This window comes from Balearica regulorum, chromosome 10, assembly GCF_011004875.1.
Source record: "Balearica regulorum gibbericeps isolate bBalReg1 chromosome 10, bBalReg1.pri, whole genome shotgun sequence".
NCBI lineage: Eukaryota > Metazoa > Chordata > Aves > Gruiformes > Gruidae > Balearica > Balearica regulorum.
Genome location: NC_046193.1, coordinates 962796 through 1032245, shown reverse-complemented (window position 1 = coordinate 1032245; position 69450 = coordinate 962796). Strand labels below are relative to the sequence as shown.

General features: G+C 48.9%; 3 protein-coding genes across 11 annotated transcripts; 2 read left to right on the top strand and 1 right to left on the bottom strand.

The window, feature by feature from the left end:
• Positions 1-16069: 16069 nt before the first annotated feature.
• Positions 16070-19314, top strand: LOC142603216 (uncharacterized). Its single transcript, XM_075762589.1, has 7 exons — positions 16070-16304; positions 16457-16528; positions 16897-16995; positions 17608-17715; positions 18080-18142; positions 18583-18757; positions 19101-19314. The coding sequence occupies exons 1-7, from the start codon at positions 16070-16072 to the stop codon at positions 19312-19314; spliced, it is 966 nt and encodes a 321-aa protein (XP_075618704.1).
• A 636-nt stretch (positions 19315-19950) lies between these two features.
• Positions 19951-45317, bottom strand: PTPDC1 (protein tyrosine phosphatase domain containing 1). 9 transcript variants are annotated; one of them, XR_012837124.1, is made up of 11 exons: positions 30949-32933; positions 30226-30397; positions 29356-29436; positions 29015-29133; positions 28104-28241; positions 26224-27431; positions 25319-25504; positions 23211-23321; positions 22191-22410; positions 21755-21816; positions 19951-20441 (listed from the first exon to the last, which is right to left on the bottom strand). XR_012837124.1 is itself a non-coding variant. In XM_075762659.1 (11 exons), the coding sequence occupies exons 3-11, from the start codon at positions 31007-31009 to the stop codon at positions 22294-22296; spliced, it is 2193 nt and encodes a 730-aa protein (XP_075618774.1). In that variant the 5' UTR covers positions 31010-31060; positions 32946-33038; positions 45228-45272; the 3' UTR covers positions 21838-22293. The 9 variants fall into 9 exon arrangements, 8 of the variants coding, with proteins under 8 accessions (XP_075618774.1, XP_075618771.1, XP_075618775.1 ...); XM_075762659.1 differs by lacking the exons at positions 19951-20441; positions 21755-21816 and adding exons at positions 32946-33038; positions 45228-45272 and having other exon boundaries at positions 21838-22410; positions 30949-31060; XM_075762656.1 differs by lacking the exons at positions 19951-20441; positions 21755-21816; positions 30949-32933 and adding exons at positions 32946-33038; positions 43358-43489; positions 45228-45267 and having other exon boundaries at positions 21838-22410.
• An 18814-nt stretch (positions 45318-64131) lies between these two features.
• On the top strand, positions 64132-68110 carry BARX1 (BARX homeobox 1). Its single transcript, XM_075762652.1, has 4 exons — positions 64132-64704; positions 66620-66908; positions 67046-67130; positions 67554-68110. Exons 1-4 carry the CDS (start codon positions 64500-64502, stop codon positions 67716-67718), a joined length of 744 nt encoding a protein of 247 aa, XP_075618767.1. The 5' UTR covers positions 64132-64499; the 3' UTR covers positions 67719-68110.
• Positions 68111-69450: the final 1340 nt, after the last annotated feature.

The following is a 69450-nucleotide window of genomic DNA, read 5'->3' as shown; positions in this document are numbered from 1 at the left end:
TGCTGAGGGTGCACTCGATCCCATTGTCCGTGTCACCGACAAAGATGTTGAACAGCGCTGGTCCCAGTACCGACCCCTGAGGGACGCCACTCGCCACCGTTCTCCACTTGGACATTGAGCCGTTGATCACAACTCTTGGAGTGCGACCATCCAGCCTATTCCTTATCCACCGAGTGGTCCATCCATCGAATCCATGTCTCTCCAATTTAGAGACAAGGATGTCGTGTGGGACAGTGTCAAATGCCTTACACAAGTCCAGGTAGATGACATCAGTTGCCCTTCCCTTATCCACCGACGCTGTAAGCCCATCATAAAAGGCCACCAAGTTTGTCAGGCACAATTTGCCCCTAGTGAAGCCGTGTTGGCTGTCACCAATCACCTCCTTATTTTCCATGTGCCTGAGCATAGTCTCCAGGAGGGTCTGCTCCATGATCTTGCCAGGTAACGGAGGTGACACTGACTGGCCTGTAGTTCCCTGGGTCTTCCTTTTTACCCTTCTTAAAAATGGGGGTTATGTTCCCCCTTTTCCAGTCGGGGGGAACTTTGCCGGACTGCCAGGACTTCTCAAATATGATGGCGAGTGGCCTGGCCACTTCACCCGCCGGGTTTTTTTTCAAATTAAGTAAAACCCTGGAAAAAATCTTTATATGCTGTGACAAATTGAAATACTTAAACTGAGACTTTGCTTTCAAGACAGAGAGAGAGAGAGAGAGAGAGAGACAGAGAGAGAGAGATGCCAGTCAAGTGAGTATTATTTTAACATCCGCTCATTTTTAATAGCTTGCCACCTACTAATTTCTGAGACATGAAACCCTCCCTAGCAGTGGAATATTTCAACCCAGCTTATTTGCCAGCAGGGTGCATTTTTCCTTTGGAGACTCTGGGGTCAGGCTGTTTAGATCCGCATCCGTCTCTGCCTGACCACTGAAGCAGGCACAATCAGAGCATCTCTTTGAGAACTCGAGGACGAGGTCAGCAAAGGTGCTTTGAGACCTCAGGGCAATACTCTGTATGTTATTTGGCTTTCTGGCGTGTGAGGTACGTCAAATAAAAGCTTTGGCCAAAACCACGTTCTGGTTGACAAAGGAGTAGTTCGATGTGGCTTTTTCTTTCAAGTCTGTTAACAGTCGGGGAATATGAGGAGAGAGAGAGAGATGCAGGATCTCGGCTCTCCTGGGAAATGTTCATATGTCATCTTAAAAGACAGCACTGACTTGATTGAGGCAGGGGAGGAAAATGGACCAAGGGTCGTTTGGCTGAGAAATGTGGCCATATTAGTGCCCACCCTCACAGAGCAAGTCCAGAAGTACCGGATGGGGTCCTGCTAGTGATGTTCATATTTTTCTCTTTCTAAATTGGGGGTTTGTTTGGTTTGGGTTTTTTTGGTTGGGTTTTTTGGCGGTGGCTTGTTTGTTTTTTAGATTGTCATGTTGAGCCAGTTTAAAGGGTAAATGGGCAATGTTCACATGCATTTTCTTGAGCCTGACTTAGTGGAAGCGAATAGAGCCCCTGCAAGTCAGATACAGACATTGGATTTCTCAGTTTCGGTTCAACATGCAATACTTTTCTTACTAAAAGTGTACTTGTAAAATAGCTAGACCCTTTCAAGGATTAGTGCAGAGCCCGAGGCTACACTGGAAACTGGTTTTCATAATTCAGCAGTGCGCTGCTGCTGGCACGTGTCCCTAACGGGCAGAGAGAGCATAGAAGCTGTGGGTTTAAGGTAAGAAAAAAAGAAAGAAGTGGGTTGGTTTATTGCCTCCCATGAAGAAATCTGTTCCTACCGCTGTTTGCAGTAGGTCAGTCCCAATTTATTCTCCCCTAGAAGATGCTGGGAAAGAAGCCTGAAGCAGGGATCATAGATGGCTTTCCATAAGTTCTGCATTGGCTTAGAAGGGAATATTCAGCAGCCTGAAAACAAACGGCTCAGGACATCACATCTCCAGTCCCCTCTCTGGGGAGCAACTTGTCATTTGGCCAACATGGGAAACACCTCTTGCTAGCTTATTTGGTTGACAACATGGCCTATAAAATTTTTAGTAACTTGCTACCCCACCACCTGACATAGCTCCAAAATAAATGGACTGTACAATCATCTGCGGAAAGTAGATACGCGGAGCAGGGAGCGCCGCTGAACCTCTTAGCCCGTGTCACTAAACCAAAAAGCATTCCTCGTTTTAACTCCTTATTTCGTTAGTGAGACTGTGCCATGCTTCGTGTTCATATGGGAGCTGCTGTCCCTCGTTGCCCATTGCCTCCCTTCTGCCCTGTGTAGCGTTGCAGGAGAGCAGCACAAGTTGAAACAGCACTAAATCTTAATCTGTTTTTTTCTAGGTGGGCTTTTACCGATTGAGCGGCGGCCCCTAAAGAAGGAGAACAAAGCAAATACTGCACCATAAAGTCACTGGCCATCAGAGAATTAAGATCATGTTCTCCTCTCGGAATGCTTTAGAAGGTAACTAGATGGGTGTCAGTTAGTTACTCATCGAAATGCACAGATCAATAGAGGAGAAGTCTTCATCAGCACAATCAGCTATACACAGATGACATGCTGACAGACCCAGGCCTCCAATAAATCGGTTTTGATCCAAGAGGCACAGGAAAATCTCAGCTCCTTCTTCCTGCACTATTTGGTGTGGGTGGAGAGAGAAAAATGCAAGCATTTGCCTGAGAGCAGCACTCTGGTCTCAAGAGACAAGTGGAGCTGAGTAACAGAAGTGGCAAGAGGAATTAAAGAATTTTTTTCTTCTTCATCCAGGAGTCAAAATGAAGGAAAGATCTCTCTCTGTTTTTCCCAGGAGCAGACTATTGAGTGGTTCTTGGGCCTAGATGTAGTGTGAATATTTAGAAATGAAAATACTTCCTGAGATGTACGTCTACCCAAAGTAAACGAATGCTGTTTCTCTATGGAGGACGCCAGTGTCTGTTCAGGACCTTGTGATGAATTTCCAGGGTTGCTTGCTTGGGGCGGGACACTCCAGCCCTCCTTGGCAACTGGCACGCTGTTTTTCAGGTGATTTCCATTCTCCCTGTGGATGGCTGAAGAACAGAGGAAAAACCAAACCTCCCCAGCAGGCCAGGACTCGACCAAAGCCTGTGCACAAGGTAGCACCACCACTCAGCCAGCTTCCTGCCAGGAGAATATGACGAGTGGCGGCGTAACCAGGCAAACCCTGCATTTGGATATACTTTGTGGTAGCGGAGGCACCAGGCTCTCTCAGACGCTAAAGTTAATGTAACTTCTGCTCCACTCCAACCAAAGCCGCTCAGACCCATTCTTCCTCTGCCCCGGGCTTTCAGGGGCAAAAGCCATTTGACTTCCCCTAACACGTTTCATGTTCACATTGACTCGCTCTTTACAGTCAATGTTCCCAACTGGTCTTCATAGCAGAGGTGCTCCAGCCCTCGCATCATCTCCGTGGCCTCCTCTGGACTCGCTCCAACAGCTCCATGGCCTTCTGGTCCTGGGGATCCCAGAGCTGGATGCAGCACTGCAGGGGGGTCGCACCAGAGTGGAATAGAGGGGCAGAATCCCCTCCCTCGTCCTGCTGGTCACGCTGCGGGTGATGCAGCCCAGCACACGGTTGGCTTTCTGGGCTGCGAGCGCAGGTTGCCAGGTGATGTCCAGCTTCTCGTCCACCAGTACCCCAAGTCCTCCTGGGCAGGGCTGCTCTCAATCCCTTCATCGCCCAGCCTGCATTGACACTGGGGGTTGCCCCGACCCAGGTGCAGGACCTTGCACTTGGCCTTGTTGAACCTCCTGAGCTTCACATGGGCCCACTTCGCCAGCTTGTCCAGGTCCCTCTGGGGGACATCCCATCCCTCGGGAGGGTCAACCGCACCACTCAGCTTGGTGTCGCCTGCCAACTCGCTGAGGGCGCACACGATCTGTGTCCCTGATGAAATCTTAAACAGGCCTGGTCCCAGGACGGAGCCCTGAGGGACACCACTTGTCACCGATCTCCACCTGGACATTGAGCTGTTGACCACTACCCCCCGGATGCGACCATCCCACCTGTTCCTTAGCCACCAAACAGTCCGTCCATCAGACCCATGTGTCTCCAATTTAGAGAGAAGGATGTCACGGGGGCCCGTGTCAAAGGCCTTACGAAGTCCAGAGAGCTGCGATCCGTCGCTCTCCCCTTGTGTGCTGATGCAGTCACTCCGTCATCGAAGGCTACAAGGTTACTACCTTGTGTCTACCCACTGCGGGCTCTCTCGAGGTGTCCTTTTGCATGTCAACTAACATGAGAGACTATTTCTTCTGTTTTATTGATTGACTTTGCTCTCTGAGGTTCCTGACCAAAAGTATCGCCTTCAATTTCAGACGGAGAAGACATGGAAAAGTAAAGGCTTCGTCTTGCCCGTAAAGCCAAAGTGACTCGTTAACCCTGGGGTCCCCCAAGGCCCCAAACTGGGCTCCAGCCAGGAAGCTGCCTACAGGAGGGGATCTTGGCCTTGTCTCGAGACTGAGCTCACTGACTTTGCAGCCTCACGAGCTGTTGGTAACAGCACCCGGGGAGCCAGAAATCCCGTGGCTGTGGCTCCCTCTTGTTCTGGGGCACTGTGAGCTCCTCACTGCCCCTGTGACAGCGCCCGGAAAACAGGGCAGAGCTGCGGGCTCGGCCCCGTGTGGGACTGTGTCCCAGCCCTTGGACGGAGCTGCCCGACAGGACACGCTCCCCTCCCCGGGAGGGCCGCTCCCCCAGCTGTGCTCCAGCGGCTCTCCACGGGTGCCCTGAGAGCCGTCCCCACGCAGCCTTGCCCCGCCTGTGAGGTCACAGCAGGGCTGTGAGGTCACAGATCCCTGCGCTGCTGCATCAGCCATAAAGACCGACCCCGCAGACCCCGGCTCTCACTGCACCAGCAGCAGCAGCGGCGATAGCAGCAGCAGCAGCATGGTGCGAGCACAGGGAGCCAGTGGCTCTTGTCCGCCATCTCCTCCTCCTCCTCTTCCTCCTGGTGGCCCTGCATGCCAGGGCTGCCCGCGCTGCTCCGTATCGAGCGCGGGGAGCAGGTAAGCAGGTGGAGCTGGTGCAGCCTTTCACGGGCCAGCGGGCCCTTCTCCCCAAGAAGCGGGGAGGATGCTTTTTCCCTCCAGTGCTTTAGCGAGGGCTTCCTCTGGGTGCGTGAGAGCTCTCCCGGCAAGAAAGCCCCGCGGGGCTGTGTGCTGGTCCATCCGCTCCTCGACGGGTGTTGCACGTGGCCTGGAAAGCGTTTGGGGAGCTGCAAGGAGCCAGCCAAGAGGTCCCCAGGCCCCTCGGCAGCTGCGGCCATCTCCACCCGCGCCTGCCTGCCACGTTGTTAGCTGACCCCCGTCCAGGGCCTGCAGGTCACTGAGGCACAAGTGGATCCCAACATGCAATGAAAACGCTTCTCCTCTGTGCTTGCTTCTAGACGAGGATGGTGGCGATGGTTATCCAGCCTCGGAGCTGGATGTTGGCTTGGAGCCCTCGGGGCATCCTGGAGGTGAGTTCTCCACGTCCCTTTCCTTGACAGAACCCACACCGACAATGTGGCAGGAGCTTACTCGTGTGCAATTTTCCCTAAGATCCTCTCATGGTTGACGGCTTCCCGACTTCTTGGCCTCTTCCCGTCCTGGAGCCCGAGCGCAGTCCCACAGGTAAGTCGGTGGCAGGAAGGAGCATTTACCTTTGCGTCTCCTTTCCGAGTGACATGCAAGTTGCTCCTTCCCTGGCCGATGCGCAGGGATGCGGAAGAGCAGAGAGGGAGCGGGTCGGGCTCACCGATGTGCCCTGGGGCGCTTTGCCTGGCGGAGCTCTTTGCTGGCCCCTCGGAAGCCTGAGCTGCTCCCGGTGCCGGCTGCCAAGCCAGCGGGCTTGTTGGGCTTGAGTTTAGAGCCGCTGCGGGCTCCAGGGAGTCCTTTCTCCTGGCAGCTCCGCGCGTGCTCCAGTCCGGTCCATCCCGGTGCCCTGCAGGCACACGGTAACTCTTGGCACCGTGCTCCTGAGTGGGAGGGAGAGGCGAGTGCCGTGGACTAATCCCGGCTTTGAATCACACTCGCTGCCACTCCGATCTCAAGAAGCACCACCTTGAACTGTGTCACAGCAGCTTTCTCTCCTGCGCTTCTTTGCAGCCCTGACTGTAGGCGAAGCTGATCCAGTGTCCCGGCTGGGTTCCAGGACCGCGCCTCCGGCAGTTCGCTTGGGTACGTCCTGGCGCTTTCCTGCCTTTGAGAGCTGCCAGCTCAAAGCCCAGAGGTCAGCCAGCCGGGCGCCTCTGCAGCCGTGAGGACAGAGACCGGCACGTGTGTGCGCTCTCCTCACGCGATCCCCTCGGCGCTGCTGCGGTTCGGTTCTGCCAAAGTCGATCGCAGGAGATGACGGAGGCTTCTCTGGGTCTTTAGTTAGAGGGGTGCCCGCAGGGAGGGCTCTGCCAGCTCCTCGGCTGGATGCTGGGCTACAGCCCGGCTGGCATCCCAGGGATGAGTGGTCTGTCTCTGCTGACCTCACAGGCTGTGCAGGTGGTTTCTGTAATTTATTCCTGTCAAATTGAACCCAATACTTTCTGTTAAGGTCGTCCAAGGGCAAAGAACCCAGCTGAAGGAGGAAAAAAGTCCCTGGACCCCTTGGAAGTCCTAAAGCAAGCGCTGGAGGAAGTGGAGGAAAGGCACGGTGGGTGTATTTCTCTCTGCCTCAGGCGTGACACTCGACAACCGGAGGTTTTAGCTGCGCGTCTGGACGGGCTGTAGCCCACACAGCGGGAAGGGGTCGATCAGAGCCTTGCCGCAGCGGGGCCGGGTTTCAGGCCTCGCAGGTGCTGGCGAGCCCCAGACATGGTGCAGAGCTTGTGCTGACGGTTGTGGCTCAGGCCAAGTACCAGGGGCAGCCGCTGCCCCAGTTTTACCATTGCGGCTCAGAGCTGGGTCGTGCAGATGTCACATGTGAGGCCTGGCGTGTGCTGAGCTCGTGTTGAAGGAGCCCTTCTCAGCAGGGCTGTTTCCCCGGCTGGCCCGGCTGCAGCTTCTCCCCGTCCTCTCGGCAGGAAGGCATTTAGCATTATCTTGCAGTTTGCCGAAAACGCGCCACGGGCAATGCAACCCAGGAGATGGCTGGCCTCCCAGCAGGTCAGGCGTGGCTGCTGTTTGGAGTAGGGAGCAGCCCTGAAGCGCAGGCGTTTGCTCTCAACTTGTCGGGGTCTTTGAGCAGTATTGCCTCCTGAGGAAGCCATCTCCCTGACGGGGAACGGTTCCATCTGAGCCAACTGTCCCGCTTCCTTTCTCCAGAGACAGAGCAAGAGGCTGGGCAGGAGCGGGCGTTTCCAGAAGGAAGCAGTGGCTTGCTGCCACCCTTTGCCAAAGAGATGGAGGCGATGCCAGGCACCGGCATGGCAGGTAACCGCTGTCCCGTGGTCAGCTGGGGTCACCCATCAGGATCGCTGTGTGGCGGCAGGCTCTTGCCCCGGTGCCCGCTCTTGCGCTTCACGTCAGCCGCCAAAGCTGAAGGACTTTGGGGACCACGTTGCGCAGCTCATGGGAAACGTGACTCTTGCACGACTGTACCTCCCGCTGCAGCTGCGTCCCAGAGCTTGCCGGGAGTCCCGGGAGGCCTGAGGCACAAGAACAGCACAGAGCGGGATCCCTGCCGCCAGCTGAGGTCCAGATCGGGCAGGGGCTTAGCGGGAACCTCCCCGTCCTCCTGCATCCCCTGTCGCGGAGCCACCCTCAGGCTTTACCTGTTGTCTCTGCTTCTTGGCAGCGCTGCCAAAGCCCGCAGGAGACTCCCACAGCGGCGTGCATGAATTCTTCCCAGGGGACTCAGGTACTGAGCCGTCTTGCTGGGCTCCCTACGTGGGAGACGCGTCCCGAGACCGGGCAGTGGCCGCAAGCAGTGCCCATGCTGGGCAAGAGGCAGAAGGGGAGGGCAAGGCGCAAGTGTCTCTTGAGAAGGCCTGACTCCATCCCCTGGGGCTCAGGGCGCTGGCTGTGGGGAGGGAGGGTTGGGGGTGGCAGTTCCCCCCGCAGGGACGGTTTCTGTCCGTGGCCCTCAAAGGAGCAACTGGTCCAGCAGCTGCGCTCCCCCCGTGCTCTGCTTCGGGCTCCCCGAGTTTTGGTTGGAGGGACAACCTGTCCCAAAGGGTGGGAGCGTGCCTCCAGGCACCCACGCTGGCGGGAAACAGAGAACTTCCTGGCCACATCAAACATGCCGCAAGCTCACCAGCGGTGCGCAGGACAGACTGACGTCCAGAATTGCTCCTCCAGGTGTGCTCAGCGAGAGAACCACAACTGTCTACAGTCCCCAGAGCACCACGAGTTTTCTGCGTCTGCAAGTCATGCTCTGGCACTGGGTGACAGACATGATAGCAGGCGTGGTTTCCCTGGCACTGGCCATACTGGTGTGCTGTCTCCTGATACGCTGGCGGAGGAAGAGAAAAGAGTGAGTCGTTGACTTCCCCCCCTGCTACTGCCTGCGATGGCTGCTCCTGGCCACGAAGCATTTCTAGTTGGGCCGCTGCGGAGCAGCGAGGTAGCGGTTGGCCAGAAAGCTCTGCCGAGTTTGCTGCTGCTGTCAGAAGGCTTGAACTGGCCTCTTTGCTCCGGGGCCTGCCCGCAGAAACGTCCCTGCGCCTGCTGCCGCGGGTGCAGGTGTCCACCTTGGCCAAGGCGTGCCAGCAGCTCAGCCCGCGGGGGTGAGCCTCGCAGGCTCTGGGCCGTGCCGCGGAGGAGAGTCCCTCTGTGCCAGCTCAGCCGAGGGCCTCAGCAGCCTCCTCTCTCCACAGGCGCATCACCACAGCTTCACAAAACCAAGCCGAAGCCGGTGACCACCCCTCGTGCCTGCACAGCTGCACCAGACCCAATGCCGGCAACCCCAAGAGGCAGACCCAGTGCCAGCAGTCGCCAAGCCTGCCCCAAAACCTGCCGTGCCTGCCCGCTGCATGGACCTCAAACATGCGCCCCTCGAGCCCGCGGGGCTGGCCCTCTGCCTCGGGCTGAAGGCGGGCACCAGGGTAGGGGTTGGGGTGCGCTGACAGAACCCCCACCAACACCTTCGGGGATCGGCCCGGTCTCTCCAAATAAAGCGAGAGCTGTCGCACAAGTGTCCGTGTGGTACCAACAGCAAACCCCACCAGGCACCGGCCCTGCGCGAGGTTGCTCAAGACGTGGTTAGAGAAGGGGCTCTCTCCAAGGCCTTTAAAGGGGCTGCCAGCTCCTGGTTTAGGGCACTTGGCCGTGCTTCCCTCAGGAATTCCTCAGGATTGTTCTCTGGGGTCTGTGTTAGGAGACGACTGACACTGTATGTCATGGGAGTCTCTCGGGGGCGTGAGCCGGGCGACATGCTCGAATCCATCAGTGCTGAACCCAGACGGGCAATGTGCAGGTACCTGGGGTTAGTGAGTGATCCTTGGGGTCCCTACCCTCACTGCATCCCCAGAGGATGATGGCCGCAATTAGCGATTGCTATGTTACACCATTCCTCACTGACACAGGACCCAAATCGCAATGGTAGGACACTTAGAGAAGACAGCCTCCAATTTGCAAGCAAATTGCTGCTCTTAGAATCATAGAATCATAGAATGGTTTGGGTTGGAAGGGACCTCAAAGATCATCTAGTTCCAACCCCCCCTGGGTCCTGCTGCGGGCAGGGACACCCTCCACTAGACCACGTTGCCCAAAGCCTCATCCGACCTGGTCTTAAACACTGCCAGGGATGGGGCCTCCACAACCTCTCTGGGCAACCTGTTCCAGTGCCTCACCACTCTAACAGTAAAGAATGTCTTTCTAACATCTAATCTAAATCGACCCTCCTTCAGCTTGAACCCATTCCCCCTTGTCCTGGCACTACACTCCCTGATAAACAGTCCCTCACCAGCTTTCCTGTAGGCCCCTTCAGGTACTGCAAGGCCGCAATTAGATCTCCCCGGAGCCGCCTTTTCTCCAGGCTGAACACTCCCAACTCTCTCAGCCTGTCCTCAGAGGAGAGGTGCTCCACCCTCTGATCAGCTTCGTGGCCCTCCTCTGGACTCGCTCCAACAGCTCCACCTCTCTCCTGTACCGGGGCCCCCAGAGCTGGACGCAGTACTCCAGGTGGGGTCTCACCAAAGCGGAGTAGAGGGGCAGGATCACCTCCCTTGACCTGCTGGTCACACCTCTTTTGAAGCAGCCCAGGACACGGTCCGCTTTCTGGGCTGCAAGCGCACACTGCCGGCTCATGTTGAGCTGCTCATCAATCAATACCCCCAAGTCCTTCTCCTCAGGGCTGCTTTCAATCCATTCCTCGCCCAGCCTATAGTTGTGCTTGGGATTGCGCCGACCCTCTCCAGCCTGTCAAGGTCCCTCTGGATGGCATCCCTTCCCTCCAGCGTGTCGACCCCACCACACAGCTTGGTGTCGTCGGCAAACTTGCTGAGGGTGCACTCGATCCCATTGTCCGTGTCACCGACAAAGATGTTGAACAGCGCTGGTCCCAGTACCGACCCCTGAGGGACGCCACTCGCCACCGTTCTCCACTTGGACATTGAGCCGTTGATCACAACTCTTGGAGTGCGACCATCCAGCCTATTCCTTATCCACCGAGTGGTCCATCCATCGAATCCATGTCTCTCCAATTTAGAGACAAGGATGTCGTGTGGGACAGTGTCAAATGCCTTACACAAGTCCAGGTAGATGACATCAGTTGCCCTTCCCTTATCCACCGACGCTGTAAGCCCATCATAAAAGGCCACCAAGTTTGTCAGGCACAATTTGCCCCTAGTGAAGCCGTGTTGGCTGTCACCAATCACCTCCTTATTTTCCATGTGCCTGAGCATAGTCTCCAGGAGGGTCTGCTCCATGATCTTGCCAGGTAACGGAGGTGACACTGACCGGCCTGTAGTTCCCTGGGTCTTCCTTTTTACCCTTCTTAAAAATGGGGGTTATGTTCCCCCTTTTCCAGTCGGGGGGAACTTTGCCGGACTGCCAGGACTTCTCAAATATGATGGCGAGTGGCCTGGCCACTTCACCCGCCGGGTTTTTTTTCAAATTAAGTAAAACCCTGGAAAAAATCTTTATATGCTGTGACAAATTGAAATACTTAAACTGAGACTTTGCTTTCAAGACAGAGAGAGAGAGAGAGAGACAGAGAGAGAGAGAGAGATGCCAGTCAAGTGAGTATTATTTTAACATCCGCTCATTTTTAATAGCTTGCCACCTACTAATTTCTGAGACATGAAACCCTCCCTAGCAGTGGAATATTTCAACCCAGCTTATTTGCCAGCAGGGTGCATTTTTCCTTTGGAGACTCTGGGGTCAGGCTGTTTAGATCCGCATCCGTCTCTGCCTGACCACTGAAGCAGGCACAATCAGAGCATCTCTTTGAGAACTCGAGGACGAGGTCAGCAAAGGTGCTTTGAGACCTCAGGGCAATACTCTGTATGTTATTTGGCTTTCTGGCGTGTGAGGTACGTCAAATAAAAGCTTTGGCCAAAACCACGTTCTGGTTGACAAAGGAGTAGTTCGATGTGGCTTTTTCTTTCAAGTCTGTTAACAGTCGGGGAATATGAGGAGAGAGAGAGAGATGCAGGATCTCGGCTCTCCTGGGAAATGTTCATATGTCATCTTAAAAGACAGCACTGACTTGATTGAGGCAGGGGAGGAAAATGGACCAAGGGTCGTTTGGCTGAGAAATGTGGCCATATTAGTGCCCACCCTCACAGAGCAAGTCCAGAAGTACCGGACGGGGTCCTGCTAGTGATGTTCATATTTTTCTCTTTCTAAATTGGGGGTTTGTTTGGTTTGGGTTTTTTTGGTTGGGTTTTTTGGCGGTGGCTTGTTTGTTTTTTAGATTGTCATGTTGAGCCAGTTTAAAGGGTAAATGGGCAATGTTCACATGCATTTTCTTGAGCCTGACTTAGTGGAAGCGAATAGAGCCCCTGCAAGTCAGATACAGACATTGGATTTCTCAGTTTCGGTTCAACACGGAATACTTTTCTTACTAAAAGTGTACTTGTAAAATAGCTAGACCCTTTCAAGGATTAGTGCAGAGCCCGAGGCTACACTGGAAACTGGTTTTCATAATTCAGCAGTGCGCTGCTGCTGGCACGTGTCCCTAACGGGCAGAGAGAGCATAGAAGCTGTGGGTTTAAGGTAAGAAAAAAAGAAAGAAGTGGGTTGGTTTATTGCCTCCCATGAAGAAATCTGTTCCTACCGCTGTTTGCAGTAGGTCAGTCCCAATTTATTCTCCCCTAGAAGATGCTGGGAAAGAAGCCTGAAGCAGGGATCATAGATGGCTTTCCATAAGTTCTGCATTGGCTTAGAAGGGAATATTCAGCAGCCTGAAAACAAACGGCTCAGGACATCACATCTCCAGTCCCCTCTCTGGGGAGCAACTTGTCATTTGGCCAACATGGGAAACACCTCTTGCTAGCTTATTTGGTTGACAACATGGCCTATAAAATTTTTAGTAACTTGCTACCCCACCACCTGACATAGCTCCAAAATAAATGGACTGTACAATCATCTGCAGAAAGTAGATACGCGGAGCAGGGAGCGCCGCTGAACCTCTTAGCCCGTGTCACTAAACCAAAAAGCATTCCTCGTTTTAACTCCTTATTTCGTTAGTGAGACTGTGCCATGCTTCGTGTTCATATGGGAGCTGCTGTCCCTCGTTGCCCATTGCCTCCCTTCTGCCCTGTGTAGCGTTGCAGGAGAGCAGCACAAGTTGAAACAGCACTAAATCTTAATCTGTTTTTTTCTAGGTGGGCTTTTACCGATTGAGCGGCAGCCCTAAAGAAGGAGAACAAAGCAAATACTGCACCATAAAGTCATTGGCCATCAGAGAATTAAGATCAGGTTCTCCTCTCGGAATGCTTTAGAAGGTAACTAGATGGGTGTCAGTTAGTTACTCATCGAAATGCACAGATCAATAGAGGAGAAGTCTTCATCAGCACAATCAGCTATACACAGATGACATGCTGACAGACCCAGGCCTCCAATAAATCGGTTTTGATCCAAGAGGCACAGGAAAATCTCAGCTCCTTCTTCCTGCACTATTCGGTGTGGGTGGAGAGAGAAAAATGCAAGCATTTGCCTGAGAGCAGCACTCTGGTCTCAAGAGACAAGTGGAGCTGAGTAACAGAAGTGGCAAGAGGAATTAAAGAATTTTTTTTTTCTTCATCCAGGAGTCAAAATGAAGGAAAGATCTCTCTCTGTTTTTCCCAGGAGCAGACTATTGAGTGGTTCTTGGGCCTAGATGTAGTGTGAATATTTAGAAATGAAAATACTTCCTGAGATGTACGTCTACCCAAAGTAAACGAATGCTGTTTCTCTATGGAGGACACCAGTGTCTGTTCAGGACCTTGTGATGAATTTCCAGGGTTGCTTGCTTGGGGCGGGACACTCCAGCCCTCCTTGGCAACTGGCACGCTGTTTTTCAGGTGATTTCCATTCTCCCTGTGGATGGCTGAAGAACAGAGGAAAAACCAAACCTCCCCAGCAGGCCAGGACTCGACCAAAGCCTGTGCACAAGGTAGCACCACCACTCAGCCAGCTTCCTGCCAGGAGAATATGACGAGTGGCGGCGTAACCAGGCAAACCCTGCATTTGGATATACTTTGTGGTAGCGGAGGCACCAGGCTCTCTCAGACGCTAAAGTTAATGTAACTTCTGCTCCACTCCAACCAAAGCCGCTCAGACCCATTCTTCCTCTGCCCCGGGCTTTCAGGGGCAAAAGCCATTTGACTTCCCCTAACACGTTTCATGTTCACATTGACTCGCTCTTTACAGTCAATGTTCCCAACTGGTCTTCATAGCAGAGGTGCTCCAGCCCTCGCATCATCTCCGTGGCCTCCTCTGGACTCGCTCCAACAGCTCCATGGCCTTCTGGTCCTGGGGATCCCAGAGCTGGATGCAGCACTGCAGGGGGGTCTCACCAGAGTGGAATAGAGGGGCAGAATCCCCTCCCTCGTCCTGCTGGTCACGCTGCGGGTGATGCAGCCCAGCACACGGTTGGCTTTCTGGGCTGCGAGCGCAGGTTGCCAGGTGATGTCCAGCTTCTCGTCCACCAGTACCCCAAGTCCTCCTGGGCAGGGCTGCTCTCAATCCCTTCATCGCCCAGCCTGCATTGACACTGGGGGTTGCCCCGACCCAGGTGCAGGACCTTGCACTTGGCCTTGTTGAACCTCCTGAGCTTCACATGGGCCCACTTCGCCAGCTTGTCCAGGTCCCTCTGGGGGACATCCCATCCCTCGGGAGGGTCAACCGCACCACTCAGCTTGGTGTCGCCTGCCAACTCGCTGAGGGCGCACACGATCTGTGTCCCTGATGAAATCTTAAACAGGCCTGGTCCCAGGACGGAGCCCTGAGGGACACCACTTGTCACCAATCTCCACCTGGACATTGAGCTGTTGACCACTACCCCCCGGATGCGACCATCCCACCTGTTCCTTAGCCACCAAACAGTCCGTCCATCAGACCCATGTGTCTCCAATTTAGAGAGAAGGATGTCACGGGGGCCCGTGTCAAAGGCCTTACGAAGTCCAGAGAGCTGCGATCCGTCGCTCTCCCCTTGTGTGCTGATGCAGTCACTCCGTCATCGAAGGCCACGAGGTTGGTCAGGCAGCGTCTACCCACCGCGGGCTCTCTCGAGGTGTCCTTTTGCATGTCGACTAACATGAGAGACTATTTCTTCTGTTTTATTGATTGACTTTGCTCTCTGAGGTTCCTGACCAAAAGTATCGCCTTCAATTTCAGACGGAGAAGACATGGAAAAGTAAAGGCTTCGTCTTGCCCGTAAAGCCAAAGTGACTCGTTAACCCTGGGGTCCCCCAAGGCCCCAAACTGGGCTCCAGCCAGGAAGCTGCCTACAGGAGGGGATCTTGGCCTTGTCTCGAGACTGAGCTCACTGACTTTGCAGCCTCACAAGCTGTTGGTAACAGCACCCGGGGAGCCAGAAATCCCGTGGCTGTGGCTCCCTCTTGTTCTGGGGCACTGTGAGCTCCTCACTGCCCCTGTGACAGCGCCCGGAAAACAGGGCAGAGCTGCGGGCTCGGCCCCGTGTGGGACTGTGTCCCAGCCCTTGGACGGAGCTGCCCGACAGGACACGCTCCCCTCCCCGGGAGGGCCGCTCCCCCAGCTGTGCTCCAGCGGCTCTCCACGGGTGCCCTGAGAGCCGTCCCCACGCAGCCTTGCCCCGCCTGTGAGGTCACAGCAGGGCTGTGAGGTCACAGATCCCTGCGCTGCTGCATCAGCCATAAAGACCGACCCCGCAGACCCCGGCTCTCACTGCACCAGCAGCAGCAGCGGCGATAGCAGCAGCAGCAGCATGGTGCGAGCACAGGGAGCCGTGGCTCTTGTCCGCCATCTCCTCCTCCTCCTCTTCCTCCTGGTGGCCCTGCATGCCAGGGCTGCCCGCGCTGCTCCGTATCGAGCGCGGGGAGCAGGTAAGCAGGTGGAGCTGGTGCAGCCTTTCACGGGCCAGCGGGCCCTTCTCCCCAAGAAGCGGGGAGGATGCTTTTTCCCTCCAGTGCTTTAGCGAGGGCTTCCTCTGGGTGCGTGAGAGCTCTCCCGGCAAGAAAGCCCCGCGGGGCTGTGTGCTGGTCCATCCGCTCCTCGACGGGTGTTGCACGTGGCCTGGAAAGCGTTTGGGGAGCTGCAAGGAGCCAGCCAAGAGGTCCCCAGGCCCCTCGGCAGCTGCAGCCATCTCCACCCGCACCTGCCTGCCACGTTGTTAGCTGACCCCCGTCCAGGGCCTGCAGGTCACTGAGGCACAAGTGGATCCCAACATGCAATGAAAACGCTTCTCCTCTGTGCTTGCTTCTAGACGAGGATGGTGGCGATGGTTATCCAGCCTCGGAGCTGGATGTTGGCTTGGAGCCCTCGGGGCATCCTGGAGGTGAGTTCTCCACGTCCCTTTCCTTGACAGAACCCACACCGACAATGTGGCAGGAGCTTACTCGTGTGCAATTTTCCCTAAGATCCTCTCATGGTTGACGGCTTCCCGACTTCTTGGCCTCTTCCCGTCCTGGAGCCCGAGCGCAGTCCCACAGGTAAGTCGGTGGCAGGAAGGAGCATCTACCTTTGCGTCTCCTTTCCGAGTGACATGCAAGTTGCTCCTTCCCTGGCCGATGCGCAGGGATGCGGAAGAGCAGAGAGGGAGCGGGTCGGGCTCAGCGATGTGCCCTGGGGCGCTTTGCCTGGCGGAGCTCTTTGCTGGCCCCTCGGAAGCCTGAGCTGCTCCCGGTGCCGGCTGCCAAGCCAGCGGGCTTGTTGGGCTTGAGTTTAGAGCCGCTGCGGGCTCCAGGGAGTCCTTTCTCCTGGCAGCTCCGCGCGTGCTCCAGTCCGGTCCATCCCGGTGCCCTGCAGGCACACGGTAACTCTTGGCACCGTGCTCCTGAGTGGGAGGGAGAGGCGAGTGCCGTGGACTAATCCCGGCTTTGAATCACACTCGCTGCCACTCCGATCTCAAGAAGCACCACCTTGAACTGTGTCACAGCAGCTTTCTCGTCCTGCGCTTCTTTGCAGCCCTGACTGTAGGCGAAGCTGATCCAGTGTCCCGGCTGGGTTCCAGGACCGCGCCTCCGGCAGTTCGCTTGGGTACGTCCTGGCGCTTTCCTGCCTTTGAGAGCTGCCAGCTCAAAGCCCAGAGGTCAGCCAGCCGGGCGCCTCTGCAGCCGTGAGGACAGAGACCGGCACGTGTGTGCGCTCTCCTCAGCGCGATCCCCTCGGCGCTGCTGCGGTTCGGTTCTGCCAAAGTCGATCGCAGGAGATGACGGAGGCTTCTCTGGGTCTTTAGTTAGAGGGGTGCCCGCAGGGAGGGCTCTGCCAGCTCCTCGGCTGGATGCTGGGCTACAGCCCGGCTGGCATCCCAGGGATGAGTGGTCTGTCTCTGCTGACCTCACAGGCTGTGCAGGCGGTTTCTGTAATTTATTCCTGTCAAATTGAACCCAATACTTTCTGTTAAGGTCGTCCAAGGGCAAAGAACCCAGCTGAAGGAGGAAAAAAGTCCCTGGACCCCTTGGAAGTCCTAAAGCAAGCGCTGGAGGAAGTGGAGGAAAGGCACGGTGGGTGTATTTCTCTCTGCCTCAGGCGTGACACTCGACAACCGGAGGTTTTAGCTGCGCGTCTGGACGGGCTGTAGCCCACACAGCGGGAAGGGGTCGATCAGAGCCTTGCCGCAGCGGGGCCGGCTTTCAGGCCTCGCAGGTGCTGGCGAGCCCCAGACATGGTGCAGAGCTTGTGCTGACGGTTGTGGCTCAGGCCAAGTACCAGGGGCAGCCGCTGCCCCAGTTTTACCATTGCGGCTCAGAGCTGGGTCGTGCAGATGTCACATGTGAGGCCTGGCGTGTGCTGAGCTCGTGTTGAAGGAGCCCTTCTCAGCAGGGCTGTTTCCCCGGCTGGCCCGGCTGCAGCTTCTCCCCGTCCTCTCGGCAGGAAGGCATTTAGCATTATCTTGCAGTTTGCCGAAAACGCGCCACAGGGCAATGCAACCCAGGAGATGGCTGGCCTCCCAGCAGGTCAGGCGTGGCTGCTGTTTGGAGTAGGGAGCAGCCCTGAAGCGCAGGCGTTTGCTCTCAACTTGTCGGGGTCTTTGAGCAGTATTGCCTCCTGAGGAAGCCATCTCCCTGACGGGGAACGGTTCCATCTGAGCCAACTGTCCCGCTTCCTTTCTCCAGAGACAGAGCAAGAGGCTGGGCAGGAGCGGGCGTTTCCAGAAGGAAGCAGTGGCTTGCTGCCACCCTTTGCCAAAGAGATGGAGGCGATGCCAGGCACCGGCATGGCAGGTAACCGCTGTCCCGTGGTCAGCTGGGGTCACCCATCAGGATCGCTGTGTGGCGGCAGGCTCTTGCCCCGGTGCCCGCTCTTGCGCTTCACGTCAGCCGCCAAAGCTGAAGGACTTTGGGGACCACGTTGCGCAGCTCATGGGAAACGTGACTCTTGCACGACTGTACCTCCCGCTGCAGCTGCGTCCCAGAGCTTGCCGGGAGTCCCGGGAGGCCTGAGGCACAAGAACAGCACAGAGCGGGATCCCTGCCGCCAGCTGAGGTCCAGATCGGGCAGGGGCTTAGCGGGAACCTCCCCGTCCTCCTGCATCCCCTGTCGCGGAGCCACCCTCAGGCTTTACCTGTCGTCTCTGCTTCTTGGCAGCGCTGCCAAAGCCCGCAGGAGACTCCCACGGCGGTGTGCATGAATTCTTCCCAGGGGACTCAGGTACTGAGCCGTCTTGCTGGGCTCCCTACGTGGGAGACGCGTCCTGAGACCGGGCAGTGGCCGCAAGCAGTGCCCATGCTGGGCAAGAGGCAGAAGGGGAGGGCAAGGCGCAAGTGTCTCTTGAGAAGGCCTGACTCCGTCCCCTGGGGCTCAGGGCGCTGGCTGTGGGGAGGGAGGGTTGGGGGTGGCAGTTCCCCCTGCAGGGACGGTTTCTGTCCGTGGCCCTCAAAGGAGCAACTGGTCCAGCAGCTGCGCTCCCCCCGTGCTCTGCTTCGGGCTCCCCGAGTTTTGGTTGGAGGGACAACCTGTCCCAAAGGGTGGGAGCGTGCCTCCAGGCACCCACGCTGGCGGGAAACAGAGAACTTCCTGGCCACATCAAACATGCCGCAAGCTCACCAGTGGTGCGCAGGACAGACTGACGTCCCGAATTGCTCCTCCAGGTGTGCTCAGCGAGAGAACCACAACTGTCTACAGTCCCCAGAGCACCACGAGTTTTCTGCGTCTGCAATTCATGCGCTGGCAGTGGGTGATAGAAACGACAGCAGGCGTGGTTTTCCTGGCACTGGCCATACTGGTGTGCTGTCTCCTGATACGCTGGCGGAGGAAGAGAAAAGAGTGAGTCATTGACTTCCCCCCCTGCTACTGCCTGCGATGGCTGCTCCTGGCCACGAAGCATTTCTAGTTGGGCCGCTGCGGAGCAGCGAGGTAGCGGTTGGCCAGAAAGCTCTGCCGAGTTTGCTGCTGCTGTCAGAAGGCTTGAACTGGCCTCTTTGCTCCGGGGCCTGCCCGCAGAAACGTCCCTGCGCCTGCTGCCGCGGGTGCAGGTGTCCACCTTGGCCAAGGCGTGCCAGCAGCTCAGCCCGCGGGGGTGAGCCTCGCCGGCTCTGGGCCGTGCCGCGGAGGAGAGTCCCTCTGTGCCAGCTCAGCCGAGGGCCTCAGCAGCCTCCTCTCTCCACAGGCGCATCACCACAGCTTCACAAAACCAAGCCGAAGCCGGTGACCACCCCTCGTGCCTGCACAGCTGCACCAGACCCAATGCCGGCAACCCCAAGAGGCAGACCCAGTGCCAGCAGTCGCCAAGCCTGCCCCAAAACCTGCCGTGCCTGCCCTCTGCATGGACCTCAAACATGCGCCCCTCGAGCCCGCGGGGCTGGCCCTCTGCCTCGGGCTGAAGGCGGGCACCAGGGTAGGGGTTGGGGTGCGCTGACAGAACCCCCACCAACACCTTCGGGGATCGGCCCGGTCTCTCCAAATAAAGCGAGAGCTGTCGCACAAGTGTCCGTGTGGTACCAACAGCAAACCCCACCAGGCACCGGCCCTGCGCGAGGTTGCTCAAGACGTGGTTAGAGAAGGGGCTCTCTCCAAGGCCTTTAAAGGGGCTGCCAGCTCCTGGTTTAGGGCACTTGGCCGTGCTTCCCTCAGGAATTCCTCAGGATTGTTCTCCGGGGTCTGTGTTAGGAGACGACTGACACTGTATGCCATGGGAGTCTCTCGGGGGCGTGAGCCGGGCGACATGCTCGAATCCATCAGTGCTGAACCCAGACGGGCAATGTGCAGGTACCTGGGGTTAGTGAGTGATCCTTGGGGTCCCTACCCTCACTGCATCCCCAGAGGATGATGGCTGCAATTAGCGATTGCTATGTTACACCATTCCTCACTGACACAGGACCCAAATCGCAATGGTAGGACACTTAGAGAAGACAGCCTCCAATTTGCAAGCAAATTGCTGCTCTTGAAGCCGGCAATGGCAAATCACTACCCACCCATGGGCCAGGGCTCAGGTAATTCCATCTAAGGAATAGTGCAAGGTCCCTGGCGTGGGTGAGGTAGGGATGGGTTAAAGGGTCAGTTGTGGAACTCCTGGGGAAAAAGGGAAATGGAGCACCCTGCGCTCTGCCCTACAGTTTACCTCCCATCAACACATCCCTGACTGCCAACCTGTTGCAAACAGGTCAGTAGCACGAGGTCCCACTCCTGCCCCTTTATCCCACACCACCAGTCACCTTCTGATGTCACCTGGGCTGTGCCTGAAGTGATAAAAGAACCTGGAGAATGGGGAAGTGTCATCAAGTCTCCGTCCTGCTACAATTCTCCTCCATGGCTGGTAGAAAAACCTCATGGCAAGTGGTGATTAGCGGTGCATTACAGAGCCCTAACACCGCCACTGTGCTGCTCCCTGTGGCTGCTGCCAGTCTGATGGATATAGTCCACTGTCTCCATGAACAAGCTGTGCCATGAACGCCAGCAGTAGATGGGATGGACACTGCCAGAGCCATCAGAAGTCCTAAGGCTGGAGGAACTGGAGAGAGGACACAGTGGGTGTAGTTCACCTACATCTCATCTCAATATCCTCTCCTTCAGCTTAAGGCCACCCTCCCCCCGCCCTTTCCTGTCACTCCCTGCCCTTGTCACCAGTCCCTCTCCAGCTTTCCTGGAGCCCCTTCAGGGACTGGAAGGGGCTCTAAGGTCTCCCCGGAGCCTTCTCTTCTCCAGGCTGAACAACCCCAACTCTCTCAGCCTGTCTCCATAGCAGAGGTGCTCCAGCCCTCGATCATGTTCATGGCCTCCTCTGGACTCGCTCTAACAGCTCCATTCAAGTCCCCTTTGTGCACCACAAATCTTAGCATTATCTGATCCAGTTATGCACATTCCTTTTCCCCACGTCCCTGCACCTAGCAGCTCCGTACCCCAAATCTGTTGGCCTCCATGTGTCTGCTGCTAACACCTGGCCACCGTCACGTTAGAAAGCCAGCATTTTCAAGGCCAGCCTCTTCATGTTGTCCATTGGTGCCTGGAGACAGCAGAGTGTGTTTGTATTCACATGCGCAGCACAGCCAGGAGAGACAGACACTGAACTGCACCTTGTGGTGCCTCTTTAGAAAGCTGCTTTCGTGTATATATGTGATTCATACACAGTATTTTACTTTCAAGTGTGCTTACTTCAGGATGATTCTGCCCAAGTACTTGTTTGGATCTGAACGTGATATATAATCATCTAACAGTTGAAGCACGTATCATTTATATATATTTTAAACTGGTCTATTTTTAACTCTAAATATTAGTCATTTATAGTGATGCATAAAAATATTTCGGACAGATTCTTGTTTAACTACTTAAATATATCAAACTGGATAAACTGTTAATCCTGCAAACTGGCACTCCTGTCCGAATCCTAAGGCTGTAATCAAAAACTGCAGTTATGATGATAGCCTGGTTGTTTCTGTCATATTAGATAAAAGTACCTCTATAAAGTGTATTGCTGATACGATTTTCATTGGTTAGTTTTTTAGTATTATGTTATGCTTAGTTATGCAAGTTTTTGCTGAACATAAGTACAGACAGAATTATATCCTTATTAAGGTTTGATAATTGTTTTCTCACTTAAAATAAGATCTATAAAAGTTTAACAAATAAGGTAAAATTTTACTCTTACGCAAAGCACTTAAAATGCCACAACCAATTTTCTGTTAAAAACACTTTAAAGCTTTCTTAGCCAAAAAACTCTAAATTAAGGCCCTGACAATGTAATACACTTAACGTATTTCTCTACTGCAGCACTGTTTAGAAACACATTGGTGACAATTATTAAAGGGATCTAAAGGAAAAAATTACCTGCTGCCAACAGCAGACCTCAAGATCTGGTCATTATTACTCTTAGTCTTATTTTTAAATTTCTAAAAGGAAAAGGAGTTTAATAAGTTCAGTCAATATTTATTTTCTGCAAAGTAAAATCAAGTAACATTAATGTAAACATACTTAATAATACATAAATATTAACTCAATCCATTAAACCTTTGTGTACCATGGCACTGAAATTATGGCAATTGTGTAACTTGAAAATAACGTTGCTGGCCAATGACAGAGGTTTCTAAAGCAATAAATACGTTTGAAAATGAGAGAACAGTTCACAATATAAATGAATAGTACCTGAAACCAAACGCTACAGTACGGTCACACAGGAGCTGCTCTTTAGAGCTGTGTAGATAGAACAGTTGTCACTAAAACGCCCTCTAAAAAAATAAAATGCTTTGTTAATAACTACTATTACCTAAAGTTAGATAAATCATGCTAGATAGCACAAAATACAGTAGCTGGAAAATGCAAAATAATTTGGTAGGCCCATCTAATTCTTCGGCATAGCTGTGCAGAAATCAAGAGGGATTCTCTGGTCCTTCCTTAAGCCTTTTTCTTTTTTCTTCCAGTGTTTGTTTAAATATTTTTTTCAAGGTATTGTAAACATACGGTCCATTTTCAGAATCAAAGCTGGTCTAATAAAAGGGAGAAACATAAGTTCAGTTGTTAAAATAGATGTCACACATCAAAACGCAAAGTCGATGACCAACATTTTAAAAAAATAAAGGTTTATCAAAGAAAGTATGTGTGTCATGATGGAGTACTTATTGCTAAGTAGTTTCAATTTTAAGCTGACTAGACATTAAAACGAACTAGTAGAAAGAGAAATGTCACAAATGTTTTAACAGGTGACATGTCTGTAGAGTTACAAGAGATGAGATGAAGAAACAGCACAATGAACTTTCTGCTCAAATAATTTCACCTGGTGAACCTGAGAAGAAAGCGGCTCTGAGCTGAGCTTAACGTGTCACTGTTACTAAATGACTCCAAAAGCAGAGGTTATTTATACACAACGTATGCTAAGGGCCCGAAATGTAACTGAATTGCAAAGTCATTTTGGAAAATGATTTAATCTGATGGAAAGACTCCAAGTAGTATAGAATCTACCAAAGCCTTTGGTAGGCTACTCCCAGTGATTAATTATTCTCACCACTTGGAAATTATCTTTTCTCTAATTTGAAGAAGTGCATGAATTGGCAGTGATCCAGAAATAGAAAAAAAAGAGACTAAAAGATTAAGGCTGTAGTGACAGAATTTAATTTTGTTGATAATATTTCCTATCTTATTATAAAATGTAAACTCTGAAATAGATAAGCCCAAGTACACTAAGTGTGAAGGAACTACCGTAACTTTCTTCACGGAGGCCTGCTCTGTTGATTCACCCTTCATGATTTAAACCAAATAAATATGATGTCATGGACAAATGGTTACTTGCCTTAGTGAAAGCTTTAATAGCACGAGCAAGTAAGGCCTCCTCCACATCAGCTGGTAGCATTTGCAAGTTCACCACACAGTGTAAAATGCAAAGGATAGTCTGACACTGTTCCTGGGGGGGGGGGGGGGGGGGGGGTAAAAGTAACAGCAGCTCATTAGAAGAAGTATTTTCAAGACAAACATTTAACTTTGGGGTTTTGTTAATTGCTGTTTAAATATCAGACTGTGCCTTCCTGTATTGAAACCTTCAAGTGCAGCAGTTGGGGAGGGAATTTTCACAAGCCTGAAGAGCCTCTACATAATTATTTCAGGCATAAGGGCAGAAACTCTTCTCTTGCAGTGTACCACAAACTGCTCTGGAAATTTCTAGGTCAGGCATAAATCTGGAGACTTATTTTTCAAGGTCCCCTACACGAACAGTAGCAGTCATGTGAATTGGCAAAGAAAAAGTGAAATTTTATCTTTTCAGCCCCAAACGCTGTGCATTTTTAGGGCTCTTTCCCCAGCTAACACAGGATGATCTGCATCTCTCTCTGTCCTACCAAGTCTCCTTCATCATTACAGGAAGCTTGCAGAAAGCCACCTGGGCACTGCTAGCAAGGATTCATAAAGGGAACAACAGCATCTTTGTCACTTCTAGTCCCCATCCCTTTTCCAAGGGAGACAGATCTCCATGCTGGCAGTCACTTAGTGAAAATTATATTAAAACTCGTGGCATTTCTGGGAAGAGCAGCTAAACGGGCTCCAGTACATATAGGGGGCTGACCGGCTGGAGAGCAGGTGAGCAGGAAAGAACCTGGGTGTCCCAGCACAAAGCTGAATGTGAGCTGGCAAGGGGCCCTTGCAGGTGAAGGCACCTGAAGAATATCCTGGGCTGCACTAGACAGAGATGCCAGCAAGTCAATGGAGGTGACACATCTGGAGTGCCAGGTCCAGCTCTGGGCTCCGTGGTACAAGAAGGACATTGACATAGTATAACAACTCCAGTGAGGGGCCACAGAGATGATTAAGGGATGACTAAGGGACTGGAGTGTGTGTCATACAAGCAACCTGCTCCAGCTGACTCTGTTTTGAGCAGGGTGGTTGGACTAGAAGATATCCAGAAGTCCCTGCCAACTCAACTATTCTGTGATTCTGAAATAATATAGGATAAGGTAAGATAAAATGAGTATTTTTAAATTAAAAAAATAAAAATTATTCCTTTCCCATTAATTTATAACAGGTGTCAAGCAGTTATTTTTTTATTTAATACAAAGTTAAAATGCTGATAGAGTGGAAGAAATGCTTCAGGAAGAAACAGGATATTTTTAGGTGAACCTGGGAATTCTGAATGCCATGTCATTGAGATGGTGACTGTAGAGAAAGTTCTGACCACCTACTGATTAGCAGCTGTATTCTTGGATATCTGGAGGCTGTTAAATGGGGCCCTATTTTCTTCATAAATATTTTGGAAACAAAGAATTCCCAAAGAATTAGGAAATGAATTTGTGTAATTAAGAGATCAAAAATAGAGATTTTTTTTTTATTATTTATTTGCCTCGCATCTAGCCCTTTGGGGAAAGCACAATTAAACAGTTTGGATCAGAAGTACCTGTTTTTCATGAGGATTTCAGAATACAGATGGCCACAGTTCTGACTTATGTCAAGGAATTTGGCCTGGCCTCTGATTCCTTGAATTGGCAAATTCTTCCTATTCCTTGCCTCAGCTCTTCCACAGCTGATGGATGAAGACGTTTGCACAGCAAATATGATAACCATTAAGCCCGGCTGCCAGATGTGACTAATGAAAGCCATACATCGAGTCACAGAGGAAAAGTTTCTCCTTTTTGCCTCTGGATCTCAAACTGCAGAATTTGCAGGGAAATACGCTGAAGTTGAGCTTCTACTGAATAGTGCTCAAAGCTGGTATCTGGTATTTTTCTTGTAATATTCCTCATCATAATATTGATTACAACTCATACTATTCAATATCAAAACAATCCTCATTTTGATTTTTAAAGAGATTGCAGTTGCCTTTTAAAAGTGTAATTCCCTTGCCTAAAGGCAGTAACAAAATATAACAAAATATACTTGGCAGTTAAAGAATGAATTGACTTATATAATATCTACCTTTCTCAGTAAGTAAAGTGCATCCTGTGATTCTGTGCAATTCTTTGCCAGCAAGTCAATATCATCTTTGGATATAACAGGTTCTTTCAGCTGCTCTATCCAGGACCACATCAAGTTACAGAGGATAAAAGGATCTCTCTCAGTACAGATTTTATCCCAAGCTCCATCTCGAGAATTCAGTTCGTTCTTAAAAAAAAAAAAAAAAAAAAAACAAAAACAACTGAAAATGCATCATCTATTTACTTTTCTAACATTCTCTTTGAATGTAGCAGTACGTGGTTACATTCCAACAACAAAAAGAAGACTTAAGAGTTACAAAAAAAAATATTTCTAGTTTTTCCAAAGCATCAACATTAATCAGCAGTAATACAAGTGATTCTTTATAACAGAAGGATGACCTCAACAGTGCAGCTCAGAACCTCCCAATTTTCTACTGGAATACAGAAACCAGCTTTGGATTCCAACTTTAAAGCAAATGTGGCTAGGGGGGTTTGGTTTTGAGGATAAGCAGTTAAGTTTCTACTAAATTCTTTTACTTCTACACACAGAATCCTCTGATTAGTTCTGAGAAAGCACTGACTAAAACCAACACAGCTCTACCTTAAAATCTGTAGTACCTGCAGCCAAGTTACAACCACAGATAACTGCATCAATTTTCATTAGTTAGCAAAATGAACGAACACAACCAGAAACAATGTTCTAATCTCCCAGTAGAGACCAAAATTTGTAGGTGCATTTTGCTTTCTTCGGAAAGAACTGGCCCATAACTGACAAATACAACCATTAAGTGAACCACAGCATAAAGTGGTGTCTCAATGTGCCATTTCATAGCATATGGTGGCAATTTTGCCACTCTAGGAATTAACCTAGGTGAAATACACGGAATGAATCAAGTTAAAGATTACCTGCCACATTTCTACCTTCTGCTTCACTTCATCGTCTCCCAGAAATTCATTTATATCTGCAAGTGCTTTTGCTGCCAAAACTCTTCGGGCTTCCAAACTTAATTCTGATTGCAGAACAATGTGTGGAATTGCTTCTGACACGTCCCTGCTACCTTGGCTTTCACATCCAATGGAAAAGTTCACTTTAGAAGAAGACGAAGAATCAGAGTCCTCGGAGACGTAAACTCTTCTGCTATACATATTAGTCTTGCAGTCTTTTCTATGACCAATCTCATCGGTAAAATTATGCCTTGGTGTTCCAGGTTCCCCGGTATTGTGGATAGATGCTAGGCCTGAAGAAAAGGTTCTGCTGCGTTGTACTTCTTTGGTAGAGTACCTTCTGTGACAAAGTGAGGATCCATCTTTTCGTCCATCCAGATTAAATTTACCTTGACTCCAGAACATGCACGTATTACGCACTAATGCTTCTTTGTTTAAATCCAACTGTGGCTTTTCTTGGCCTGTGGCAGAACATTCCTCACCACTGTTCTGCTTCAGTTTGTTGCACAGTAATATCTGAGCAGGTACTGTCCATGCGGTTTCTCCTTGTTCTAAGAGAAACTCAGTCCTCCTTAAATCTGACTCGCTATAGCTTAGACGCCTTTTTAGATGAGTGAGAGGCTGAAGGCATTCGACATTCCTTCTTTTCCAAAGAGGGTCACATTCATGTCCCAGTGAGAAAAGAGAATCCTGGGTCTCAAATGTGGACGAGTGGGTGTGGGAGGAGTCTGACATGTCACTGTCCTGCCTTGCGAGTTCTCTGTCTAGCTGTGTGGACACCAGCTGAGAAACAGTCTTTTCGATTTCAGCAGAGAGATCTGGTATATCTAACAATTCTGCCTCTATCACTTGTCTGTTTTCAGCCAAGTCTAGCAACAGTTTGCAAACTAGATGAATAAGTTTTGGAACGTGTTTGAGATGCCTGCTCTCATAACCATGCAGCAGATGTCTCTGACGGGTCAGGTACTGGGACAGTGTCACTGTGTGTGCCTTGGGCTCACAGCATGCAAATACATTTCTCAGGGGAACCAAAAACTGAGTGAATTCTCTGATGCATAGTAACTGCCCTCTAGTCTGAATAGAATTAGGCCTTTTTGCTCTAACAAAAAGAATTGCTTGATCAGCGCTCATTCTTGTTGCAAAAACTAAGTAACAAGCTATGAGAACACCTGGAAAATATAAAAACAAGCATTAGTTGAAGAACTATCAAACTAAAGCAAATACTCAGTGGAACTATAGGGTAAAAATTAATATGGGTAAAGATACAGGCTTTATGCCCTCTACTACATCAGGCTGTTAGCTACGTATAGTTGCATTAGTTGGACCACAAGACAGTAAACCCATTCTCACTATACTTTCAGTGAGAGCCTGTTTCTCACCACAGCATCTCCAGGGAGTTCCACCATTTCTGACCACAGGAGCCATGGTGGCTCCTCCAGGTCTTGAAAGGGAAAGAAGTGAAATTTTAGCTGCTCCGCCAAATCTACGTGATCTAACAATGAGTGGGTGGTTTGTAAACATGTAATAAATACTAGAAAACACAAGTATACTGGCTGAATTTTCCCCATCATAAAGAAGCCATCCTGTTTGAACATAACAGGCAATTATTATACAGATTCCAAAATGTTCTAACCTTACAGGTTACTGGTTTAATATACTAAAACTGATCCCCTCCGGCCACTCAGATAATTTTCACAAATTTGTTTAGTGTTTTTAACTATTCTACAGACTTACATCTTGCAATGATGTAGAACCTAAACAAATGAATAAAAATGTATAACCAGAGACTGACTTCCATTTTTAGAAAACCAATTCTGTTGATCTTTCAGTAGAGCACGTACCTGTCCGACCAAGTCCTGCATGACAATGAACAGCTACCCTCCCTTCCTGCAATGCGAAAGCCATGACTTTTACCATATCAAGTATGGTAGTGAGAGATGCCACTCCATAATCCTTCCATCCAAAATTATAAAAATAAACTAAAATAAAAAGAGAGTCAGTTATTTTCTATGGTACCAAACATGAAATTTTCAGTACTATATGCAGAGATGACTAATAATAAATGATAGTACTAAAATTGTACAATGGATCTTAGAATCTGACTACATATTGTTTGCAAGAGACTATCTTCCCATTTCAGATTACACTTGCTATTGAAATTTGACAAATACATGAAGCTAGCAAAGATCTGTCAACCTGAAGTTCAGCTAGAATGGAAAAGGTATAACAAAACTTGAGTGATTCATACAAAAATTACTGAGCTATATATAGGTAGAGGGTAATTTTTTCTTTTTAGAAATAACAGCACTTCTGTCAAAAGCTGCTTCTTACAGTGAGGCACTTTTTCTCATCTCACCATAATATGAAAATACAAAAAAACTGTCAATACAAATGGCCTCAAATTAAATAAACTTTTATAGTCTAGATAAGAAAACATGAATTGTACCAGAATTTGAAATACCATTAATGTTTTATATACTTGGGAACTCAGAAGACAAAGAAAAATTTCACTAGCTGTTGTCCTTTCTTCATTCTAAATACCTGAATAAAACCCTCCATCTCACTCTACATATATACGATTTTCAATAACGTGTTACTCACTCTTGATTGCATTTGCCAAGTTTCATGTTTACATCCCATTTTGTGCAACATTTTTTATAGAGCTGCTTTTAACGCACAAGAATTCAAGCAAAAATACCTTTAAGTGCCAAAATCAATAATTAATGAGGAACAGCAGCAGGAGCGAACTTACTTCCAGCCTCCATGAAAGCTTCAGGAAGGTAGGTGAAGCCGCTTTCTTGTTCCAGCGGATTCCCACAGCTCGCATGCTCCCCAGGACGCTGAAGGTTAATTATGGTTTTTATGCCGCATCTTAAGGAAGGAATAGATAAGTCAAAGTATTACATGCAGCCAAAATCTCATTATCCCATATTTTCTGAAACACACATTTATTCTTAGTGGAGAATAAATCTTTACCTGTATACTGTTAAAATGTAAGGATCTTTATCAACAATCCAAATCTATGCTGAAAAAGAAAATGGATCAGGAATTACATTAGTAAAACATACAAGAAATAATGACTAAATCTGTTACCTTTCAAACTGTTCAATAATGTTGTACTTCTCAATTAATTCTGTTGAGGGTCGAGCCATAGCCAGTATATTATCTGTTATCCTGAGAAATTAGAAAAGTAGACAATAATGTTGTATTAATACTCTTCTGAGTATGAATCTACCAAAAGAAGGATACTATGTTATTTTCAAAACAGACAGAAATACCGTGCTGATTAACTAGAAATGATTTTTCAAAAAATTCTACTATCATTTAGTGATAAATCCTGTTAAGCTGATACAGATATGATATCTCAAAAGACCACTACTGGAACTGTTCAAATGCCAGGCATATTACATATTTCAAACAACATATTACAAATTTCCTTTGAACAGAAATCTGGACTCAGATCTCTGTTTGGCCTTTTAAGGTTTGTATGCTTCTGAATAGCATTTGCTGTAATGAAAAAATCAGTGAGAGTGTAAAGACACATTTCATGTGAATATTACTGCATACAACATACATTATTTCATCTTCAGTAAATATTTTTACTTTTAAACTGTATTATGAACACATTTTAATTCATATGCATTTTAACCTTAGCAAGAACTGTCTATAACCCAAAACAGTTTTTTTGTAATTCATGAGAAATAGGTATTTATTCTTTTGGATCTGAACCAAAGTTATTGTAAGTAAACAGAAGTCTTTCATCATCTTTACTGGGCTGTGTACAACAGACACTATGGTTTACTTTTAAGTAGTAGTTCTGAATCAAGCTATCATTACGTTTTATACTTAAGTTAACAGTAGCTGATTTAAAAAAAACCCACTAATTATTTTACTTTGAATTCTCTCTTTTAATAAATGCAAAAGACGCAGTTAAATTTAGTGAGAGTAAATGCTGTTTATTACCAAGAAGAGTAGAGCCCTTTAATGGCTTGCTCTTGGTCACTCCATCGAGCTGGATTTTCATACTTGCAAGCACGTCCACCACATGCCATTGAGCACTGCATGTGGCCAGGAATGACATGGCGAAGGCGCTCCCCTACTTTAGTGTATTTTGCTGTCGGACGCCTCGAACTTCCTAGAACACAGGCAAAAATAGCTTTAGCAGAGAAGCTTAGAAATTCATCTCCACCTTAAAACTATTGTTCATCCTTAAACTGATGAAGTTACAAACAGCATAAATACACGGAATATATATTTAAGACTCATTTTTCAACACAGATTTAAAGTAAGGATTCTGAGGGGGGAAAAAATCGCGTGATTTCCTGCAGAAGTTGTTTTTTCACACAGTAACTTTTTTTTCTGATGAAGTCAAAGGTGTGTGATATCCTTTGCAACAGAACAAAATGTCACAGTCCACTTCCACCTGAAATCGAAAATACTTAGCCATATATGTTGTGTATGTGTGAATGTGTGCTTCTGTTCTATCTGTTCTCTATAACTGAGCTGTTAAGAGTGAAAAGCATATATTAATCCTGGAATAAGGAATCAGTGAACAAAATATAAAATACAGGAAAAAAATTTAAAGCCCAGTATTTTATGCATACATATAAAATATAGTTAACAAAAGTATATTAATACCAAGAAAATTCCCAGAACTGCCAACAGTCATAATGAAAAGTACTTTACTTTTTTTTTCAGGAAAAGTTGCATCCAGCTCCTCAGGGCTCAGAGACGATACCGCCACCATAACCCGGTGAGTCGACGATGAGAGCACCTCTACAACTGAGCTCCGGCGCCTCTGGATTATGCGAAGAAGGGGATCAGAGGAAGAATGCCTCCGACCCTGGAAAAAGTTGCTAAAAATACTCACTGCTGAACGCCTTCGGGGTGAACCCTGCATGACTGACCAGCCCCAGCTACCGTCTAGGAAGGCTGCTGGGGACGCACTGGTAGGAAATCCAAGTTGCTCAGCGCTGAAGTTGCGGAGAGCTGTGCATCCTTCTGTACGCTCCAGCAGCTAGTCAGCATGGGCTGAGCTGTCTCCATAGGAACTAACAATGAAGGCGCTGCTGCCAGCTATCCTTGGGGCTGCTCTATTCTATAGGAATTGAGTCTGTTTAGTACAAACTGTTCTGCTGCTTGATGAAAATAGTTGCATTTCAAGTAGATAATTTTGAAAACCAACTGGGAACAACCAAAACATTTTCCATAAACAATGTATTTAGTTAGTTGTAAATAACACACATTCAGAACTCGCTAAGATACAAAATACTAGATTCAAAAGAACAATCCAAATGTAGCTGGAGGCTCCGCTTCCTGAGAAATCTGCAAGTACATTATACTCCCCCACCTCTTGGTTTAACATTCCACAACCACCTCTCCTCCTCCACTTAGTTGCTCCAAAATGCATCATTAGCTCTGTAATGATTGGGATTAGTGTGTTCCTACTGAAATGGTTCAGAACATGATGAATTGTAGACTGTTCACTCTGGACCATTCATATCTTCTAACAAAACACAATTTGTTATTCAAAACAAAAGGCTGCTTTTTTTTCAGGGCACAGCTTTTTTATTAAGCAAAGCTGTTAGCCCTACAGACTGAGATAAAGCAGATTACAGGGAGGAGAACATGTATCAGTTGAATGCTTTAGGCTTTTGAAGGTAGATATTACGTGGTAAATTGCCTCCCACCTTGCTTCCAGTGTGCTAAGGAGGAGAATGAGCTGGCCAAAAAGACTGCAACACTCTCAAAAGCACAAAACTCTCATGCAACTATGTGGAGAACAGACTGTAGCAATGCTAAAAACTTTGTCATCCCATTGTCTGTGAATTAGACTGCATGATAAACTGCATGAGAAACTGGGGAAATCAAGAAAACTCACCAAAATTTGTTCAATAAGCGAATCAATCCTATTGCATTTTCCTAAGAATATATACTATCTTCGTTCTGTGACACTTCTTTTTGTACTACGAAAACAGTAACTCTTACAGAGGAATTTGCGTAAGAGAAAGCACTCTTCTGATAAAAATTCATCAGGCAACAATCTACTGCTTCTTCTAGGTACTGAATAGGAATTGAGTGCTGCTTTTATTTGAGGGGCTGGGTGGAAGAGAAAGGAGATGAAAAAGGCTATTGCAAGTGCTACCTATATTCAGCAGACATGAAAAAAAAATTTCTAATTAATTCTGTTGCTTTCTTATATTTAATTCTTTTTCTCTTCCCAGAAACTCTTCTTCAGTATATATCAAATTACAGTAGAGCCAGAAATGAGCAAAATAAAATCCTGCACATCATTATTTTCCTACTGAATCTAGCAGGATTTGCAAGTACTCACCCAAAATAGTAAGAAAGAATTACATCTCAGAAGAGCTTAAATACTTTTTTAGAAAGAGGCATTTTGTTGAAGATGTGTTTGTATTTTCATAGAGCTAGGCAGTTTCTGAACACAAAAATCACATAGTTCTTCAATTAAGAGACCTGACAATATCAAGGTTAGAAAAGCTCAACATATTAACACATCATGACGATGGAAAGTAATGCCATTTGGTTTTGTTATAGGCATTTTATGTTTATAATTGGGGATAATATTTCTAGGGGGTTTTTTTATTTTCTGTGGAAATTTTTTTTTTTCAGAATTTCTCTAAGCACTTTTTAGGAATGGCGTATCAGAGAAAAATTATTACCTGAACTCATATTTGCAAGATATAGACTGCTCTCTAACAGCGAAGAATACGGTAGTTCATTTTGCAGCAAAGCTCCTGCAGCCATTGCAGTACCTGTTGAAACAGTAATACGTTCACTCAAAACCTACAACAGAAGCTCAAAAATGCAAAATAAAGCTGAGTACCTGGCACCTGGTTATAGAGTTGTCCAACGCTTAAGATTTGGGCAGTCAGACATGGACTGTACTTTCTTTTTGGTGTGCAGTCACCTTAAAATTCAACAGCTTCACCATCTGTCCTAGCAATTAAAAGTTTAATTGATTGTGTGTTTCTAGCTCTAGAGTTTGGCTGATTATGTACTTTCCAACTGCGTGTTTTACATGGACAGGAATCACTCAACTGAAAGCATTCAATGTAAGTAAACATATGACCAGAGATCTTGAATTGAAATTGTTCAAGGGGCAGTTTCAGTGAAGTTAATGAGATCCTAACGGCAGCACAATTCCTAGATCACATCATTTATAACGTTGGCTGATACTTGCCAAACCGAGTATCCACAAGTTATATGCTCTGCTCTCTTCCCTCTGCTCCTTGTTTTTAATCTGTTGGCACGTTTAAAGTCACATATGTGAAGATTTTCCTCTAACAAGAAAACTGAACACAAGACTCTGTCTAAGCAGAAAACAGGTTTTTTTCAGGCTTTAATATAATTTCTAATATAAGGGAAATCCTGCTCTCAAGGCCTTCTATCTGGCAAAAAGCAAGCTGTAAATGTGAACATATTAATCAGTCACTGTGATGTTTAAATAAACTATTTACATGGATCTTGAGTGGAAATTCTTACCCAGTATAAGATTACCATTCTGTTTCTCTTATCTCTATAGGAAAATAGTTGCAAGTGTAACAAAAAGCATTTTTTTAATACCAAACTAAGTACACCTCTGCTGTATGTATAACTATTTAAACTTTTCTAAAGAGACAAACCCTGGCTCCCAAATTCTGCAAAACCAGTATTAGGATTCAGTAGCATAAATAGTGTTTTAAAAGACAGACTTGATAAAATAAAATAAAATAAAATAAAATAAAATAAAATAAAATAAAATAAAATAAAATAAAATAAAATAAAATAAAATAAAATAAAATAAAATAAAATAAAAAGTGTTGTGAAGATTAGGTGGTATAACCATCCTGTGCTGTGTCAAGGGTGGTATTAACTGCTTGCTGTTCATTGTCCACCTTTTATCTGTAATTCTGCATAACTGTTTTTAAGGTAAATATTTAAATAGATTAAGGTAGGAACAGAATACACATACACATTAATAACTCTTTAATGCTGCTCAAAAAGATGAGAATTACATTTGCTGTGAAAGCCAAAAGGCCTTTTGAAACTTCAGTGATGCTAAGAAATGCATTGCTAAAGTAAATATATTAATAAGAATACGAATTAAGATGTATCTTAATAAAGATTAAAAAATATCTGGAGCATTTTCTACTCAGCTACTTGACCATCTAACTGCACTTTTAAAAGTCAATCCCTTAATAAACAGACAGGAATACTTGCATATAATTGCATTCTCTTTGGACAAGTCCCAAAACCTCTTTTTTTTTTCCAGTGGACTTTGAAATCAGTAAGGGATGGTTTTCATGATTAGAGGAAACTTTTTAACTAAAGAAGTAAGTTTATTTTACCCCCAGAAATTCTTTTTTACAGTTTATTGATAGAGTTGAATTAACAAAAAAGTGTTGGTTTCTATTTCTCAGAAAGTTCCCTTAAAAATTCTTAATAGCTTGTCCAGATAACACACAAACATTTGCAAAAGACATGTCTCATCAGATTGGCAGCAGAATCACCACCAGTATGACTATTTAGTTTTCCTATTTCCTTGTACTCAAGTGTTAGGAAAAAAGAAAAAAGAAATTAAATATCAGAGATATGTCCATCATCCAAAACTATTCTTTTTTTTAAGCCAGAATTCAGGCTGACAAAGACTCTTAACTGAAAAGGGAAGAGATGAAGATTAATGCAGAATATACCTACAGTATTACAAAATACTAGCAAGACTGTAAACAGCAGAGGTAAACAATGTGTATATTTGCTGGGTAACAAATTAGATCTCCCTGAATTTTATTTCAGAAGATATACCGAATCCCTGTTTCCTGTTCTGTACAACCAGGCAGTTCCAACTGACTTAAATACTTTGTCTGTGTGCCTTTCAGTTCACTAAATTTACTTCCTGACAGGTGTTTTAAATTCCACAGTGTGATCAATGTGAGCAATTCCCTTATATTTATTTCTGAAAATAAATTAAGTAAGATTGTGATAAATTGCTTTACAGAGTTATATGGCACTCCCTCCAACAGACGCAAAAGGTAATTTGGGACAGGAAGTACTATTTTAGTGTTGATATTACTAGCAAGGGGTATTACACCCCTGCACAGATAAAAAGAGTGTTTAAAGTAAGAATAGCGCCTGGGTAAAAGAAACAACTCCCTCCTGATTCTTCCATGTACCAGATATTCTTAGTTTTTAAAAGGTCCCCGTCAGCATTTTGTTCATTGCATGAACACTTGATAGATGCTAGGGAAAAACCAAGCCTGGAGCGTTATTCCAGGTCACGGTCCTCATCAGCTGTCGGAAGGAACTGGGTCACGTGCCTTGTGGCAATCACAATACCACCTTAATCAGATTCGCTCTGTTATCTCTGACATGCATTTCTATTGCCATGACAGCAAAGAAGCTGGTCTGCTAATCCCTGTTTCCCAATTCAAGAAATGGAACAGTGTCTCAGGTGATGTTCCATCTCTTTATGGAAGCAATGTCATTAAGCATGCATAAACACGACAGCTAATAAAACCAAAACATAGTAAAAATAACGTCCGTGTTGTTGGCTGACTGAAGTAAATAGCAGCACCACATTGCCCAAGGAAACAAGGGTCTCTTGAAATCATCATACACCGTCTGATGTCAAGCACTAAGGGGGATATTTCAGGAGGTCCCCTCCAGGTGTGGATTTTATACTTGTTTGGATGTCTGTATGTATTTTTGGGGGTGGGGGGGTGTTTCACTTTTGAGCAGGCCAATTCCTAACAGAAAGATGTAACATTTTTTGTTTCCTGTTGGTTGCACCATTGAGTCACTTGTTACATTTGGTAACATGACAGCTGTCGTACTCACTGCTTCGTACATGCAGAGAGGTGACTTTCCTGCAGAGGAAATGGTACAGTCACGCTGTGCTGTCATAGGTGAGATCACTCTGTGCTTCCACTTCTTTTAAGGAGTAAAGCAGCCTCTTGTCCACATCCATTTCCTCTGGAATAAAAGCACTTCTCTTTGTAAAGTTACAAGTTGAGTGGTAGAGGACGACTGGGAGATCAGGGATCCCCAACGGAGCAGGTTCTGCACCTAACTGGTGTGCAGACTTAGAAAGGCAGAGCACGAAGGAGGAATAATACCTCACTGGTTCAGAGCAGCAGGCTGCAGGATGGACTCGGCAAACTAGCAATGGGGTTAGCAAATGAGCAACTGGCTTAGGTGTCACTCTGCCTTGCAACAAGGGAGATTCCCGTTTGGTATTTCAGGCTCTGGAAAGCAGTGGCTTCCAGTCACTGGGCTGAATTTTTGCTCCAGAATTAAATGAGAGAAAGGAACAATTTCTAATGTTTTAGCAGCCACAATTATATAGCCAAAAAGTGATGAGACAAGATGATGTTGGTCTCACTGTACCTTAGCAATTAAGATGGTTATTTAACAGATGCAATTACTATCTTTTACTTCAGAACATGTTTTCAAAACAGAGAAAAGAGCTTTCGTTCCAGACTGGAATGACTCCAGTTGGGGCAGTTCAGCTGCTGGCACGCACAGTAATTCCCACGGTAAAGCTCCCCACTCATTCTGTGGAACTGCCCACTAATAGTGAGGTCCCATCTCTCCAGATCCGTGTGGATTTTGTAACCCAGAATACAACAGCAGACCACGCATTTCAAAAGATTACGTTCATCTATTAACATGAAAAAAGCTCAGATAAGTTTTCAATTTTAAAATACCAGTGTGTAAGAAAAGTTATTTTAAACGTCAACTATATTCATACAATATAGGCAAATGCTGATGCTTATGCCAGTCCCATAAAATTTTGAGGTTATTTTTACTGTTTTTACTGTCTCCTAAAGTGATTTTGTTCTTTCCTTGTTGCAGTCACATGTACGTAACTACTCAGTAGCCAAATTTTTAAAGGAACATAGTCGACGACAGACACGGGTAGGGGCCCTGTTAGCTTAGTACCTAAGCACTCAGGTAACACCTCTAAAATTTACTCCGTGGCCTGATTCTACAGGTCTGTATGTTCCTGAGAAGCTTTGCTTTTATGAGCAGTCCCACAGAAGTGAACGGGGTATTTGTCTAAACATAAGATCATACGGAATAAAGTTTCATTGCCAAAATGCAAAGTTCTGCAAACTGCACGAATTAAGATGTTTTAGATAGAAAAGTAAAGATAATTTGGGTAACTAAGCAAAAATATGGTAGTGTAAGGAGGACTGTTTATATTTAATGAAGTGGTTAAGAGCTACTAAATTATAACTTGGTCTCTAAATCTGATCTTTTAAGTTAGGGAGATCGTGAGAGTTTCTAACAGAAAAATCCTCTAAATCTGCTGAAACATAGTCACTTCTACAAGAAGAACTGGTAAATGAAATAATGTTTTAAACTACAACAGACTAATTTCAACACTGCCAGAAATAACAAAGCATTTCTTTCTAAAGTTTTATAAAAATTGTAGATGGTTGGTTTTTGTTGAACTTCATTATTATGAATAATGAAAAAAAATATGCAAAGGCTGTTGTTCTAATGTATACACCAGTAAAAAAGCTTGCTGACAGTATGTATTTCACAAATACTTCAGCTACAATTAACAAAAGGCTTGAAGGCAGTTTTAGCACTGAGAGCACTTACTTCAATAGGGACACACCTCAATTCCCTAGGCTTATCTGAAATGTGAAAAGTTTACTACCTATCAGCAAACACCAAAACACTGGAAAAAGAAAATAAACACACAGATCTAGCACAGAGAGCTAATAATTTAAACAATTTTTTCATATAGTTAAGTTGTATGCCATTTACACAGCAGAACAATACTATAGCTGCTGTAAAACTCCAGTGATTTCACTGGGACAATAACTGTTTTGTTATTTCTATACGTGGTTTTTCCCCTTGGGGAAGAAAACATTCACCATCTGTTAGTAGAAGGTGAATGTCATTTAATCATTAAGTTTGATATTTACAAAGGACTACAACTACTTTCACGTACAAAAGAGACAAAAGAATATAATTCATTAAAAGATTCTGTAGGTGTTGATCTAGTGATTCAGTATTTGCTATTCATAGATTTTTTTGACATAAATAGCAAGAAACTGCAAGCTAAACTGATGGACAGGTCTCCCAATTGACTTGATTCATGTTATTTAAGTCACATCAGCTTTCTGTGGTAGTGTTAACGCAATAGTTAACCGAAGTTATTTTAAACTACCTTGAACAGGCTGGCAGCCAGTAATTACTATTGAGGATTATAAAGGTGATGGCGTAAAATGAATATATTAACTGTGCTACAAACAAAACTGGTGACTCAGATACTTTTGATCATGAATAGACCAGACTTGTAAGACTGACTACATACAGAACGAAATATTGTCAGTAATGCATTTTAACAGCATTCAGAAGTGGAAAAGTTTAAAAATGAACTCTGTAAGTTAGAGGAATTATTTTTAAATCTCATATGATCAAAACCATCATGAATTTACATGAGTTTTAATAGAGTTTCAATAATTTCATTTTAATACCTTACCTGTTACCCTCCAAAAAGAATGAGTGATTGTTGATCCCTTCATTGTGGCAGTATCAACCACAAGAAATATGGTGTGGGGAATTCACATTTCACAGAAGCAAAGCTGAATGATGTTGCCACGGTATTTCCTGTAGTTAATTGGATTTGTGATGGTAATCTGGGAGGAGCCAGTAACTATCTTTTCTTAACTTAAGACTGTATGAGGAGTGCCTTACGGACCATGCAGATAATCATCCCATAAACTGCTTTCTGTATCTGCCTAGATTTTAAAGGGATTGAGGCAAACAGGCCACATGAACTCGATGTTTTAATAACTGAATCTTCCATCTCTTTTTTTCTGTTCATTTTCCTATTATCAACCACAAGTAAATATATGTATGTGTGTGTCTAGATGCATCAGACAACTAAGCACATAGATACAGAGATAATTTTGTGAAATTACATTAATCACACTTAAACTGATACATTACTTTTGAAAGGCCATGAAAAGAAAATCAGAGATAAATGTTTCGTTGTTATCTGTGCTTACACCCTGAACAAAACATTTTTTCTCACCCAATAAAGCACAGAATATCATTGAAGTATTTACATTGAGTATGAATTAACTGTATTAGAAGTAATATCCCAGAACCATAACAAAAATAAGTTAATCTGAATGTAAAGGATGTAATCTACCAAAAAACAAAGACAGACTGCTGATTTAACTAAATACTAGATAAAGTAATAAAACAAGCTAAACAAAAAACATCTTATTCTATGTTACTAAATCAATTTCAACCACTAAACATTAGCTAACAAAAAAAAGGCTTTCATCTATTTCCATCGCTTCCCTGCATGTCTCGTTAAAAAATCCCTAGCATTAATTAGGCGCTACTCACTGCTCATCATTAAAAATGCCTCCCAGTTATTTAGAGACAAAACATTTGTGCAAGCTTCTGTGGACAGGATATGTGTATTATTTAAACATGCAAGGAGAGCAAGCTACAGGACACAACTCACGGATGATGCCAACCACCTTGTTAATTCCAAAAACATCATCTCAGCTAAACACCTGCCTTAATTTGGCAAATAGAGAGATGGACCATTTAACAGGGCTAAATTCTTCCGTTCATTTTCAGAAATAATTTTGTAGTCAGACTTCACTGGTGCTTTTTGCCGTATACTGCTAATAAAAATCAGACTGAAGAATCCAACTACTTTTCTATAGAAAAATTAATTTACTGAGATTAGAGACAAATTAACAACGTAGTCCTTAAAATTACACATCTAGTTTCTTACTAATCTTGCAGGGACAAAAAAACCCTACACGCATGAACTAACTGCATCCAGTCATTTCAGTAAACAGCAAACATCATTTATATATATAAATGGATGGCTGTTTGTGCAAAAAAAAAAAAAAAAAACTTAAATAAAAATGGGTTTTCAAAAGATTTGTACACAATTTTGGAAACCACACTAAGGTACCTTAGGTATTTAAAAGCCTGAACAGACTGTGGAGCCTAAAATCCTGCATTGCACATCTTTCTTTAATATGTTAGAAGAAGTTTCAGTTCCAAAGGTGCAGAGTGCCCGCAGCCTCCCCAGCCTGCAGGTGGAACTGGAGGGCTGTAAGCCCACGGAATGACGCGTTCACTTAGGTATTCATTAGAGTGGACCCCTAGCAGTAACGAAAAGCATGTCACTGCTTTAGAGGCCCAGCAGAACGCGGTGTCGACTCCCTGGGAATTAAAGACCTTCAGTAGGAACCTGTATTTAGCATCATGGAAATGTAGGGCAGAAAGAACTGGAGGTCAGCTAGTCCAACATCCTGCTCAAGGCAGGGCTGACTCCCAGGTTCGATCAGCACTGACAGATTCCCTGTCCGAAGACCCCTGCACAAGTAATGCTCCCCGATGGCAGCATCGCTTCCGGGATTCATCACACATTGTTCGTACTCATTACAGAAGAGGCTCTAGAAATCAGGATCTAAGAATTATGAGTAAAGGGACATATGTATTTTTCAAGTGTCAGCACATAAAAAATGTGTTAAACAAATGGAGCATCTGGTGAAACGTTTTGTAGGAGGAAATGGAGGAAGTTAGCATTTTTTTTTTAGTTGACTAAAGAACAAAGAGCAGCTTCGGATAATTAAAAAATATTAATTAAATTAGATTCATAATATAAGCATACTCTTTTGGGGTAAGTTCTAAATGCTTACATTTGAGAAGCTGTCGCTGACATACTTAGTGATTATTTTCATATGGATAATATAATAACATTATTTACGTATTTGATTCCGGAGGGGGGGTTTAATTCTTGGATGATTTGGATTCTCAGTGCAACAGCCCGCTGCTTTGTTGTATCAATTTGTAGGTGTTAGAGGTTTGCTGCGTCGCCGTTCCTACATTTGTACTCTTCCGTATTAATGCCAGTTTATTCAGCTGAAGAACTAATTTTTTCTAGCGATCTGCAAAGTTTAGCTAGTTCCAGGAATCAGTGCCAAACACGTTTATTCAAATAGGCTATGTCATCATATTTTTGTGAAGACAAGGCTTTGTGCTGAGGATGACTTTTTGGGGGAGTTAACCATTAGGTTGAAATAATTTGCCATTTCCAAGGAAAGAATACACAGAGTAGGTGGGATGCTAGTGACTAAACTAATAATCTTTCTCTCTCTAGGCTTGGCATTTTCCTCTTTAAACAAAATGAAGAATCCCAAATCCTCTGGAAAATTGTATTGAACTATGATTGCCATTTAAAGATACTAACAAGCTTTTTAGGTAAGTAGAACAGGATCACTAGGCTTCTGGCAGCTTATTTCTCTTGCGCTGCATGGGCTGCCTCACGGCTACCTTAAAGCAGACTTAGCAAATCCAGCTGCCCTGTGACCTTAGGTACTAATTTATCAGATTAGGCAGGTAGAAAACTGTCTAAATTGGCTCATAATGAGCTGGACACAGTTAAAATGTTTGACTATTGCTTAGACGGCATTGTTTTCATTGGTACATGGACCGAATCCAAACATCAAATTATCCTAAAACTTAAAGTTTACTAAAAGCTAATTTACTTTAATTTAGTACAAACTATGTATTTAGATTCCTAGCTAGCTTTGGACATTGCCAGCTTCACCTTTTGCTTTTTGCTCTTCTCTTAGTACGGATAATAGAAATCAATTAATGTTGCTTTATTTTCAGCTTGTATTGAAACACTGCAGGGAATGCTTTAGTTTTGTGTAATTTTAAAACTGCATGAAATGTTATTAAAGACTTTTTTTTTAAGTGTTGCTTTTAGGTTTTTGGTTTATATATACTTCTGTCCCTTAGGCATAATGCAGTACCACTGCAAATCAATCATAAAAGCAGGGTCAAAGCCTATCTTCCGCAGACCTCAACTACACCAGCAGTGTTACAGTTGTGAGATAAATATATGTGTTTAGCTGCTTAATGAGATTCCAGAGCAGCTGGATCCCTGTCCTCTTCCATCATCTGTACTTCTGACAGTTCCTCTTTCCCTGTTTGTTCCACTGTTAGCTAAAATTGCCATCAAATTATAAAATGGAAATGTGAAATGCTAGGTAAAGGCAACATAGCACTTGCAATGCAACAGGTGACCACAGGCTAGGAAAATAGTCTAGAACCTCTTCTTAGCCACAGGCTTTAAAATGAAAGAAAAATTGCAACTTTAACTAGATAGAGATATAAAGAGATGTCATGGAACTATAGCAACCCCGTCTAGCTCTGCTCTGTGAGATACCTCATTTTCTCAGTGTATGACACAGCGGTATCCATGTGGCTGCAAAGCCCTCATCCAGTAACGGTCTACTTGGAGTTAGTAGCTCTGTCTTTGAAATAGTTGGCACATGTCAGGTTGTTGGAAAACAGAGAACTAAGAAAGAAATTCTTTCCTAATTTTTAGAACTACTCAAGAGCTACCATATATTAAGCCAATTTATGATGACCATTGCAAAAGCACTGTTTTGTGTACACAGAATTTCTAGGAAACATTGGCCCTGCTGTGGATATGCAGAACAGTGGTTGAGTTCAGGCACAATAAAACTTATCTCTTAGAAAATGGCAGACTAGGTAAAGAGGAAATATTAAGAAAATTAAATAGCTGTAAGGTAGCCAACCTTTTTAGACATTTTATCATGTGCTTTTTGCTAAGGAACAAAATGGTCAAGCTCTGTAACAGAGGAAACCGTTTGAGTGAAGAACCAAAGAGGCCAAAGGAATTTAATATAAGTGGCCACAGATCAAGAACTCCAGGTGGCTGTATACTCCCTCACGTTCCTGTGATAGGAGTAAGCCTAGGAAATACTCCAGAGTGGAAAGAAAACTGAGGAAATAAGTGTATTTTTACATGTTTTTTTCTAATTAACATTAACAAGCTACCCAAAATCAAGAGTAAAAATGTTTACAAATTTCTGTGGTTTATTTTCATAAATAACGGCCAGCTGCAATGCGGGGGCACATGGGGGTTCCCTACGACAGATGGAGGGAAATTCAATGAACTGCTTCACACCAGGCAGGCAGTCTTTAACTGGACATGGCTGTAGCAGGAAAGGACTGATTTTGTTTTGAAATGTACATGTTTAAAGGAGTTACAGGTATTCGTTACCCTGTACAGGTGAAGTGGCTGAGCGCTTTGAGGCCAGCAGTCAGCAAGAGCCATCCAGCTCTGGGAGTTGTCAGCTGAGCAACTTCTGCAGCATGGTATGAAAATACCCAATCTGGGACTCTTCTGAGTCACCTGGTGAAGTAAATGAGAAACTCACCTTGCCTAGCTGAACTGAGCCTCTTTAATATATACATTGTATATACTAGCAGGAAGAAAAATTAAAGTAAGACAGCAAACTGTATTCTCCATTCAGAAAAGTGGAAATATATCTGCCAACTAGTACTATAAGATACAAGCAATCTTGTACCTTAGCTGAGTGCCTGCAATCCATTTTTTTATAGTATTTGTAGCACATTCCTTCCCAGCAACCAGCTTCAGCCATGTCAGGTTTCACAATTTCTCCTCATGAATCCTCTCCTTTGTAATTTTACTACTACTACTATAAAAAAATACTCGTAACGGTATCATTGGATTTAAGATGAAGTAAAATATTTACTCAAACATGTGGAAAAGACACTCTTCAGATCAGTTTATGCTGCCACCCAAGCAATCACATAATGAGAGAGGATTACATTGCTAATTATATCTCTGAGGTGATATTCGTACAGCATCTGGCCCTGAAGACTGTCTCCCTAACTTAGTCTTTCTTACACATGTTGCTCCAAGTATGTTTCACATAAACTACTGATGCAAACAAAGAGATGGGAAAATGCTTTCAAGCAATACATAATTGCAAATACCTGCATTAATTTTGTACATATTCTTTTGGGATTAATTACTCCACAGATGTGGTGCTCAGTTTCACTAATTGAGGTGCAGGCCTCCTGAAAACACAGCTCTAAGAAAAGCAAAGAAAGGGAGCTGTGCAAATGGAAAACACTTAGGTCTAGATTACTAATAGACCAGGTAATCTTTTCTCTTTTTGTTAATCTACTCAAGAGTATAGGTGCAGCTGGCAAAAGCACTAAGAGCGACACCTAAAAATTACTATCCTGTGTTTGGATTGAAAAACATGCCATATGCACATCTGCCTTTTCAACTCCAAAGGGGACTGACCAAGCTGCGTTTTTCGAGGGTAAGTGATGATTAGAGGTAAGGTGCAACCACTACCAACCATGGAAGCGCTGCTGTGAAGGGAAAAATCTCTTCCCATCGCAGGTACGGCCTCCAGAACCTGCGCTCCCTGCTCTCATTCCCGGTCCTCTCACTCCCTGTCAGGGAGGTGAAATCCCGCCGGATTCCCCGGCAGGAAGGGCCGGGTGGCCTCACAGCCCGATCCCCGGGGGGTACGGGCCGGTACGGGCCGTTACTCGGCAAACCGTTAGTGCCACTGGTCGCCCCGGCGGGAGCGGGGTGGCTCTGGGGAGCCCGGAGAGCTCGGGGCGCTGAGGGGAGGGGGATGTCTGCTGGTCTTAATGGGGGGCCTCCACTCTGCGTGTCACCGAGGCAGTGAACGTGGAACTGCAGAACTTCCAGTCACTACCTAAGGAAGTGTATTTTAAGGCGCTTTTTTTTGTTTTGTTTTTTTGGGCTTTGTTTTTTTTTTTTTTTTTGTCCGTGCTGAGCACACTGTAGTCGCTTACCTCAGCCGGAGGGCGGGAAGAAGCAGACCCCCCCGCGGTCGGGGCCGCCGCTCTCCCTCACCCGCTCGGGCGAGGCCTGTGGCCGAGAGTCTCCGCCAGGCAGCGGGAAAAGAACCCTTGGGGCGCCCGGGGAGGGAAATGGCGGCTGCCCCGCAGAGGGGCCGACGGGGGCGGGCCCCGAGGGACGGCGGGAGCAGGGGGGACCGTGATGGGCCAGGGGGAGAAAGGGATGAGCGGGGCCGTGCTCCCCGCTGCGGGCAGGGGTGCGGGGAGGGCGCCGGACCCACCTGGCTCCCGCTGCCTCAGGCCGCCGCTCCGACATGGGGAAAGGCGGTGCCGGCGGCGGGCGCATGCGCCGCTGTGAGGGAGCGGGGTGACGGGAGGGCGGCGGGGCCCGGGCCCCGCCGCGTCCTTAGAGGCGCGGTGGAGGGAGGCGTTGTGACACAAAGGCGGTTGGTGCGAGCGCAGGCCTCCTCTCGCTGAGGTGAAACGCCGGAGGGAGAACTTGCCCCCTCCCGAAAGCTCCAGCGTGACACCCGCATTGTCAAAGATCATCGTTATTCGTGCGGTTTTGTTTTTGGGGTTTTTTTTCCAGATCGGAGATGCATAAAGAGGTCGGTGTCCCCCTCAGCCAGGCCTTGGCCTCATGGAGCTGCCGCGCACCGAGAAGTCCACAAAATAATAGTGAATAAATTTACTGGCACAGTTTAATGTTTTTTGCATCATTGTGAGTCATTGATTCTCCTTAGCGGTTAAAGTTTGGGGACTTAATGGGAAATTTTCAACAGACCGTATCTTTCAGGTAAATTGTGTGTACAGCTGGTGAGCGGCTGTCACGGTTACACTCTGAAAGGCCTCAGCTTGAGCCGGCTGTTCTGCAGATGGTGGCACATCGTCCTCATCGAGGGGTGTCGTGTCGACAATGAAGAGATGCCAAGCAGACGTCGGTTCGGGGTTTGAGAGGCTTGGTTAAAGGGCTTTTTTAGCATTTTTAACAGGCATAATGATGTGCGGAAAATGGGACTCCACAACTGGGAAAGTTGTAAAGTAGGTATGTTTATTCAGCGCTGGGCAGCATGGGGGGTCATCCCACCAACATCGTGTGCACCTTGCGGCAATTCCCTTTGAATTTTATACAACAAAATGTTACATATTCAAAAAGCACCTATACATATTCATGATCTTTCCATGGAAAGGCGGTCTTATTACAGTGAGTTCATTTCCATTGTCTCCGCCTTTAACTCCTCTCAGCTGCGCACGCGCAGTGCCTCTTGGTGGTCGTGGGCCGGGGTCTTAGGGATGAAGGCCGTATGTCTTCCTCACTGTGCACTTTTCACCTTCACCACAAAACTTACTCAGACAGGTTCCTAATTAGCAGAGAATCCTCTGTGTTCATTCCATTCTGATTTACTACCTCCTTATCTTGTGATTGGTTACAAAAATACAAGCAGAGCGAAGGGTCATCTTGACCCTTCCTTACGCTAGTTCTTGTTAAAACATCTTACGTAAGGGTTAAGATTACTAGATATGTGGCTTAAGCTAGTTAATGGTCCTGCTATTTCCCTTAAGTGTTAGTTCCCTCTATCATTTCTACTAAGCTAAAGGAGCTGTCGGCATAGGAGAGCCAGGGCTGGCTTCTTAAAACATGTCAGTCCTTTTAGTACTGAAGTATCTTAAACATGTCTTGGTTTCTGACAGCATTAGCATACCGCATTTCCTACAATAAGTGTGATTTCTAAACAATCAAAAGCACGGCTGTGTGACTCTTACTTCTGTCTCCCTCTAAAAGACTCAAATGCGGTTTCCCTCCCTGTGCCTACCTGTCAGAAACCATTGCTAAAGTTTACGAGTTTCATTTTTTTAAATTAACTGCAGGATGCATGTTTAGTGTTCAGTTCTGCTGAGTGTGATTTGTACCTTTGCCATCAATTATAATTCTCATGTGTTCAGGGGTTTGCTGGCTCAGGGCTGGAATGCCGAGCACAGCTGTGAGCACACCATGTGATATCTGTTCCCAAAATTTGTGTTTATCATTAGATAACTACATGAATAAACAAACTTCCTGTGTGCTGCAGAAAGAATTTATAAAATTCATAAAGTTTTCTTTCGTTTTGGTCTGAAGATACAACCCCAGAGGCATACCGCGCTTTTTGAAAATAAACGCTGGCTTTGCTTCTGTCTGTCTGAAATAAGGGAAAAGACGAGGTTTTCACCGCTCCGTGTCCTTGGTCCAGCTCGTGGTGCAGCTGCACGAACGCTTGTGCCAGTGCGATGGTGCAGAGGCGGGCAGGTCTGCCCTGGCAGCTGCCTCTCCACAGGCTGAACCGTGGCACAGAGAAATCCATGTCACAGGAATGCTCAGGAATGTCGTAATTTGAAAGAGATGGGGGTTTCGGTTCAGAGAATGAACCCGAACCAGCAGAAAACTCACCGAGATTGAACACAAGGTACAGGCTCCCAGGCAGAGCCAGGAAGAGGTTGTTTTGCCTAGTCAATAGAATATAAGGGGTGAAATAAGGAAAAGGAAGCTTTTTTCTTTTCCAGGAAGAAGTGTGAATTCAAGCTCAGCACTAATCCTAGGAACATGATGAGATTCTGTAATACTGTAGGGCCGCATTCAAACCCAATGCAAATGGAATAACTCCAGCGAAGGTGAATCTGCCTACCCCAGATCTGAGTTTTGCTGCTTAGGTCTTACAAATCCTACCTGACTGGAACTTATTTTAGATCAGCACATGCCACCTTGTGGCAAATTAACATGATGCAGCTGTTCTTTTTCCAGCTCTGTAAAACACCTTTTTTCTTTATTAAGGTTCTGCCATCTTTTTGTATTCCTTGGATTGCCGTGGGGGCAAGATGGGTTTCATCTCCGAAGTTCCTGCACTTCATCTCGGTAGTTGCTGTGTAGCTTGGAAATCCCACCTTATTCAGCGTGCTGGTATTTTGCACCTGGATGTTAGGCCAACATAAAGCATGCTTTCCAGCACGGTGTTCTGAGCGCTTTCCGATTCAAAGCTAGCAGCTAGCGGAAGAGTAACTGTAAAGGTATTGTAAAGAACACGGAACATTTACCTTTAACCATTTACCTTCATTCCTGCATCCAAATTGTTCGTGGTCCTTACCTCTCTTGCACGAGCACTGGATTTAAATGCTTTATTCCTGGTTTTGTTTCCTGACATTGCTCACTGGGGATAGCAGTGTTCTTTTCCAGCGTAAACAGCCTTCACAAAGATGATTTTGGGTTTCACTGCGAGCCTTTCATTTGCACTGCTTACTCAGGCACATCACGCATCATACAGTATCTGCCTTGTTTGCGATGAACATTAGCATGATGGGAAGGGAACAAAAGACTGTGAGGGATAATCAGCAGATGTAATGAAACAATGCCAATAGCAGGAGAAAATAGCTGGCAGGGCTGCTTCTGGGGTTAGAAAAGTCCCCAGTGGAATGTGGTAATGCCACTGTGAGTTTGGAGAGTGGATCCTAAGTACAAGCAAGATGGTTACGCAGATTCACTGGACCCTGTGGATCTTCTAGATACTGTCTGAGTATTGTGCTGGAGCTCGTTCACCTTTTTAACTTTCCACCTTTTCTCAGAAAAGACGAATTTTGCCTACTGCCACAGGTTGTCCGAGACGTTTTGCCTGGCAGTGTGTTGGGGACACCTCCCGCTCATCCCTCCTCTCTGGCATACACAGCGTGAGGATGGAAAGCCCTCACTGCCAGCTGGGTTTTGTTTCAGAGCAGGACAAGTGCAGCAGATACAGTTCTGCTTCCTGTCCTGCCCATTTCACATCCTGTCATTTGATTTTGTGTGGATTTGGTTCCTATTTCTCCTAAAAAGGTGCGAGTGTTTCTCTGCCATGTCACCAGTCTTCTCCCTGTTCTGTAGAGGTTTCTTATTCTCACTGCTGTTGGGCTGGGTTTTTTAATTGGCTTTTTTTATGGGACTTTATATTGATTTTCCTTCTACCCATCTTTTCAGGTTTTATGTGCTTCACATTTGTTAGCTTCAAGACCTTAAAATTGCTTTGGCCTTTTTAGTTCTGATAGCTTGGGAAGTCAGGTGAGAAGTTGTTCAAAGTAAGTTGGTTGTTCACAAAAGGGTAGATGTTTCTGTAGTTTACCTTACCCACACTTTTCATTAAAGGGATTTTTTTAATAATAACTGTACCTCAGCAGAGAGCTAATAATCACCCCCATTTTACAACAGCACAGGTAAACTGACGGGGAAAGGTCTGAGTGTCCTGGGCTTGGAGTGGCTATACTTTAAAATAATGATTAAGAAATTTGGTAACCAAAGTCTACAGCTTTGACTATGGTGAATTCTTTCCCAGATCAGGGTAGGGAACACAGGGACTCTGAGAGCCTCCTCTCCCCTCTCGTGTGGTGTGTGTTCTCCTTCCAGAAAGGTGTTAAAGAAAGAACTGTGCAGTAGGTGAAGGTGTAACCTGCTGCATTTATTTCAGTAGTCTGCTTTCTTCATTCATCTGTGAGTAACATTTTTACCTTCTAAAACAAATGCTTACATATTTTTCGGTTTATAAAGCCCGTAACAGTTGAAGTTACGTGCAGCTCTGTAGCTGCAAATTCATATGAGCCACAATGGAGAAAAATAAATTTTAATAGGATAACAAAGCAGCTGTGAGTTTGCAGGGAGCTAATTTAAACCATGCACTCTTACCAGTCTGCCTTGAGCATTAGTAAGAAATATCTTAAGTGAGATGTAGTTCATTCTGGTCATAGTTCTAGTGGTAAATTTTTTTTATGGTTAAAGCTTATCAGTCTACAGCTTTGCTTTTTTTTTCATGTCATAAGAGTTCAATTGAAGGGAATTTTCAGTGACTTCTGTATTAGTTTAGATCGATGTTTCTGGTGCTCAGTGAAAATTCGGAATCATATGTGTATAAAATTTGATCGGTTTCTTAAACTCAACGGCTGCTAAGGGCCACTGTGTGCATTAAACCGGCTAATTTGCCGCCAGAATGGGTATTATCTGTATCTCAGATTAGAAATAATTATTGACTAAATAATAGTTTTCTTTTCCATCAAACAAGAACATGTTGCCTGCTTCCTGAGGGAGATGCTGAAAGAGGAGGGATTGAAGCAGTGAGTTGGGTTTTTTGGGGTATGGTGGGTTTTTTGCTTGGAAAAGAAAGAACTAGGACAAAGAAGATGAATTACTTTTGTACAAAACATCTGGAATGGCCAAGGAGCAGAGTCGGGCAATGAGCCAGTGTGAATCTTTTGGTTGCCAAAACAGAACGACCTGCCACAAGACTGCTGTAGGAAGAAGGCAAAAAATGTAGATCAGGAAGACTGAGCTGCAGAAGTGAAGTCTGGTTGTTTCTGACCGTTAAGTCACTGAAGAAAACCCAGAGGGACCTCAGGATGAGTCAGACTTTGACAAAGAGAATTGCGGGTATTCGTAGGAATTTATTGCTACACCTGCAGCTGGGTGCCCAGAGGGAAGGGGGCGGCTCTCGGTAGGTGTGGAAATACTGCTAGAGAGCTCTGTTGCAAGGTGTCTAAGAAGCAGAGCCGTTCCAGCTACAGCTGCCTGGTAATTTGCACGGAGTGTTTAGTTAGGAGTTTCATTAAGTCCCAACCAAGTCCCTGAATAAACCCATCCCTAGAAGAGGAGATTGAATGTTTGTGGAGGCATTAGTGAGCCAGAGTCTTCATCCCTCTTACATTGTTCACTGTGCAGGAACAGGAGTAAAATCTGACGTGGTCTAGCCCAGTGCCATCAGTACTGCCAGCAGACCTTTAAAGCTTGTCTTGCCTTCAGCTCCGCTCGTTTCCAGAAGGGCGTTCTACAAATCACAGTCAAACGTACGTACCGTAATTCTGCCTTTCTTGACAAAATAGTGAGAAACAGGGAGGGATTTTATGAGCTCGGTGCCACTCAAAGAAAAACCCCAACCAAAAACCTTTAGGTAAGGAATCCGTTTGCTTCAAGCTCTTAGCGTCTGCAGGGCACTGCAAGAGTTCGTATGGACTGTCAGAGACAAGGAGGATCAGGCACTGCATGATTACCGAATTAACAGAGCGTCAGGTCATGCATGAACGCAGGGCGTTCAGAAAGGTGTATCTGAAACACATCTTCACCATTCAAAGGGAAAGTAAGTGCATTTATCAGAAATCAGTATATATTGCAAAAGCGGGCTGTTCAGATTTTAAAACAGGTTTGTTTTGGCTGTGGTCTTGTCTACCATCCATGAACACTCGTGCCAGTAAAAAAAGATTTGGAAGCTGTCTGTCCTGAGTTTCAATCGACAAGCAGGTGGATTCCCGTTGGAATGACACGGACACTTGTTTCCTTGGGGACGTAAGCGACGCGGTGTGATGGACCTGTTTTGTCACAGCTAACCGTTCAGCAAGCAGCTTTTCTCGTTCCAGGGGGTTGAGATATTTTGGCTTTAATAAAAAAATAGGGTGCTTTAAAATTGAACTCAGGGAAACTGCATTTGATTTGGGGATATTATGGGAGCAATGAAAAGAGTTTTAAAAAAATCAGACATTTTCTGGACATTATTTGCTCAGCTCTACTATTAATATCATTTTGTTTGCCAGACTATGATCAAAAACATTTGGCAGGCAAGGCTTAGTGAGGAAAGTGAGCCAATAAAGTTGAGCTGTCATCTAAGTACATACAGAAAAACTGTTCTCTTGGCATGGAAAACAGACTGTTTACAGAAATAATAAACATGCCCTCTAAAATTATGTTCCTTCTCTCTAAAATCATGGAAGGTCACAAGACTCTGACCCTACAGAAGGAGCGTAACACTTTATGAGACTTCTGTCAAAGTACATGATAAAAAATAAATACACTGTAATAAAGAAGTGTCAGTCTGACGGCTCAAATGTGCCTTCCTAACGTATCCTGTCTCCTTTAAGATGTGGTATGCGCACTGCCACGCAAAGGAAGCCCATCTGGAGGGGATATCAAATCAATCCATTTTCTTGACGCATCAGTTGATGTAATTAACTTTTGTTTCATCTCCCAAGTAAACCTTGTAAACAATAAAACGTGTCAAAGTAGAATAGAATTTATTGAAAAGTGTAATTTGCAAAAGTCCTTATGGTGATTCAGCTGCTGGATAGAGCCCCAGATGCTGCGTATCCATGAGGAGTAAGAGCCTCATCTGGCCAAGACTACTTGTTTTTTCGGAGCCCTGACGATAGATGAGCGAGCCGTGAGCAAGGGCAAAGCTAGTGGCCGGCTACCTCAGCAGCTGCCGCAGCCGGAGGAGGAGTGTGTCCGCCACCGTTGCCAACGTACCCGGAGGGCAGTAGTCTCACCTTCTCTTAGCTCTTCAGGGTTTCCAGATTGACTCTCTTTGGGTTCCTCCTTCCTCCCCCCGTAAAGCTGTTTGTTTAAATCCTGCTGTGTAAACTCCAGGCGTGGGAGTGAGAAATATCCCTCATTTTTGAGACGCCAAGCGAAACAACGCAGCTTTCCCGTATCATTTGAACATCCTCAGTGGGGACCCTCAGCCAGCTGTTCCGGGCGCCCTTTGTTGCGAAGCGGTGACTGACAGCAAGGTTCTGCTTATACTGGCCATCAACTAAAATAATTGCAGGTGTTTCCCTGCGAAACTTTGTCTGGGGCAGTCTAGCATCAGGTAGTATTTACATATGAGAACTCACATGAGGGAACCACAAGGCTTTTTCACTTGATAAATGTTACTCTTCAGCTAAGCACTGCCTGCAGGTGAAAGTCTGTTCCTAAACCTCACCGTACCGCAGCATCTCTGACTGGGACCTGCTTGTCGCAACAGGCTGCCGCCACTAAGGGAGAGAGCCCAGGGCTCGCAAAAGACAACGTTGGAGTTGTAGGAGGCCAGTTTCTTTGAGTTACAGGTTGCACGTGAGAACCTCCATTGATTACACAGGGAACCAAGGAAAATCATCTTTAGCGGGTTAATCTGTATTAATAGATCTCTTCTTCCCTCCCCTAGTTACTTTCACACCTATTTCCTTCCAGCTGCCGCTGCTAGTGTTCGCTCGCACGCTGCCTGCTACTTACACGGACACGTGAAGGGCCTTGGGGCTCGCAGCTCAGGGACAGCAGCAGCGGCTGCGCTTACCTGCGGCAGCATGGAGTTCAGCGTGGGCTGCAAACCCGGGAGAGGAGCGGAGTAAGCATCGCGCCTAGCCTGCCCTCAGCTCCATGCTGCTACAAGTCTATTGGTGTCTACGGGTTTTTTAAACTGTTTTGGCTATAGACGTGATTTTTCACCCCTCTAGCTTCATATGGTATTCATTCAATTGTTTTATATGTCATACGTGCATAAGAACTAGAAGGGATTTCCTTAAACAACAAACATTGAGGATAAAAAGGTTGGTGTTTATAAAAATGTCAAACTCAAAGGCCCTTCCGTAACTGGTTAGAGGATTGCTATCATTCAAGAGGTCCTCCAGAGAGAAAAGCAAATCCTGAGTTTCCCCTCACGAGTTCCTACTCTGATCCCTCAGCAGAGCATCGGCAGCAAGCGTGCTGAAGGAAGACCAGAGAAATTTGGACGTAACTAAAACGATCCGAAAGGGCTGTAGGATGCTTCCGTTCTACGGCACATAGCTCTCCATCACTCTCCTGTTTGGTTTGTGCTTTAAGCTCGGTATGAAGCAGCTCTGACTACGGTGCAGTTGACATTCAGGCGACGGTCTGTTGCTGCAAGGTGTTGAAAAGCTGCCTGTCGCTCTTCCATGGGCAGGCTGGCAGGGTCACAAATGAGAAGTCATCCAAAGACATAGGGTCACCTCACATCTCTGCCATTTATCCGCAGCTCTGGGTATATGCAGGAAGGCAGTGCTCGATCACAGGATGAGATGGGAGACCTTTCAAAGTCTGGTGCCATCCCAGGGGCGACTGACCAGCTTCTTCCCGTGTAAGCAAATAAAACATCAGCAGCCGGCATAGCTGGAGCGTACGGCACGGCTTTAGGAGAAAGGAGGTTCATGCAGGAGCTTCAAAACAACGCAAGACTTGGGAAACTGCGGTCTCGGTTAAAAATGTGATCTCCCTGGGAATGCCTGTTGTACAGAGGTCTCAAAGAGCCTTCTGAGGCCAAAGATTTCAGTAGGGGTTAGGAGGACCACGATGACTTTTCATGGTTGATGAGGGGTGGGGATTGAGAGGGGAGTGCTGTGGTAATACTATCTGGAGCTTCAGAGAGGTGAGGTGGTGTGCAGTTCCGACATAAGAAAGAGGGAGTAGAAGCAGGGTCTGGCATGGGGTTGAGGAGATGCTCCCGTCTACTTCTCTGCGTCCTCTTTTCTGCGCAGCTGAAACATCGACTCTCAGCCCCAGAGTGCACCGAGGTCTGTGGAGCCAGGCGGGAGTTTCGTTGCTGAGAGGGTGAGCGGGTACTTACATGCTGTTGCGCGAAGACTGTTGATGATCTGCAAGAGCCAATGTCTGAACTGTCGGATGTCCCGATGTATCGATATTGCCAGTTACATCCAAAAACTTCTCCAAAACAATGATTCTTATGATTTACTGTCATTGCTAAAATCACAGGGTTTGTGTGCTCATGTTGCCATTCATTGAAATATGTAAAGTAGAACTTTCCCTTTTTGAACCAAAATCTTGTGATAGTAATGACTTAAAAAAAAGCCTTTTGCTGGAACTTTATTTGGGATGTGAGGGAATTAACATGATCTGCAGCTGATTTCTCTAAGCTAAGGGCCTAATTCTCATTAAAGCTAGTGGAAAGATTTGCATTAATAGCGTTGTACTGCTGAATCTGTCTTTAATATTAAAGTGTTGGCACTTTTTTCCTGTTTCGTGTTCAGCGCTATTTTACAAGTACAAGCACCGGGCACTTGGGAGGCTTCAGGGTGATCTGACTCTCAATAAGAAACATACCAATTCTCTAAAAACGGCTGTAAAACGGAGACAAAAACCATCTGTCCCCACCTAGCAGTGCCCTGCTGCATGGCTTTGGGGCCCGATCATTGCCCGCCGGCATTTCTGTGCTTGCCTTACTGGCAGCACGGCGTTGCTGTACATTTGCTCTCCTGTGAATCTCACCTTACACGGGCTAATATTTAGTAATTAAAGGCTAAGCTATTCCCTCGTTCTCCTTTCCTCTGTATTAATACTCTTTCTATTCTACAGTTTCCTTTTTTGGGGACACACACACACACACATTTTAATTGCAGTCTGAGTACTCGTTCTCAACTCGTACTTGCCACGAAGAGACCCAAAGCGCTGCCCGGAGATCGGCTCCCCGTTTCCGTGGCTGTCGGGGCGAGGATGCGGGGCGGGGACAAACCCGGAGCTCAGCGCTCTCGGAGCCTCCCAAGAGCCGCCGGCCGGGGCCCGGGGCCGGCAGAGGGCACCCGCCCCCCGGGCTGCCCGCAGGGTCCCCGCCGCCTGCCCGCTCCTCGGGGAACCGGCTCGCAGGGTCTCCAGGGGAGCTGCTGGGTCAGGCGGGGAGGGTGCGGAGCCGCATGACACCAACCCGTCTGCACTGGGGCTGTAACTCTCAGCCGGTGCTCGGAATTTCGTCTCGGAGTCCAAATTTTTGCAAGTGTCGTATCGACGGAAAGCAAAATTGGGTTTGCGAGTGTCATAGTGTGTGTGTGTGGAAAGCAAAATTGGGTTTGCGAGTGTCATAGTGTGTGTGTGTGTGGAAAGCAAAATTGTTTAAACCCCTTAGGCGGTCATGGCCATATATGGGTTTGAAATTTGGAATTCTGCCTGTGTGGGAAAACCTTGCTCACACTCGAGTCACCAGAAGGAGATTTGCTATCCACTTCAGGCAAAACGAGGACTGATTTTTACATCGCTTACACCACAATTCTTACATCTGATACAGCAAATTTCTATTTACTGTGCCCAGAACTAAATACCTGCTGCAGCACTGGGGGCCTTAAAGCCTTCTGAGAATCCCAGTCCAATTGTGCAAAGAGAATAAAAGACCTAAAAGCATGGTCCAAGTTTTGCCCGAGAAAGGCCTGTAGGGTCCGACTGGAAATCAGAAACCATTACACTTTCTTTAATGTTGTAAGAACATCGGTCTTTCTTAAGGTGAGTTTTAGAAAGCCCTATAACTCTTGTTACTCATCTCTTAGAAAGGAGAGGAAGTCTGTTCCTGCAATATTGTAGGTTCATTATAACTTTCAGGCTGGTAGTAAAGCCTGTGTATGGGCCCAGGGTATACCCTGAGAGTAATTAATTTCTTCATACAGATAGTTCCTTTTGTGTAGGGAATGATGAAGGAATTAATCTCTCAAAAAACCTCATACCTTCAACAGGAATTTTCTGTATACAGACTGACCTCTATTAGCATAGATTCTTTTAAAGTATTTCATTAAAATATGACCTTCCTAATTCCCTATTCCATTCTAAATTAGACTGGTCCGTGAATGGTAGTAAGAAAAAAAATATTTATTCCAACTGAAGTGGGATACGGGAGGAGGAAGCTGACAATTTACCCTTTCCCTCTTCCATCCCAACCTAAGGGAATCGATGGGATGGATTTTCCGTAGATATAAGTGTGACAATGTGGTGGGTTTATTAGCATCCAAAGACAGCAACGTGAGCCGGGGAGGGTCGCTGCAAGGTGCAGGGTCAAGGTGGAGTGGGCAGAGCTGGCGAGGGGAGGGAGGCCGTAGTCCCCACCTGCCCGGGTCCTCCGCCAAAGTTAACGGAGAGAAAATTAGGCTCGATTTTACTTGCCCATCCTCTGTGACCGGGGTTGGTTTCAGAGTAGGATGCACTAAGCGAAGCCTTGGCGTGAGGAGTCCTACAGAGAATCTTTACACAGGTTGGCTTACAGCATCAGGGGGTGATTTTGGCCAGGACGCTTGTAGTCCTGGAAGTTAGGGAGCTCCCTGCGACAGGAAACGGCGTGAAAACCCAGCCCCTGCCCGGTCGCCTGCGTCCCTCCCGCACGTGGCCTGAGCACAGCTTCCTCTGTTAAATATTCTAACCTTGTCTATGGATTTACGGGCAAGACTCCTACAAGAAGTTATGTTTTTAAGGATCCGTTGAATCTCAGGCAAGCTATGGAGATTAAATGGATAAAGACTCTTAGGAATGTAAACAGCATACAGAAATCCTAATCCGCATAGCACATTTTTATTAAAAAAATATATTCTAGCCTGCGGTGGTAAATCATCCTCAGTTTCTGAGTGTCTGATGTCTGGGAACCCATGTATCTTGAATTGCCTTCTGTTATTAACGCTCCTGGCAGCAGGTGATGCTTGCCTGCTTTGCCTCGGTCCGCAGGAGTTGATGTTTCCATGATGGCAGGTTTCAGCCGCACCAGATCACTTGGCCTGTCAGGTGGAATATCTGCAGCAGTCTGCATTGCAAAGGGAAACTTCTAAAAATAGGAGCCATTTAGGAGATTTCAGACACCTGGTTGCTCATTTTTAGAACATTTTTCTGAAGTATTTTTGATTGCCGTGATTTTCTTTTTGGTGAGCCCAGGCTGCAGACCCTTCTCCTGTGCCAGGGCCGTTAATTTCTAGGGGAAAGAGAAGAGATTCTGTTCCTAATCCCTATTGTAGGGGCACTTTAATGTTTTTGTGCCCGTATTTTAAAACAAGACACACGTACAAATCAAAAGCGCGTTTAAGAAACAAACCAACAGAAAGGAACCCTTCATCACTTAATTGTTTTATATTGTTTGGCATTTAGCAAAAGTTATTTTATGTAGTTGGCTCTCTAACTTAGGGGGTTTTAACTAGCTGTAGTGGTCCTTGTGAGAGACTGGGAAGTGAGCTTTAATATGATTTTAATATGTATAAAACCTCTTGTTATTTTTTAAATAAAATGTTTCAATTAGCCATTATTGTGTTAAATGACTTCAACATCTCCCTGCTGATCTATAAACCCAAACCATCCAGATCTGACGCAGCACTCGAGAACCAGGAACCAAAACCGACTGGAGGCTAACCGTAAAATCGGAGAATGTAGGGATTTTATTCCGTTTCTTCGCTTCACTTTTAAAAACTGAAGGCCCCAGCCCTGCACAGATGTAGTCATTAACTTAATTTTATGAACTATAAACAGTCCCATTCCAGTCAGTCGGCTGTGCACACAGTGAATAACCTAAGCACACATTTAAGTGTTTACAGCACAGGGGCTAATGGGATATCATTAAGGGCATCCTTAATTTTGTAACAGATGCAGGGGTTGCTTGAATTTCAGCTAATACAGGACCGATAAGGACAATTCATTGTTTTCCATCTGAAACTCGTTTAGCGTCTAGAAATGGATAGTGCAGCCATAGGTGCTGTTTCACGTCGAGCGTCACTATTTTCCGAACCTACTTAACTTACCCTTTTGCGTATCTCCTAACTGTCATTTGCAAACCACATTTGTTACGTGCGGTTCTGCATGCACAGCTCCGCATCCATAACTCCGGCGGTAGCCGTACTGGTTTTCGTACCAGTTTGTACCAGTTTCGTACCAGTTTTGGTACGAAACCCCGGACCGGGGGATTTATGCTGACCAAGGCCTGCGCACACCGTCGCACCCTTTTTTTGATAGCAGCTCTGGGTGGAGAAAGATGGTTATGTATGGTGTCAGCAAGGGAAGGTATAACTGCCCTCAGCTCGTAGCTGGGATACCTTTCCCAGGAGCTGCAGCCACCGCGCTTTTGGCAGTGCTGCTGAAGGAGCCTCCGGACCTATAGATCTAGAAATCAGTTCAGAGGAGAGGCTGTCGCAAGAAATACTGTCCAGCCTGAAATCTAATCACGTTTGTGGATAGCTACTGCTTTGCATTTCCACGTATTGCATCCCTTGGCTGTGAACTAGGGAAAAATGAAAACTAATCAATAACTAAATTTTTAAAATACTATACTAAAAAAAAAAAAAAGAGAGAGAGAGGCTTACCATCTTTCACAGTGGGTGTCTTACTGTGGCTTTTTTTGGTGTTCTACAAAATAAAAGGATGCCACGGGAAAGGTGTCGCAGTGGAACGGGTGGGTACGCGGTCGCAGGTGGCGGCGGCGGAGTGTGACCCTCGGGTGTGTGCTGTCCCCAGGCTGGCACTGCAGAGGGACGTTGCACAGACGAGGAGCTGCCCATTTTGCGGGCTGTTCTACCGGACAGAAATTAAACGTATTCGGACAATAGCAGTTTTAGGGACGGTTTCCTCACGCTTGTAAAGCTCTGGAAGCAGTGGGGGACAGCTAGTTGGCGAGAGGTGTTGGAGTGCGTGTAGCAGGGTGATGTGCCGCCTCTGGCAGGGAAATCGAGGGGCTGGAGCGCAGTTCCCTGCAGCTCTCGCTCCAACCTAATTGCATCCTCTCAACGTGACTTTCAAAGAAAATTAAATAGTCAAAGTGTCTGATGAGGCCAGGTGTTTGCAGAAAATCATTTCGAGAGGGATACGTGTGTAAATGCTGATGAGGCTTTACTCAGCCATTAAACATAATGTATTACTCAGGACCGAGCCATTCCCTCAGCCCTAATGCTCCTTCCCAATTAGCCTGTGATGTCACGTTTTCCACTCTCTTCGTACCACTTTGTGGATTTCCTGAATATGAAGTGCCACGAGAAGCGAGGGAGCCGGAGATGACTGTGACTAATTCCCCTCCTCGGACACCCCGCAGCCGGGGGAAGGGCAGGGGCTGCGGGGATGATGTTCCCGCAATGGCATGAGGGTCACCCCCACTTTCCTGCAGCTGCAGAGCCCTGCAGCCCGGGTACCCCCTGCCCGGGGCGGGCTCCGGGGACGGGGGGTTCCCCCCCCCCCCCCGGCTGCCGCTGCGGCGGGCACGGGGCGGGGGGGAGGGCGGGGGGGGGGGGGGAAGCATTTTCTGAGATTTTTTAAAAAGGTGATGTTGGAAAAACAGAGAAGCGTTTGGGTTTAAAAAGCCTCGAGAGCTGTGATACAAAAAGCACTTCTTAATTACCGCCCGGATGGCGGCAGGGCGGGGGGCGCGGCTGACGGGAGCAGCGCTGCGGGACGGCACCGCCGGGCCCCCCCCCCCCCCAGCCCCCCGGGGTCCCCCCCCAGCCCCCCGGGGCCTCCCCCGCTCCCGGGCGAGCCGAGACTCGGAGGGGACAGCTCGTAGGTGTGCTCTGCTCCTGCCCAGAGCCCCGCGGAGGGGCCGAGGGGTTAACGGGACCTGGGCGCTCCTCCGCGGCGGCAGCGCTCAGTTTTGGGATCGCACCGGCGAGGCTTGCGAGCCCGGGGGCCGGGGGCTCCCCTTTTTCTGTTAACACAAAAAAAAAAAAAAAAAAAGGTTTTCCCGCTCGGGATGTTTCCTGAGGGACCCAGGGAACAGGGAGGTTTAATCGCGGTATTTTTCGCGTTACAGTTGTTCGAGCTTGGAGAACGCCGGGAACTTCAGTGAGGGGCCGGTAACGTGCAAAAATTGGGTAAAACTCTTCTTCCCGTCAAAATGGTAATGAATCGGCGAAGCAAAAGTACTCCTACCCCAGGGAAGAATTTAAAATTACCGGGTGAACTCGTTTCTTTCCTCATAGCAAGATTTGTACCAGCTGAACCGTCATCCTTTTCTGAGTCGCCCGACCAAAATAGAGACATCTATCAAGATATCCGAAGTGTAGCAATAAGCCTTTAAAAATGCGTTCCACTTTTATATGAAATTAAGATTAGAAGAGCCTCTGAATGGGGTAGATGTATTGATAGTTTCCGAAACTAGTTAGGTACGATTGTATAAAATTCTTTTAAAATAAATATCTCTAGAAATAGTCTATGTTTCTAACAGTTACAGAAAGTCTGTCCCTAGGGCAAGCGGAAAAACCCCACTCGTTAAACGAGGAGCATTTTCGCGGAGCAAGGTGATTCCCTTCTAGCAGCCGGGAAAATCCGTGTATCAAATTTGGGGCCTGCAGCTCGTCCACCCCGTCCCTCCCCACACCCCCGCGTGTTTTGCAGACCTTCCCCTCTGCCGTGATGGGTTTCTGAACGCGCGGGTGTGTGAACCGCTCGGGACTGGACCCGCCGGGCGGATCGATGCACAGTAAGGGCGCGGGTCTAGGTGCTCTGTAAGAACGCGGGAAATTCGGACAATTTCAGGGTCACAGTTTAAAAAAAAAAATAAAAAAAAATATATCGACCGATGTGCTTTTAGCCGTAGGATTTGCTTTGCAACGATTTCGAATTATTGAGTGGGAGCGCAGCTGGCTGGTGAAGTTCACCCTTCCTTTCTTACAGCGCAGCATCAAAATCTTACAATAGGAGCGTTTTCCATAAACGTTAATTAATTTTTTTTTTATGAACCTGGGGGCTGTAGGCCCGCTCCGGGGATGTTTCCCGGGTGCGATCCTCAGGCCGGCCGTGCCTGCCTGGCTGCGGCTGCTCGGGGCAGATATTTCACAAGGTATATAAACCCTTAAATTATCCCAGGTAATTCCCTGTGCTGGGAAATGATACCAGCTCTGCACTGCACCGAACCTAACCTCTTCAGAGATGGGGATAAATACTTACAATTAGTCGTGCGGTTTATTTTATTTTAAAGAATAATAATAATAATAATAATAATAATAATAAAAAATGTCAAGGTCTGTGCTTTGAGGGAGGGAGCTGGAAATTTATTTTACGCGTACTGTTTGTTTATGAGTGTGCTAGTCTCGGAGGTGAGGTTGTTTAAACAACCCGATGTAGATTTGTCTGCTCGTTTGAACGTGGCCCAAATTCTTCTCACTTTACTCATAATTATTCTTCTCGTTATTTGTTACAATAGCTCCGGAGGCCTCCTTTGCCTCGGCGGTTAGAAATCAGTACCTTGTCAAGAAAATACCTTGTGACCTAAATAGAGAAGATGGCCAAAAGATGGGCGGACAAAAAGCCACGTAAGGAAACTGGGAGGGGTTTTATCCCGATTTTGGGGGCCCCCTTCACCTCGGTTAGGGCTCCCCGGGCAGGTGTGTGTAGGGATGCTGCCGCCCAGAGATTTCCGGGGGGGGGGGGGGGGGGGGGGGGGGGAACGGGAGGCCCCGGGGCCGCGCAGCATCTCCGGGGGCTCAGCGCTGCCGGTCCCTGCCGCTGCCCCACGCCCGTGTCCGCTCGGAGCGGGAGGGGCCCGGCAGGGGCCCGGCAGGGGCCCGCTCCCACCCGAACCGGGCCACCGCGTCCTCGCGTTTCGCTAGCTCCTTGGCGGTGGGAACACGACGGGGGACGTTGGGATAAAGGACGGCAGTCAGGGCAGCGGGAGGAGCGGGGCGAGCTGCGAGGAGCTCCCCGGCTCGTTGGGGTTTCACAGGGCCGGGGGCACAACTCTGAACTGGAGAAAAGCGGAGAAAACAGAAAAATCCGTGCGGCTCTGCTCCGTACGAGTGGCAGGAAACACATGGAACAGGTTATCTGGGGAGGCAGTGGAAGTACAGAGCATAAATTAATTCAAGAAGCACCTCGGGTTCGTCGAATGCCCGTGGAACGTCCGGACAGCAGGGCTGAAAGAGCGCTGAGGAGAGCCCGCAGCTCGGCCTCGCGTCCGCGATAGTTCCTTAAACGCCTCCACGTATCCCTCCCGGCACGACTGAGTCAAAAACACGGGCCCGGGCGTCCCGATCCTCCGAGGGTCCCAGCAGCCCGGACCCGTGCATCTCCCTCCGGGTGCAAAGGCCACCCGCGAGGTTGGTCGCTGGTTGCGGGTCCCCCCACGCGTGTTGCAGGACGGGGACCGCGGCGAGAAGCGCTGGAGCCGGGACAGCGGGGGGAACCCGGGGTCGGGACAGCGGGGGGGAGCCGCCGGCCCCCGGCCCCCTACGGCCGCGGAGTGCCGCTTGCGCCGCGGCTGGGACACGTCTCCCCGTGGGAAGAAGGCATCCACGGGTGACCGCCGTGGCGGGCCCGTCCTGCCTCGCTGCTCGCGGTGCGGGGCCGGGCAAGATCCCGCCGGGGGCTCCGCACGCCCCCGCGCATCCTCCGCAGACCCCTCGTCAGCCCCCCCCTATTTTTTTTTTTCTTTTTTTGGTCGAAAACCAGAAAGACGGAGGCTGAGCTCCCCTGCCCCCGGGGATGAGCCCGACGCCCGTGCCTCTTGCGTGGGCCACCAGCTCCGTCGCAAGGCCAGCCGCTGTGCTGAGTCCGTGGGATACCTCCCGTGGAAATGATCAACGGGCGGTCCCGCGCGTCCGGTGCCGCTCCCGTCGTGGGGAGGGGCCCGAGCCCAGCCGAAAACCACCCCACGGCCGTGGCCGGGCTGCCGGGGCTTCGCCAAAGTCTCCTCCCGGCTCGGCCGCGGGTGTCCGCGTCTCTGAGCGGGAGGACGAGCGTCGGGACCCGCGCGCGTAAATCCTGCCCGCAGTACGTCAGTAATGAGTAGAAGTCGCTGATTAATTATCTGCTGTCTTGCGTGACACGGGCTAAAGGGGAATTAAACGAATCCCGTTGTACCGAGGAAAATGTTCGTGAGAAGGCTACGAAAGTCAGGGGAAGCGCTGCGCTCCGCGGTGTGTGCCGTTTCCTGACCAGCTCGGTTTAGCTCTTTGGGCCGAGGCCCGGCGGGAGCCCGGAGCCCGGGGCGTAGGGCCGGGCCCCTCGACGGGCAGCCCCGAGCCCAGACCGGCAGCGCTGCCCCCCCCGGCCCCGGCTCCCCCCGGCCCCCGCCCCGGGGCTGCCCCGAGGGCTCCGAGCCGACGGCGGTGCCGCGGGCGGCGGCTTTTCCCTGCCGGGGGCGGGGGGGGGGGGACGTGCGGGTCCGCGGCCGGGGCTGCGGGGCTGGTCCCCCCGAGGGGAGCCGGCCCTGGGGGCGGGCGGCCCGGGCAGGTGGCGGGGCGGTCCCCGGGGGTGGCTCCGTGTCCCCTCCGGCCGGGCGCGTCCCAGAGCCGCGGCTCCCCCACCAGCCCCGGGGACGGAGACGGGGATGGGGACGGGGATGGGAATGGGAATGGGGATGGGGATGGGGATGGGGATGGGACTGGGGATGGGGATGGGAATGGGAATGGGGGTGGGGACGGGGACGGGAATGGAAATGGGAATGGGGATGGGGATGGGGATGGGGACAGGAATGGGAATGGGAATGGGGACGGGGAGGGGGATGGCGACGGGGACGGGGATGGCCACGATGCCAAGGCCGCGCTCCGAAGGGGCCCGCTCTTGTTTGGGTGTCTGCTCTCCCGCGGCGGGCAGAACGGCTAATTTGCTTTATATGGCAGGGGATCAAATGCTCTGCTGTAACCTCTCGCTTCCAGGTACTCGCCCGCCCCGGCCCCTTCCTTCCTCCGCAGCCCCTCCCGCGCCCTCCCCCGCAGCGCTGACAGCCCCGCCGGGGCCGGCGGTATAATAGGCCGCTGCCCGCCGTCCCGGGGCGGAGAGACGCTCCCCGGTGCCGCGCCCCGTGTGCATGCGGCGGTAACGGCTCCGGCCCGCCGCGCTGCTCAGGGCGCTCCCGGGCCACTCGCGCTGGGGGGGCCGCGCCGGGCCCGGCCCGTAGGGGCAGGGGCAGGGTAGGGGGCGGCGGGGCGATGGGCAGAGCCCCCGCGGGGCGCCCCGCTGCCCGCCTGCCAGCAGCACCGGCCGGGGGGCTGCGCTAGGGCGGCCCGGCGGCCCCGGCGGCCGGGGCTTCCCCCCCCCCCCCCCCCCGCGCCCCCCCTCGCCCCGGACGGCGGCGAGGATGCAGCACCCGCTGGAGCTGGGGGCCGCGCACTACTTCCCGGCCGAAGCCTTCCCCGACCACCGCTCGCACCGCTACCGCAGCTTCATGATCGAGGAGATCCTCACCGACCCCCCGGACGCCAAGGGGGCCGCGCCGGCCGGGGAGCTGCTCAAGTTCGGGGTGCAGGCGCTGCTCTCCGCCCGGCCCTACCACAACCACCTCGGTACGTCCCGGGGGTGGGGGGGTGGGGGGGACCCCCCGTGTTCGCCCCGAAGGGTCCCGCGGGTGGGGGGGGGGGGGGGGGGGAGGCGGGGAGCGGGCTGAGGGCTGCGGGAGCGGGGCGGCATTTCCCGCCGATGTACTCGAGCGCGTTTTAGAGCCGATCCCCTTGAAGAAAACCTGGCGAATTTTGCCTAAGAAAGGAGCCGCCGGGCTTTGCCGGCCGTGCGCATCCCCTCGCCGTGCCGCGGGAGGCTCCCGGCCCGGAGCCTGCCCGATATTTGGGGCCTAAAATGAAGAAAGCGGCTTTACGGCTCCCAGGCCGCCGGCACAGAACGGCCATTGACTTTCCCGGGGAGACCGGTGTTGTTTGAGCGGGGGGGGGGGGGGTTTGGTGGGTTTGGGTTTTTTTCGTGTTTTTGGATGAGGTGTGAATTGCTGGAGCCTCCGCAGCGGGGTGTATGTCTGTACGGCTGCAAGAGGCGGCACGGTGCTCTGCGGACACGGATTTAGCTGGAAGCCCGACATATATATAATATACATATTATTATATGTAACATTTTAATATATATTTACTTAAAGAGGGAGCCAGCGTGCTCTATACAACCCGATATAGTATCCAGGATAAATGCAGTGTATTAACAACATAGTTGTTGGTTGGGTTTTTTTTTTTTAAACGCCAATATTTAATACATTTTAAACGCCAGAATTCAATCTGTGATTGCGAAAGCTTTCATTTCCCAAGCCATCTTAGTCTGCGGAGACGTCGCTCTTTATCCGTGGAAACGAACGGAATAGGACGATCCTAATTTCTTGTTCTCCTTTTAAAAGAGAAAGAGGAAAGCGCCAAACCCCATAGCAAGGGAGCAGCATATATCAGAATATCTGGAAATCAGGATTATTTTCTAGATGGGCAGAACTATTTGAGATAGCGGACCAGATAAAAGGCCTCACGGCCCTGCTCCCGCCGGGTTCAGCGGGAGCAGGATCAGGCCCTGCAAGGCAATCAGGCGCCTCTTGGCTTCAACACCACAATTTCGGCTTAGGCCGAGGAGTGAGTGGGAGCCCGCGGAGACTCCTCTGAAAGCCCTTTGCACGCCACCGGCCTGGCTCCCGGCGGGGACCGCAGCCCCTCTCGCCCTGATTTTTGCCGGGTTTGGGACCACCGCGGGGCCCGGAGCGGCGGCGCCGGGAAGGGACGGCCGGGCCGGGCCGGGGGAGCCGAGCCGAGCCGAGCCGAGCCGGGGCGGGCAGCAGCTCCAGCCCGCCGGGGAGCGGAGGGGCTGCGCGGCCGCGGCGGGGGCCGGGAACGGGCCGAGCGTGTCTGCAGCGGCATCCCCCGGGATGGGCCCGCTCCCTTTGGAAACTCTCCCTGTCCTCTCTCTGGGGCGTCTTCCTAGGGAAATCGTGGGGCTCCGGTTCGCGGGGAGGGATAGAAACTGTTCCCCGGTCGAAAATGTCCTGAAAACTGCTCGGGAGAGAGACCCGGGACGGCGCCCGGCCCGGCGGGGCTGCAGCGGCCCCGGCAGCTGTTGGGTGGCACTGGAGGGGAACGCTTCGCGGTGGATTGAAACTATTTCCACTTGCAAACCCCCCAAAGTCGTTCCGTAATTAGCAGCTGCCGGTTGAAGGGTAAAACGGGACCCTGTGCCGCGGAGACGGCGGAGCCGGAGGGACCCGGGCAGGGCCGGCCCCGACCCCCGCCCCGCGCCCCGGGGGTCCCGCACCCCGCCGGCCCCGGGGGGCTCCGCTCCGCCTCGCTGCGTCGTTGCCGAGAAAGAAGGAAGGAAGGAAGGAGAAGGGCCCGGGGTTCCTCGCAGGCTCCGATCCCCGGGGAAACCGAGGCACCCTGCAGCCCCGGGGGTCCCCGCGGGCCGGGCCGGGGTCTGCCCGGCGCTGACGGCCCCTCTCTCCCGCAGCGGTGCTGAAGGCGGAACCGGCCGCCGTGTTCAAGTTCCCGCTGGCTCCTTTGGGCTGCTCGGGGCTGGGCTCGGCGCTGCTGGCCGCCGGCTCGGGGCTGCAGGGCGGCTCCGCCTCGCCCCATCTCCCGCTGGAGCTGCACCTCCGCGGCAAGCTGGAGCCGGGCCCCCCGGAGCCGGGCAGCAAGGCCAAGAAGGGCCGCCGCAGCCGCACCGTCTTCACCGAGCTGCAGCTCATGGGGCTGGAGAAGCGCTTCGAGAAGCAGAAATACCTCTCTACGCCCGACAGGTAGGCGATGCCTGACCCTCCGGAGCGGGGCCGGGCCGGATGGCAGGGGGGCTTGTTTTTCCTGAAAAAGGAGGAAAGATGCCAGCCGAGACGAAAGCTGCCGGGGCTCACCGCCTCTCTCTCTCTCTCGCCCGCAGAATAGACCTGGCCGAATCGCTGGGGCTCAGCCAGCTCCAGGTGAAAACCTGGTACCAGAACAGGCGCATGAAATGGAAGAAAATAGTAAGTGCCCGAGTCCGCCCCTTCTGCGCGCCGGGTCCGCGCCCCGCCGGGGTACCGAGCGCTGCCCCGCGGCTCGTCCTCCTGCATGCTGGCCCCGGCCAAAAAATATTAATAATGAAAAAAAAAAACCCCAACCAAACCCAATATATATGCCCCCGGTCTTCAAGGCCAGCAACGCCCGGGCCCCCGCCGGACCTCCCCTCGGTCCGAGCCCGCCCGGCTTTGCAGCTCGGCCCCCGGATGCGGAGGGCGATCGGCGACAGGTCGGTACGAGCCGCCCCGGCTGCTCCCCCGGCTGCGGCCCGGGCGCGGTGCTTTGCTCCGGTGGACGGAGGAGGCGGAGGTTCCTCCTGGCCCGGGCTGCCGATGACAGCCCGGTTTTACCGAGGTGCCCCCCTCCTCTGTCCCCTCCCCGCCTCGCAGGTGTTGCAGGGAGGCGGCCTGGAGTCCCCCACCAAGCCCAAGGGCCGCCCCAAGAAGAACTCCATCCCCAGCAGCGAGCAGCTCTCGGAGCAGGAGCGAGCCCGGGACGCCGAGAAGCCCCCCGAGAGCCTGGGCTCGCCGGCCGAGGTCAGCCAGGAGGAGTGAGGGGACCGCCCGGCCCCGCCGCCCCCTCCGGGCGCTGCCCGCCGAGCCCGCTGCCGGCCCCGCACTGGGATGATGGGGGACAGCACGGTTAGTGGTCACGGTCGCCTTCGGTCTCCGGTGAATTGGGCGTCTTGGTCGGTCGCGTCCCCGTCTCCCTCCCTCCCCCCCCCCCCCCCCCCGCTCCTCTCCGCGCCCGCGGAGCGCTGCGCCACGGACGCCCGTGTTGTGCGACGGCCCGGAGGGGCCAGGAGGACACTGGATCCCATCTTCCACATCTACTCGCTCTCTAAAACCCTGTGGTGCCCCTAGTTATTCGAAAACTGCATTTTATGATCAGTTTTATTAATGCGAAGATATTTACTTTATTTCAATAAAGTATTTTATGAACTATTGCTCTGGGTAACGTCCTGCTTTCTCATTTTTGTCCCCCACCGAGGCAGGTTAGACATGCAAATCCAAGCTCGCAGGCAGAACCAAGCGCGGGCCCGGCCCGGATTCTCCTCTCGCTTTCCCTGAGGGCTCGGCCTGCCGGCGGCCGGGAGAGGCAAAAACCTGAGCTCGGGCAAATTTGGATGCTTTCGCGTTTAAAAGATACGTTGATTGCCTTCAGATAAGTTAATTCCATTCCGCAGTGCGCATCCTAAATGGCGCTTTTTGGTTTGGTTTGGTTTTAAGCGCGGTCGGGGCAGGCTGCAGCAGGTTTGACAGCACAGGGCAGCGAGCGGCCCGAGCAAATAATTTCCAACCCGCAGCACCGCAACTTCCACCGCCGGGTGCCGGCCGGTCCCGCACCGGGCCGCCCGCCGCTCCAGGGCCCCGCAGAGGGGAAGGCCCGGCCGCTCCGTGCCCGCCGCCCCGCCGGGGCTCTGCGGGAAGCGCTGCGAAATCGTAGCGCTTTGCGCTTTTTTTTCTTTTTTCTTTTTTTTTCTCCTTACTTTTGTTGTTGTTTGTTTTCCCCCCGTCCCTGCTGTACATTTTCCATCGAGATATCAAATTATAGAGCATCTACCGAGACATGCAATTACCGCCGTCCTGCTAAAAACCAGAAGCGCAGCAGGAAACGGCGAGAGGCAGCGGGCGAGCGAGGGGGAGCGGGCCCGGAGGCAGCGGCGGGCGCGTTGCTTGCGCGGCTGGGAGCGGAGCGGCGGGGCAGCCCCGGAGGCCTGAGCTCAGCCCCTGTTTCGCGGGTGCTAATTAGGCGGCCCTCCCAATTAAAGGTGGTAATTAGCATCGTCTTCCCACCCGTCGGTCGCTCCCCGTGCCCCTCTCCGGGCGCTCTCCCGGCGGGAGCGGCAGCCCTCGGGGGTGCCGGGACGCGGGTCCGTCTCTGAGCCGGCAGAGCCCCGCAGAGTAAGCCGGCTTTCGGTACCGCCTCCGTCCCTCGCCAGTGGCAGGTCCCCGGCGGGAAGGGAGCCGCGCTGACGGCGTTTGCGGGCTGTAATTCAACCTGGCCCCGAGCCTCCCCGCTCCGAGCCCGCCGCCGGTGAAGAGATCGCTCTGCGCTGCAGTCGGTCAACCGTTCCTGGCACGGCGGTCCCCGGCTTTCCCGGTATTTCTCGTTTGCCGACGCTCCAAGGGGTCCGGAGCTGCTGCAGGGAGGCGCCGGGGTGCGGAGGTGAGCGGGGGGCCGGCGGGTTCCCCGCTGCCCCGGCCCGGCCCGGAGGATGCCCGGGGGCGGGTTCCTCCATCCCAACTCCCGGGATGAGCGATGGAGTGTTTGTAAGGGCAGGAT

Bases quoted from the DNA above. Each gene is read 5' to 3' on its own strand.
- BARX1 (XM_075762652.1), top strand. From the start codon at position 64,500: ATGCAGCACCCGCTGGAGCTGGGGGCCGCGCACTACTTCCCGGCCGAA. The intron at 66,909-67,045 runs GTAGGCGATGCC...TCTCGCCCGCAG, and splicing joins TACCTCTCTACGCCCGACAG to AATAGACCTGGCCGAATCGC. The intron at 67,131-67,553 runs GTAAGTGCCCGA...CCCGCCTCGCAG, and splicing joins GCATGAAATGGAAGAAAATA to GTGTTGCAGGGAGGCGGCCT.
- LOC142603216 (XM_075762589.1), top strand. From the start codon at position 16,070: ATGCGGAAGAGCAGAGAGGGAGCGGGTCGGGCTCAGCGATGTGCCCTG. The intron at 16,305-16,456 runs GTAACTCTTGGC...GCTTCTTTGCAG, and splicing joins CGGTGCCCTGCAGGCACACG to CCCTGACTGTAGGCGAAGCT. The intron at 18,758-19,100 runs GTGAGTCATTGA...CTCTCTCCACAG, and splicing joins TGGCGGAGGAAGAGAAAAGA to GCGCATCACCACAGCTTCAC.
- PTPDC1 (XM_075762653.1), bottom strand. From the start codon at position 31,162: ATGCAGGGTTCACCCCGAAGGCGTTCAGCAGTGAGTATTTTTAGCAAC. The intron at 27,432-28,103 runs GTACGTGCTCTA...TATATTTTCCAG, and splicing joins TGCAGGACTTGGTCGGACAG to GTGTTCTCATAGCTTGTTAC. The intron at 23,322-25,318 runs GTAGATATTATA...CCCCCCCCCCAG, and splicing joins CACTTTACTTACTGAGAAAG to GAACAGTGTCAGACTATCCT.